General features: G+C 47.0%; 2 protein-coding genes across 2 annotated transcripts; both read left to right on the forward strand.

Moving 5' to 3' along the window:
* Positions 1-6,982: 6,982 nt before the first annotated feature.
* LOC128835573 (membrane-spanning 4-domains subfamily A member 8-like) lies at positions 6,983-17,926 on the forward strand. Its single transcript, XM_054025116.1, has 6 exons — positions 6,983-7,252; positions 9,494-9,613; positions 11,888-11,944; positions 13,319-13,429; positions 14,877-14,990; positions 17,834-17,926. The coding sequence occupies exons 1-6, from the start codon at positions 6,983-6,985 to the stop codon at positions 17,924-17,926; spliced, it is 765 nt and encodes a 254-aa protein (XP_053881091.1).
* A 10,647-nt stretch (positions 17,927-28,573) lies between these two features.
* Positions 28,574-51,025, forward strand: LOC128836427 (membrane-spanning 4-domains subfamily A member 15-like). The gene is made up of 7 exons (XM_054026702.1): positions 28,574-28,618; positions 32,115-32,397; positions 33,698-33,814; positions 37,205-37,261; positions 46,392-46,520; positions 47,440-47,553; positions 50,606-51,025. The coding sequence occupies exons 2-7, from the start codon at positions 32,128-32,130 to the stop codon at positions 50,732-50,734; spliced, it is 816 nt and encodes a 271-aa protein (XP_053882677.1). The 5' UTR covers positions 28,574-28,618; positions 32,115-32,127; the 3' UTR covers positions 50,735-51,025.
* The last annotated feature ends 20,274 nt before the right edge of the window (positions 51,026-71,299 follow it).

A 71,299-nucleotide genomic window follows, 5' to 3' on the forward strand; every position in this document is an offset into this window, starting at 1 on the left:
TCAAAGCCTTCACTCTAATACTCTTTTGATACTGTTCAAGCCAGACACCACATTGTGTTGCAGCGCTGACAGGAAGCTGAAAGCCAAGATGTAGTTGTGCTTGAATTTGTTACAGTTACACCCCTGAAGGCTTTGGCCCATGCAGATTGACATTGAGTTCTCATTACACTGATGCTGAAAACTCATGCTGAACTGTGCACCAGAGACTGAATTAGACAAATAATGGATTTTTTTTGGTTCTCTGGCAATTCTGAAAAATTTAAACATTTGTTCTGAGACAAAACAAAACTGAAAATTTTCTATATTGCCGATTTAGAAAATAGTCAAAAAAAATTTCTAGTAAAAAGAAATGGTTTGTTTAAACCGAAATGAAATATTTTGTTTGTTTTAAGCAGTTTTATTCCTTTTTAATTGTATTTAATAAATATGAAGGAAATTTCAAAACAAAAAGTTGGGTAAAACCAAAAAATTGAAAAGTTACCTTTTTGGACTGTTTTTGTTTCATTGTTGTTTGTGGGTGTGGGGTCTGTTTTGTTTGTTTGTACACGAACAATTCAGCAAGACTGACATGAATCTGTGAAAATTTTTGATGTCTCTGAATCTGCATTTTTTGCCAATAAACATTTTGGCTGAAAGATTTTGCTCAGCTCTAACTGGACACAGGATTGCCATTCTCAACCATTCAGGTCCCCCAAAATCATGAGACTTAAAATAATGGATTCTTTTCACTGATCTTTGGTTTCTGAGCCATTAGGGGTCATGGTTTTTAGCTTTTCTATGCACACACAAGGGCTAGAAACCTACTATTTAAAAAAAATAAAGCTAAGATTCTCTCACAATCATGGGACTTCAGGAGCTGAGACTTTAAGAGAAGCATGGAATATTGCATGACTCACAGTACAAACATCAGAGTGTGTAGTGAAGATACTCTATCGTCTTTATTCCAAGATGTCAAGGCTGATTCCCCACTCTGGCACTTTGAGTGCAGAAGGTGGGGGCCCCCAAGGACTCTAAAAATGATACTGGCCACTCCAGGCTTGTATTAAACTCCCAAAGTCTGACCTTGGACTGGTAGGTGCTGCCATCACACACGTGCACTGCTACAGACTGGGGACCGAGCGGCTAAGCAGCAGTTCTGCAGAAAAGGACCTAGGAGTTACAGTGGACAAGAAGCTGGATATGAGTCAACAGTGTGCCCTTGTTGCCAGGAAGGCTAACGGCATTTTGGGCTGTTATAAGTAGGAGCATTGCCAGCAGATTGAAGGATGTGATCATTCCCCTCTATTCGGCATTAGTGAGGCCTCATCTGGAGTACTGTGTCCAGTTTTGGGCCCCACACTACAAGAAGGATGTGGAAAAATTGGGAAGAGTCCAGCGGAGAGCAACAAAAACTATTAAGGGGCTGGAGCACATGACTTATGAGGAGAGGCTGAGGGAACTGGGATTATTTAGTCTGCAGAAGAGAAGAACGAGGGGGGATTTGATAGCAGCTTTCATCTACCTGAAAGGGGGTTCCAAAGAGGATGAATCTAGACTGTTTTCAGTGGTAGCAGATGACAGAACAAGGAGTAATGGTCTCAAGTTGCAGTGGAGGAGGTTTAGGTTGGATATTAGGAAAAACTTTTTCACGAGGAGGGTGGTGAAGCACTGGAATGAGTTACCTAGGCAGGTGGTGGAATCTCCTTCCTTAGCGGTTTTTTAAGGTCAGGCTTGACAAAGCCCTGGCTGGGATGATTTAGTTGGGAATTGGTCCTGCTTTGAGCAGGGAGTTGGACTAGATGACCTCCTGAGGTCCCTTCCAACCCTGATATTCTGATTCTAACCCCTTTGAGAGCCCAGAAAGGCGCACTTGGGAATTCCTTCCTGTGAGGTACCCTCAATTGCTTTCACTCCCCCTCCGGGGAAGAGCTGAGAAAGAAAAAAAAAAAAAGAAATCATGTTGCCACCAGCTAATTAGACAACACGTGCACAAACCTTTTAAGACATAAATATCCAATTCTGTTCTTAAAAAAGGTCAATTTTATTTAAGAGGAAAAGGAAAGAAAATACATCTGGGAATTCAGCTATTGCTAGATTTTAAAAGAGCAATTACAAGGATTAAGCACCAAGAATAGTTTTCTTGAGGTCCAACTTAAAGGTTACAAGCAAAACAAAAGCACAGGGGTTAGCACAGAGGAATCCACAAGCCATAAAGAAATAAAAGGGATAAACCTAATCATGTCTTCCTAGACATTTCCTGATCTACTTACGTATTTGGGGTTTCAAATGAGTAGTTTCTATGTATGATATTGATGATTTTTCATACCTGGTCCCAAGCTTTTTACAGCATCGCTGCTCTGTCCCCCTCTTCCCAGGAGAACAACCACAGACAGACAAAGGGGAAGTTTTTTCTCAATTTTAAAAAGTTCTAGCCTCCCTATTGGCTCTTTTGGTCAGGTGCCCACTCACTTCCTTTTATCTATGCATAGCAGCGAGACTTTTATCCCTTTACAGGTAAAGCAAGTAGAGAACAGCTACTAAGAGGGATTTTATAGCTAACTGGCTGGGTGGGTGTCCATAAAAGGGAGTTGCTCCCCCCCCCTTTATTTATCACACAAGCCTTTAAATTCTTTTCTTCCTCATTATTCACTGGCTACCTTTGAACCAAGCATTGGGGAAGGCTGTGTAGCATCTGTTGCTGAGCTGTTTGTTGTCACACCCAGGCAGTTTCAGAGGCTCTTCCTTGCTTGAGATCTATATTCTACCCTTGCTGTGTGAGTCTCCTGATTATGGGGAATGTGCAGTCTGAGTTTTCTTATACAGCTCTGGTTTGTATACAATCATAGGCGCCAACTTTCTCCGGCGCCGGTGGGTGCCCGGACCCCCCTGCCCCTTTCCCTGCTCTGCCCTGACTCCACCCCATCCCCGTGCCTGGCCCATGCCAACCCCATCCCCAAAGTCCCCGCCCTAACTCTGCCCCCTCCTTGCCCCTATTGGATCCCTTGCCCAAATCCCCACCCCGGCCACGCCTCTTCCCCGAGTGCACCGCATTCCCCCTCCTCTCCCCTCCCTCCCTGCCCCGCGAATCAGCTGTTTCACGGCGCAAGCACTGGGAGGGACGGGGGAGAAGCAGGATGTGGCGGTGCGCTCACGGAGGAGGTGGAGGCAGAGGCGGAGGTGAGCTGGAGCAGGGGAGTGGGGCGGGGCCACAGGGAGCTGCCGGTGGATGCTGAGCACCCACCAATTTTTTTCCGTGGGTGCTCCAACCCCAGAGCACCCACGGAGTCGGCGCCTATGTATACAATGATACAGCATGGCTGGACCCTGGGTCAGGGTTTACCTTCAACCCCTGCCCCATGCAGCTCAGCTTGTCCTGCATCTGGTAAGTTCCTGTGGGTGGAAGAGGCTTGTCATGTCTTTCACACTCAGCTGCTCTGTATTATGAGCCAGCTGGCATTTAAGACCACAGAAGTTCCTAAGGGCTTGTCTTCACTACCGCACTAAATTTTCGCTGTTGTATCAATGCAGCGGCACCCACTTAGCCCGTCTGGTGAAGGCATATTAAATAAACAAGAGAGCATAATTACTCCACCTCAACGCTTTATGTCGATGTAACTTATGGAACTCATTCGTCGTTTTTTTCACACCCCTGAGCGAAGAAACTTACATCGACTTAAACGGTAGTGTAGACAAGGCCTACATGTTTATCATGCTTAGATGCTGCACCTGGGGATGCTACAGAAGGAGAGAGAGAGCATCTTGGAGATGTAAAGCACTAGATAAGTACTGAATGCAATTATTAAAGCTGTTTGGAAAATGGGCTTTTTTACATATAAAATTTCATTCAAACAAATAGGTCATTTACATCAAAATTTTCAGTGGAAAATTCCTAGTTTTCTTCAAAAAAGTGAAAATTTCTGTTTTCAGGCTCTTTTTCCCCTGTGTTCAGCTTTCCCATCAAACATCAACAAATTTTGAAGCAAGCTGGTGCTACCTGGCAAGTTTTATACTAAACAAAAAAAAAGATTCCACTGGTGAAAAGTTTGATCAGAAAATGTCCAACGAGCCCATGTTACTTTTGTGGCACTTCCCTCTAAGCCAGTGGTTCCCAAACTGGGGTTCGTGAACCAAATGTTACAGGGGGTTCTCGGGAAAAAATTCCCTAATGGCGGACAGAGCTCGTCCTAGGCACCCTGAACAGCACGGGGTCAGCAGCCTGGAGCCCCTGGACTTCTAAGAGCTAAGCAGATCAAAGCAAGCATATCTATCACACTGAGGAGATTAAAACTTCAAGACTCCTTATAAGAAATGGAAAGGGAGGTGGATGTTTTTTGTTGTTTTTAAAATTAAATAGGCAGGTAGTATTGTTTTTAAAATTATTATGAAGAACAAGTTTAAGCTTTGTTGTAACATGCGTTGTTTGCCTGGACTACTCAAGAACTGAATGCTTATGTAGGAGGAACTCTTTGAGTTGGCTTCTTAAATACCTTCATGCTGTTTCAATTCTGATACTCCTTGATGAAACATAGCAGCCTTGTCTCATAACACGCTTATTCAAAGTGAATCAAGCTACAGAAGTGAGATCTTGGAAGAGTGTTGCTGTTTTCATAATGTAATAAAAATAATGTAATTATAAATAATAATTAATAATAAATAGTGTGTAATAAGCATGTCATAAAAACAAATTTTATATTTCCAAGATCACTGCTTTTATAATTTATACTCAGGTAAAGGAGAAAATCCCTGGAAATATTCATTTTTAGGAGGGGGTTCACGAGACTTGACATTTTAGTGAAAGGGGTTCACAGGTTGTTAAAGTTTGGGAACCACTGCTCTAAGCAAACAGGAAAAGGAAGGGTCTCATTTCATTCAGTAGTGCCCCTAGAGGCCAAAGGGCAGTGTTGGTGGGCTCCTATGGGAACCCCCATATGTTCTGAGCCAGAAGGGATGGTGATTAGGTTGGGGAAAGGCATATGAAGGACACTGAAGCAGATAAGGGAAAGGAACAGGACTTTGGAGTCCTGCAGTAAAACAGGGCAGAGAAGGAGGGAGGAGCTGAGTGTGACCGTCAGGGCAGAATTAAAAGTCTGATGCTAATAAAACACCTTTTGCATGAGCCTGTGAGAATTTCCTGGTGGGGCTTGGAGTCACGCACTGCTGGACAGAGGAGAGCAGCTGCAGTGATAGAGTAAGTGCGTCGGCAAACAGTCTCCTTGGGTGACCGTTAAAATTGGAGGTGGGTGGCCATACTGGGAAGGGAGGCCATGAGGATGCCCTGAAATCCTTTCTGGATCCTTGTAGGAAAATGAGGTCAGAATTCAAAGAGCAGCAGATCGAATTACCTGACAAGTGGGAGAAAGAGGAGAGGGGAGAAAGTTGTGGCTCAAACAGCATGCTCCTGTGACAGCAAGTGGCACCTGCCACACCAAGAAAATGTTCATACAAAAGGGTGGAGTAGTGACAGAACTTGCTTGCATTCACCTAAAGCTTTTCATGAGTCAGCTACTCTCCACTACATGGCTCTAGCCAATGAGTAAAAGAGTCAGGGCTCAGAGGTCGGACTGGTGTTGATATCGTCTGTGACGTCTCCTGACTAACAGCTCGATCTGGGGTGAGCATTTGGTGCTGCCAAAGGTCGGTGCCTCTAGCTCTCTTGAAAACATAGACACAAGTGGTGTCACCCCCACCTTCCCACCCCCACAACATCCCCAAGCAAAGGAACAAAGTACTCTGGTCCGGCCAGTAAAAGGGAAACAGAAATGGGACAGGCTGGCGAGAATACAATCTCTGGGAAGGAAGAGACAGTCCTGACAAATTAGAGGATTAGACAGTCCTAGACAAATTAGAGCCAAATTAGACAGTCCTAGACAAATTAGAGGATTTACCTAGACAAATTAGAGGATTGGGCCAAAAAAAACCTGATGAGGTTCAACAAGGACAAGTGCAGAGTCCTGCACTTAGGACGGAAGAATCCCATGCACTGCTACAGACTAGGGACCGAATGGCTAGGTAGCAGTTCTGCAGAAAAGGACCTAGGGGTCACAGTGGACGAGAAGCTGGATATGAGTCAACAGTGTGCTCTTGTTGCCAAGAAGGCTAACGGCATTTTGGGCTGTATAAGTAGGGGCATTGCCAGCAGATCGAGGAACGTGATAGTTCCCCGTTATTCGACATTGGTGAGGCCTCATCTGGAATACTGTGTCCAGTTTTGGGCCCCACACTACAAGAAGGATGTGGAAAAATTGGAAAGAGTCCAACGGAGGGCAACAAAAATGACTAGGGGTCTGGAGCACATGACTTATGAGGAGAAGCTGAGGGAACTGGGATTGTTTAGTCTCCAGAAGAGAAGAATGAGGGGGGATTTGATAGCAGCCTTCAACTACCTGAAGGGGGGTTCCAAAGAGGATGGAGCTCGGCTGTTCTCAGTGGTGGCAGATGACAGAACAAGGAGCAATGGTCTCAAGTTGCAGTGGGGGAGGTCCAGGTTGGATATTAGGAAAAACTATTTCACTAGGAGGGTGGTGAAACACTGGAATGCGTTACCTAGGGAGGTGGTGGAGTCTCCTTCCTTGGAGGTTTCACCCTCTATCGACCCTAGGATAATCAATTACACAGCTCTGGAAAATTCCTTCCTGAAAACTGAAAGATCCAGAAAGTTAAAAGCATTTGGAAAATGAGGGGTGGAATGGAGACAATCCTTGGTTGAGATTTTAAAAGCCAGCAAGATGGTTTTGCCACACAAACCCTTTTGATATTCAGGGGAATTGTGTTGCTGAATCCTTCAGTCAGCTTTTGAAATCTCAACTCTTATCTTTGGGTGTTGCTAGTGCTCCAATTATAGCTCCATGCGAAGGACAAACTCATGGTAGGGACTCAAAGGGGCTTGAGCAATAGGTAATGAAGATTTCTACTCAGCATGGCCCATGGCCTAATTTTGGGACCAATGTTATTACTTATGGCTTAATCTGGGCCAATCACTCTTTTCTGCAGCATCTTCGCCATCATGGCAGCACCAGGAAGCACGGCCAATGGGGTGCTTGTGTTCATGCCCCCAAACAGCGCTGGCATCATCCACCAAGGCCAGGGGGTCTCTGGTGCCATTTCCCAGACTCCTGAGATGGTGCAATGTGGGCCTCAGCAGTTCAGGGTCATGAACCCTGGGAACCAACCTCTTGGGTCAGTGTACCCTGGGAGTCCCGCTGAACAGGTCACACAGCTGAGGCAAATGGGGATGACGGAGAGATTCCTCAAAGCACAGTCTAAGACCCTGGGGGTAAGTGTGATTTTTGCTCTCAGTCCATGAGAATGAGTCATTTCAATGCAGAAGGGCCTAGACAGGTGGATGAAGGCCTGAGCATGAGCAAACTCCAGATTCCACCCTTTTCTTTTTTACTTTAATGAACAGCTTTATGGGAAGGTTGCCAAGAAGCCGGTACCATCAAGTGACTTGGCATCTCTGGGACCCAGGGTAGATCTGACCTCTTCTTGAGACCTCATTTCTTTGTGAGGGAAGGGAAGGAGAAGAATACACCCAGAGTTCCAGGGACACTAAATCCTCCTAGCTGCCCAAAAAGGGAGAAATAAGGATTAATCGATCAAAGGAGAAACAGTGGGGTAAAGGATTATAAATCAGCTGTTTCTGTAACTAAATGAATGAAACTGCCCCAAGGTGGCAGAGGCCATCTCGGAGTGGAAGGGACTGCAATTCAGCTCCTGTAAATCAATGTAGCTTCATTGTGCTAATTCACAATGGCCGTGGATCTGGTCTGAGAAGGAGCAGTTCAAACCCAGGGTCCCTCTCCTAGTTACTGCAGTTCAGAGCTGATTCACTTCAGCCTTGAACTAATAGTGAAATCAATCATGTGCAACTTCTATCAATCAGTCTAGAGCAGGGATCGGCAACCTTTGGCACGCGGCTCGCCAGGGTAAGCACCCTGGCGGCCCGTGCCGGTTTCTTTACCTGCCGCATCTGCAGGTTCGGCTGATTGCGGCTCCCACTGGCCGCGGTTCATCACTCCAGGCCAATGGAGGCAGCAGGAAGCGGCGGCCAGTACATCCCTCAGCCGATGCTCATTGGCCTGGGACAGCAAACCGCAGCCAGTGGGAGCCGCGATCAGCTGAACCTGTGAACGTGGCAGGTAAACAAACCGGCCCGGCCCGCCAGGGTGCTTACCCTGGCAAGCTGCGTGCCAAAGGTTGCCGATCCCTGGTCTAGAGGGATACGCCAATGGTTCTTCATTTATTTACAATTAAGAAAATAAAGAGCCAAAAGAGTTAATAGATTAATAGATTTTAAGGCCTGTAGGGACCACTGGGATCATTTAGTCTGACCTCCTGTGTATCACACACCAGAGAACTTCCCTGCATTAATTCCTATTTGAATTCAAGCATATCTTTTAGAAATCCAGTCATGACTTAAAAATTGCCAGTGATGGAGAATCCACCACAACCCTTGGTAAGTTGTTCCAATAATTAGTTGCATTCACTGTTAAACATTTGCACCTTATTTCCTGTCCAAATTTATCTAGCTTCAACTTCCAGTGATGGATTTGCTAGACCTTTGCCTGCTAGATTGAAGAGCCTGTTACTAAATTTTATTTCCCCACAGAGGTACTTATAAATTTTGACCAAGTGAACCCTTAACCTTTTTTAGCTAAGATCACCAGAGTCCTGAAAACGTGCCAGTTCGGACTATCTTGTTGCAAAGTTTGGGTGAGGTAATATCTATTATTGGACCAACTTCTGTTGGTGAGCCAAGCTTTCGAACTTACACATATTTGATTCTCTGATTCGTTCTTTGGTGGTGATTCCCATCACAGTTGAGGGGGCCATTAGGGGTAGGACATTTTTTCAATAGGAAATGTAGTTTTTGCAAAATCAAAATTTTCCATTGGGAAAATCTAAACAAAATATTGTTTTTGTTTAAGACTTCCAAAATCAATGTCTTCAATTTCTCAAACTGAACTGAAATGTTTTCTCTCAGGTCAGTTTGACATTTAAACTGCATCTATCTGAGCTGCTACAAAGGCTCAAGGAAGCTGTAGTTCAGATGGTGGTCTCATTCTTCCCAGTAGGACTGGCTCCCTGTTCCAAACTACATCTTCCAAGATGCACTGCCATCTTCTCTTTTACTGAACCCCTGTGGTATCTCATGGGAGTCCCATGATTCCACATGTGAGATGTAGTCCAGCTAGGAAGTCTAAACCATAGAAGAGAATGGGGTCACGAGGCACCCCAACTACAATTCCCCTAATGCAATGCACTGACTCAGGTGGATTCAGCTCATTGTTAACCAAGCCTAAATTAAATATTTCAAGTAGGTTTGACAACCTGAAACGAAATGTTGAAACATTTCCAAACTGAAAGTTTTCAGATTTCAGATTAAAACAACTGTCTAGAAATCAGAATTTCGCACAGGATGAAAATTCTAGTTTCCAATAAGCTCTGCTCAGGACACAGTGCTCTGCTCAGGACACAAGGTGACTCCTCTTACTACCCCATTGTCTTCCCACAGGCCATCCAGATCCTGATTGGGCTGATGCACATTGGCTTTGGGGGTCTCTCTGCAGCTTTCATCGAACCCTACATTCCCATCTCTTTTATGGGAGGGTACCCCTTCTGGGGAGGACTTTCTGTGAGTAAAATAAATGGAAGCATTTATGAAATGATGGCATGGCCACATGGATAAACAATCACTGTCTATCATTCATGCTCTACCTATCTATTAGGACTGTAGTGATACACATAAGATAAACAGAGCGCAAGAGGGACACGTCCAGGATCGTAATGCACTTTCTAAACATGAGTGAACTAAGCCTCATAAAATGCTAGTGAGTTAAATATTATTATCCCCATTTTACAGATTAGGAACCGGAGGCAGCTAATGGAGTCACCCAAGGTAATGCAGTTGAATTGTGGCGGAAGAGAGTATAGAACCCAGCAGGGCCGGCTCTGGCTTTTTTGCCGCCCTAGGCAGAAAAACCACCCGCCGCCCCCCACCCAGCGCCGGGGGGAGGGCGGCGAGCCTGGCCGGGGCTCTCCGCTCTCCCCGACCGGCCAGAGCACCGGGGGGAGGGCGGCAAGCCCGGCCGGGGCTCTCCGCTCTCCCCGACCGGCCAGAGCACCGGGGGGAGGGCGGCAAGCCCGGCCAGGGCCCCGCTCTCGGGCTGGAGCACCCCGCCGCACCGCCCCCCTCCAGGCGCCGCCCCAAGCACATGCTTAGTGGGCTGGTGCCTGGAGCCGGCCCTGGAACCCAGATCTCCTGATTCCTCCTCCTTTACTTCAAATTTCCTGTATGTATCAAGAGACAACACAGACTGTAGCGATGGTCAGTAAGTAACAGATACCTAGTACCTCAGTTCCAGACCTAACCCACAAAGGGAAAGAGGCAGCATGTGGTCAGCTCAGGATCCTACCTGCAGGTCAGGGATATGGTAGAACGTTAGTCCATCTAAACTGTCACGCCTCTTAGTCTGCTGCTATGCTTGTTGCTGTCACTAGGTAGATCACTGGCCCATCTAATGTGCTGACCCATTTCCTGCCATTGCTCAGCAGATCATTCATCCTGCATCATGCAGTGCCCCAGACCAGGCTTCAAAAAACCTTCCCCATGTGCTACCTTAGTTCCCCAATAAAACCCACCCCATGCACTTGAAAGACAGGTTCCTTCCACCAGCTACCAGCCCTAAGTGCCACTTTCACAACCCCTGCTACCCTCCTTGCCTGTTCTACATTTCAAGTGTCCTGGCATTTTGAAAATCTGCTCACCTTCTTCACCAAAACTGTCTTGTTGGGCTGGTATTAAGGGCCAAGCTGCTGTGAAGTCTCTGCCTTAGACCCTTTGCTGGGCCGATGTTGGCGCTCAGGCATCCGTGAAGTCATTGGCTCAGCACCTTTCCCTGCTTGGCTGATGTCAAGGCCCAGGCCTTTGTGAGGTCACTGACTGAGCACCTCTAGCTTACTAGGCTGAGGTAAAGGCTCAGGTTCCCATCTCTTACTGAGTCCCCTGGCTGAACTAAGTCTTGTAAGGGTTTATCTACCCTGAATGGGGCAGTGGGGAAAGAAACTTGGCTGATGAGCAAAAAGAGCAAATCTCCTGCCAGGTTCCAAGCCAGGGACTGTTCAACTGTCAAGCAAAATTGGTCACTGCTCCGCCACAGAAAGCAGAGTGTGGAGGTGACAGCAGAGGTCACTGCAGGTCTGGACTGAGACATGTTAGCACAGCTGGGAGTCTGGGGAGGATAGCACTGGAACAGAAGAGGACGCTGCAGGTCAGGCTTAAGATGTGGAGATGCTCAGATACCATAATAATAATTAATGGAGATATCCCATCTCCTAGAACTGGAAAGCCCCCTGCCTTCACTAGCAGGACCAAGTACTAATTTTGCCCTAGATCCCTAAGTGGCCCCCTCAAGGATTGAGCTCACAATCCTGGGTTTAGCAGGCCAATGCTCAAACCACTGAGCTATCCCTCCCCCCTACCATGGTGATAGGAGTACTGTACAATCTCCAGAGGTAGACACGTAAGCGGTGGATGGCACAGCTGCACTGGGTGGAAGGTGTAGTGAGGAACCTGGTGACTTTCTGAGCTCTTCTCAGGACCATCCAATAGTCATTGCTATACTTATGGAGAGAGGAGCAGAACTCAGAAGAAGAGAGGAGGAGGAGAATCTGTGGGGAAGGCTTAAGGTGTGGGTGTCACCTTAACTGAGAGGATTGAATTGAACATGGATGGCAGTATTATTAGATGGAAAGTGCTCGCTAAGCACTAGGTATAATTATTATGACTGACCCTGCTGAGGGAAGTGTCATTCTTTGCCCTTGTTTCCATCACATACAGCTTGTCTTGGAGGACAGATATTTCTTGTAAGTGTGAAACGTGAATGATGGTTTTCTCTTTCCTGGGCAGTTCGTCATTTCTGGATCCCTCTCTGTTGCAGCTGAGAATCATCAAAATACCTGTCCGGTGAGTATCTAGATAATGTTTCCTCCTCTTCTGTAATGTGGGGGAAACTCCGGACACTATCCAGGAAGAGTGGCTGATGGGAAAGAGCAGAGAGCTTGTTGATCAAGAACATGGGGAACGAATATTGGAGAGGGAGAAGGTGGGGGAGGTAATATCGTTCATTGGACCAACTTCTCTTAGAATTTGTGTTGGAGAGGAAGACAGAAGAGACAAATAGGGAGCTGGAGGAGACATGGGGAATACTTTAAATCACTCCCTGCTGTCTGCCTCTGTATTCTTAATGGTGCTGAACTGAGAGCCAGTAGAGCTGAGTTGATTTCTCACGCTGCAGGTAACCTTGGGCAAGTCTCTTCACCTCTCTGTGTTTCACTATCCCTCTTGTGTGTTTAGATCATAAGCGGTTGGGGGCAGGGACTGTATATGTGTATATGTACAGCACCTGGCACAATGAAGAGCCAGTCTCGATTGGAACCTCAAGCTGTTCTCATAATAAGAGTCAGACGGGCTTATCTAACTTTCCCAAAGAAGTGCAGGGTTTGAGTTGAGTGTAAACATTCAGGGCTGGATATTATCTTTTTTTCTATTAAATTTTGATTAATTTTTTTCAAAAAAAAATATATATATATATATATATACAGAAAAAACAAACTATATATAAACTTCTCATAATATAGTAACCATTTCCTACCTCATCTTAGGTGTATTTGTAACATTTAATTAAGTATATGTATATATACATATGACATGAATGGTTAAAATATAAATCAATTATTTGTATTACACATTTTACAAACAAACAAAATTTGTTTATAAAAATCCAACTAGTTAAAGCAAAATTATTAAGTTAACCTAAAGAATAGAAGCAAAGTTCAGAGGAGGGGATACAGATGCAGAGGAAATGAAATGTGTAAAGAGGAGGGGAAAGTAAGGGAGCCATTCAATTTAATAGGATCATTCAGATACTTCCAGGAGAGCATCTCATATCTCTGAGAATTTGGGGGGTATGTCTGTTACAGTACACACGTCTTTCCATGGTGGCCACACTTACGATAGCTATGCTCCAGTCTCCAATTGTTGGTCACTCTTTGGATTTCCATGTTTGTAGTACTGGTCTCTTAGCATTTACTAGTGCTCTGCTTAGCCAAAGCGTTTCAGATTTATTCAGCTTCCAGCTAACATCCATTAGGTTTAAAATTACATTTGTGGCTTGTAATACAATTTTATTTGATAGGAAAAACTAACTCTGCAATTAAATTCTGCCCAAAACATACAAGTGTAGGAGCATTCCCAGAACACATAGATGAGCTGGTTCTTATTTTAACAAAACCTATTCTCTATCTACACACAACTTGAGCCTCCACATGTGTCTTTCAGGTGAGAGGCAGCCTGGGAATGAACATCACTAGCGCAATCTTCTCAGCCATTGGGATCATTCTCTTTCTAACAGAGCTGATTATTAATGCAAATTACAGCTCTTTTGGGTTGGTAAGTGACCAGACTCTGCCATAGAATCATAGAAGTATAAGGCTGGAAGGGACCTCAAGAGGTCGTCCAGTCCATTCCCTGCGCTGAAGCAGAGTTAAGTCTACCTGGACCATCCCTAACAACTGTGTTTAAAATACCTGGAATTTTGTGCCTGGAATTGTCCCAAGCCTTTGACCCCAGGGTAGAAAATATCCATGTTGTCAGCTCCAGACTGTCTTATTGATTCTGCTTGATAAAGCCAGTGTCAAAACTCCTGTCAATGTCAAAAATCAGGCAGGGGGGCCATATTTTTCTTCTGTTTTGTACAGCACCAAGCACAATGGGGTCCTGGTCCATGACTGGGTTTTCCAGGTAACAAAAATGAGGAGCGAGTAAAAACACTGGGACTGTCCAGTCTTGGAAAAGAGACAACTAAGGGTGAATATGGTAGAGGTCTATAAAATCATGACTGATGTGGAGAAAGTGAACGTGTTGTTTATCTCTTCACATAACACAAGAACTAGAATTCCCCCAATGAAATGAATGGGCACCAGGTTTAAAACAAACAAAAGGAAGTACTTCTTCACACAACACACAGTCAACCTGTGGAACTAGTTGCCAGGGGATATTGTGAACTGGGTTCCAAAAATAACTAGATAAGTTCCTGGAGGGTAGGTCCATCAGTGGCTATTAGCCAAGATGGTCAGGGACACAATCCCATGATCTGGGTGTCCCAAAACCTCCAACTGCCAGAACCTGGGACTGAACGACAGGATGGATCACTCAATAAATTATCCCGTTCAATTAATTCCCTCTGAAGCATCTGGCCCTAGCTGCTGTCAGAAGACAGGATATTGGGCTAGATGGACCATTGGTCTGACCTGGTATGGCTGTTCTTATGTTCAGGTGCTTTCAACATACAAATTAATAATAACACCTGTTAATTTCAGCAGGCGTAGGATTGGCCCCAAAGTCTGTTTAACCCCTCTTTGCATGGATGGGGGCACTGAGGAGTGAAGCCACTGATCCAAAGTCACACACAGGCTAGTGGCAGAGCTCAGAACTGAACCCAGTTCTTCGGAGCTGTAGTCCAGTGTTTGAGCCACTAGGCCACACAGCCTCCCCTAGGCTTTATGATCCTCCATCTTCACAAATGGCTGCATCTCAAGGACACTGATTCCTGTAGACCCAAGAGAAAGCAGCAGTCTATGATCTCCTGACAGTGGTGTGGCTCCAGGCATCACAATTACCGGGGCTACTGAATAGTTTCAATGAGGAGGAGAATTCTGTGTGCCTGGGAGGAGGGAAGAACTGGGACCAGATTTCTGCATCCCCAGAATTGGACTCCCCACTGCGTTCCCTTGGAGGGAAAAGAGGGGGTTTTATGTACCTCATGACAGCCCTGTGCATTGTGTTACCTCTAACAGTCAAAATTAATTAGCATCCTCTGTGGTTTTGTGCTCTCCAGGTTGCCGCGAAGGGGATCGCAGTCTTGCTGCTCTTGTTCACCATCCTGGAGTTCTCCATCGCTGTCTCAACCTCGTACTTTGCGTGCCTAGCCATCTGCTATACGCCTAACACCGTGAGTCTTTCAGCTCTCAAACGGGACGTGAGTCAGATCATGTGTTGAATGGAGGGGAAGATGTCTGCCTGAACGAAGCACCCACCCTGATGGGAGGAGTATCCCTGAGGAAGGGCCTGAATGGGTCTTGGGGGGGAGGGGGAAATGTGATGCGGGAAAGTGACAGGCACTGACTTGGGCTGGTTGAAAATGTGGTCAAATAGTTTTCTTGATGGGAAATTGGGGTTTTGACTAAATGAGAATTTCAGCAAAAAGCACCTACTTTCTTCACAAAACGTTGCTATTTTGCCAAAACACTGAATCTAAATAGTTTGTTTTCAGGTGTTCAAAGTGACACCATGCTTCTTGATGGAAGTTGTAGTTCAGCTGCTGCATGCTCCCATTTTCCTCTATGGGCCGCATTCTCTAGCTGGACTAGATCTCCCAGATGCACCATTGCCGGGAGCCCTGTGACACATCCCCTCCTCTCCCCAACAAAGGGAAAGTGGTAAATCATGGGAGATATAGTCCTGCCAGTGATCAAGGCCCTTAGAGGAAAATAGAAGTTGTGACACATCATAGTTGCATGTTGAATCAAAATATTTTGGCGGTTGACAGATTTTGGTTGACATTTTTGGCAAAGGAAATTGCCCATTTTCTGGCCCTTTTTATCCTGATTCCTAACCAGGCTGCTGGCACCACAGTCCAAGTTAATGATTTTTTTTTATGGGAGGGGGAAATAATCCCAGTTTTCACTGCCACCACATTGACCTTCATGGTCAGTGTTTTAATTTCCATAGGGATTTATTTTATCTCCCTGCGCCAGGTGGGGAGGAAACTGTAACTGGGCCAGAACCTGAGCTGCAATCTCACCCTTTTGTGCCACCGAAAGTCACTGGATCTCTCCAGCAGAGAACTCCCTCGGCATGGAATCCCCACCTGGCACAACCAGCTCTTACTCCCTTGGTGGAGGGAATGTACTGAGGGCACGGTCGGCATCCCTTGTACTCCAGCAATACCTGCCTGGTGGACAACAACTTGGGGGCAGAGGCGCCATCTTTCTGAGTTGCTAGGAGGTGCCCCAACCCCACTCCACCCCTTCCCCAAGCCCCTGTCCCGCCTCTTCCTGCTCTGCCTCTTCCTGCCCTGGTCTGCCCCCTCACTCGCTTCTTCCCCTCCCTCCCTGCCCCCCAGCACCTCCTGCACGCCGCTGAACAGTTTGATCATGGCAGGCAGGAGGCGCTGGGAGGGAGTGGAAGGAGCTGATCAGAGGGGCTGCCAGCGGGCAGGAAGCACTGTGGGGGGAGGGCGAGAAGCTGATTGCGGGGGATGCCAATAGGTGCTGAATACCCACTATTTTTTTATGTGGGTGCTCCAGGGCTGGAGCATCCACGGAGTAAGCACCTATGCTTGGGGGCCATCACCAGCCTTGATGTTTTAGAGCAGCTGTTAGGGCTAGCACAGAGCCAGCCATGGAGTCATGAAGCTGAAACTGCTCAGGATGCTGCAAACTCCCCTCCCCAAAATTACAGCTGTGGACTCCTTGTTTGGGGTCAACTCACTGCTGTGATGCTGGTGTAGAATCTGACCTTCCCAAAGGCTGCCTCCCATACAGCAGTTCTCAGGGCAGTTCTTCTGAGCACCTTTGCATAGCAAAGGGGATAGCTGAGGTGAGGTTTACCCTTGTTGACCTGGGAGTAGGTAATCTCACACACCGATGGGCTAACATTTTCTCAAACTGTTTTTATGAAGGGGAGAAAAAAAAAAAAAAAACCTGTCTAAATTTTCCAAAGACCTTTTTGATTTTTTTCAGCAGCAATTGGAATACTAGAATATTTTGACAAAACCAAAATATTTCAATTTGGAAATGCTGCCATGGTGCCTGATAGGGGTTGTAGTTTTAATGCCTCATGTTGCCATTCTCTTATGTAGGCCAGGCTCCTTGGCCTGACTACAACTCCCATGATGCAAAATTGCCTCCCCTCTTGGAGAGGGGAGATTGTTGTATCCTAGGAGTCCCTGGCCATGGTATGACATGGGAAATGTAGTCTAGCCTGTGTTCCTGACCCATAGCAAAGAATTGGGACACCAGGCAACCAAACCGCATCTCCTATGAACATCTCCAAATTGAAATGTTTTGGATTTCAGGCACTCTTTTTGGGTGAAACCCTAATTTTCCCCAGGAAACTGGATACTTCTCATGCAACATTTCATAGAAAAGTTTGGGGTTTGTTCATTTTTGGTTCTTCGTTTTGTTTTTTTGGAGGGTTTTTGTTTTGTTTTTGAAAATCAGCATTTTGACAGGAAATTTTCAGGCATCTCTAGCAAGGAGCACAGAGGGACGCTCTGTGGCGTAGTGAGACCTACCACATTAACCCTTTAAGTGCATCACAGCAAATCTGCTGCAGTCAGGACCCAAGAGAACTTCTAGTTTCTTTATCCAAAATGTCATCACTATATCAAGAGGCCAGGGTCATGTTTGTGACACCTGAGACCCATGCAACTACACAAAGAAAATCCTACCAATAGTGAGTAGGGGGTTGATAGTGATGATGGCACAGATTCATCCTTGTTGTAATGCCAGTCACTACAGGAGACTTACACCAGGGACTCACCTGTCCCAGTTATACAAACTAGAGGGATTAGGAAGACGATGGTGGTAGTGTTGAAAAATGTGTCGATGAAAGGGAGTGGAAGAGTGAGGAAGATGCTGGGGGTGAGCATGGAGGACTGAGAAAGGTGGTAGTGTTGAAGAATGTGAGGAAGATGATGGAACAAGAATGGAGGGGTGAGGAAGGTGATGGTTGTGGGGGTGAGAATGGAGACGATGTTACCAGTGAGGACTGATCTCTTTTGTTCTGCAGGCCATGTTGTTCAGGCCATATGTTGCCAATGCAAACTTTGGGGTTCCTTCTGCACAAATGGCCTCTCCAGCACCTCCCACCAATGTGGCTTAGACCCCAAAGACAAGACTGAGTAATGGGCTTCATAACGAACTCCTACAAGAGATTGCTCCACCAGTGCCTCCTATTGAGAAGTAAAATCAAATGTAAATGAATTACACAAAGTTCTACATTAATATGCCTAGTAAGGAATCTATTTGTCAAACATTTTTTTACCAGACTCTTTGGGGGAGGGGGGGGGGGAAGAGGTGTCTGTATTGTTAAAGACATACTTGCTGACCGATATTTTGAAATAAATTACCAAAATAATTGTAACTGGCATTAGTACATTGTGATATTTTGACAAATAAAATATATACAGAATTTTGCAGAATTTTCGAATATTGTGTGCAGAATTTTTATTTTTTTGGTGCAGAATTCCCCCAGGAGTAATATATTGTAGGGAACAATTCTACAGTGGAGCTATGCAGAGCATAGGACAAGATGACTTCAATAGGTCTGAGACGGGTTCAGGACTCCCCACCACAGTGCCTCCTACTGGTTGTCTCTGGGAATTAGCTCAGTCCAGTGGAGCACCCTCTGCTGGCGGTGTCCTGTCTGTCATTTCGCCCTCGGTTGGCGTCTGAGCCCGCGTCGCTCTCCAGCTCGCTCTCCAGCTCCCTCTTCAGGCCACTGCCCTCCGGCAGTGTCTCTTAGTCCATCTACACCCCCTTCTGGGGGGTTGGGGAGGAGGTTGATCAGCAGTCTCTCTGCGCACCAGCCACCATGTACAACCACACCCCAAAGTCTAATCCCTCATCAGGGACCTGGTGTAGTCCTTGATGGCCGCTCCCTATGGCCAATGGCTGTGTGTACTGCAAGGGAGGAAGGGGCGGGGACAGAGGCCCGCCCACTACTCTGGGTCCCAACCCAGGGACCCTCTAGTAGCAGCCATCCTGCCCTCCTTCTCTCCCTCAGTCTGTCCACGTCCCTGGGCCGCTTCCCCTTCGGCCCTTCACACCAGGTAGGCCCTTCCCCTCAGGGCCTGCAGCCTGGCAGACACCAGACTGGAGTTCCCTTCTGCTCCCCCGGCCCTGCCCCGCACTGCGCTGTCCCGGGTGCTAGTCTCCCAGCTCTGGAGATAGACCTTCCCCTCTCAAAGGCCTGGGACAGACTGACTACTCTCTCCCTGAGCAGCCTTTTATAGGGCTGAGCCTGGCCCTGATTGGCTGCCTCCAATCTGGGCTCTGATTGGCTCCCAATAAGCCCTTCCCTGATTGGCTGCCCATCTGCGCAGGCCTGCTGCAGCCCATACTCTCAGGGAGTGGGGCAGCCGCCCCACTACACACTCTCCCCCTTAAGTACCCTCTCAGGGGGGAATTTCCTATTGCCCCTGTGCTCCTCGCAGCTGGGCCCTCAGGGAATCTCTCTCATATCGCAGGCCCTCCACTAACTGGAGCAACCTGCCTCCCTCTTCTATTGTCTGGGTCCCCACCGTAGACATCCCTGGTCCTACGTGGGTTCCCACTTCGGCCCTCCTGGCCCCTATGTAGGTTCCCTCGTTAAGGTGGGGCCTCTCTGCCCCAGCCCCCTTCTCTCTGGGGGCCTCAGCCTGCACTACACCTTCCTGGTGGCTAGTCCCAGACCGAGTCTTGGCTTCTGACACGCCCCCTGGCTTCTGACACTCCCCCTCTCTGCCTCAGGGGGGCAATGCCTTTTTATGTGGCCCTTGGTGTGGCAGTGGAAGCACCCTTGGCGCCTTCCCCCTGCCACGGCCCTCTCACAGCCTGTTTGGGCCCTAGCCCTTCCCTATGGGAGCCCTGTAGGGGGGCACTCTCTCTTTAAGTGTCCCTGCTCCCCACAGACCCAACAAGCTGGGGGCCCCCCCGTTACTCTCACAGGGGGCCCCTTGTCTGGGTGGGGCCTCCCTGCCCTCTCCCAGTAGGAACACTCCTGCCTGAAGTGGCCCTTTCATCCACAGGTATAACATTTCTTGAGCCCAGGCCCTGGCTTCTCGCCTTGGCGCCTGGACTCCAATACAGCCTGGGTGCCCATCCCCGCAGCAGCCAGAGCACCTCTCTCTGCTGCTCAGCAAGCCGAACCACCCAGGCCCTCCAGTAAACATTTTTCCTCTCCACCATCTTGTCTCAGTCTCTTAGTCTCTCAATGTGGCACAATCTGCCTAGTCCTCGTTCTGCCCACATTCTCCACCATGTGGAGCAGGGTGGGTCTCACCACCTGGCACCTCCTACTGGTTACTCCAGGAATTAGCTCAGTCCAGTGGAGCATCCCCTCTTGGTGGTATCCCACCCGTTGTCTAGCCCTCAGTTGGCATCTGAACCCACGTCGCTCTCCAACTCGCGGCACCCTCTTCAGGCCACTGCCCTCTGGCAGTGCCCCTTAATCCATCCACACCCCCTTCTGTGGGGGGGGGGGAGAGGAGGTTGATCAGCAGTCTCTCTGCACCCCAGCCACCATGTACAACCACAACCCAAAGTCTAATCCCTCTTGTCAGGGACCTGGCGTAGTCCTTGATGGCCGCTCCCTACAGTCAATAGCTGGGTGTACTGCAAGGGGGGTAGAGGGGGACCCAGGCCCGCCCACTACTCTGGGTCCCAACCCAGGGACCCTCTAGTGGCAGCTATCCTGCCCTCCTTCTCTCCCTCAGTCTGTCCACGCCCCTAGGCCCCTTCCCCTTCAGCCCTTCGCACCAGCTAGGCCCTTCCCCTCAGAGCCTGCAGCCTGGCAGACACCGGACTGGAGTTCCCTTCTGCTCCCCCGGCCCTGCCCAGCGCTGCGCTGTCCTGGGTGCTAGTCTCCCAGCTCTGGAGATAGACTTTCCCCTCTCAAAGGCCTGGGATAGACTGACTGCTCTCTCCCTGAGCAGCCTTTTATAGGGCTGAGCCTGGCCCTGATTGGCTGCCTCCAATCTGCGCTCTGATTGGCTCCCAATAAGCCCTTCCCTGATTGGCTGCCCATCTGTGCAGGCCCGCCGCAGCCCATATTCTCAGAGTGTGGGGCAACCGCCCCACTACAAGGTCTTTTCCAGCTCAAGCATCAGAGACTTAGAGAAGCTTTCTCCTTATGTTGAGGGCAGAGCTCAGGGGAAATTAACATTTAATTAAGGGTGGGGAATGAAATGTGTCATTACAAAACTTTGATGAAACCAAATCCTTAAATTGGCTGTTTTTATGAGTTTATACATTCCCATGTTAACAGGGCACTTGCAGAATAATCCTATGGGGAGAAAATGGCCTCCACTAGTCATTTGAGGTAGTGCATAGCATCTGGTTACATATGTGTATCAAAGGGTATATAATGTGCACCAACACTTTCTCAGTAGAAGCCCTGGCTTCCTTGTAGCTTTCTGACATTTTCCATTGGGCTGACATATCCTAGACCGGACATGAATTTCTTTTGGAAAATATGCTAAAATTCTAATCCGATGTTTTTCAGTTTAGTTGATTGTGAACAAATTAAATGTTCTACAATGACGTCCAGAGATAATAGAATGAAGATAGCTGATACACCAACAAGGAGCATTACAGGGTGAAATGATCAGAGGGGAGCAAATCTATTAGCAGCACATAACTAATTGATCAAGTTTCTTCTGTTTTCTGCTTGCAGAACATCTGAGAACAGATCACAACTTCCAGAAAGTTATTAGTTATTCACTTTTACTAGACATTTTATTCCAGTGCTTAAGCACACTGACAAAGTTTTTTCCTAATGTCCAACCTAAACTGCCCTTTCTGCAATTTAAGCCCATTGCTTCTTGTCCTATTCTCGGAGGTTAAGGAGAACAATTTTGCTCCCTCCTCCTTGTAACAACCTTTTATGTACTTGAAAACTGTGGTCTTCTCTCTGTCTTCTCTTCTCCAGACTAAACAAATCCAGTTTTTTCAATCTTCCCTCATAGCTAATGTTTTCTAGACCTTTAATCATTTTTATTGCTCTTCTCTGGACTTTCTCCAATTTGTCCACATCTTTCCTGAAATGGGGTGCCCAGAACTGGACACAATACGCTAGTTGAGGCCACATCAGCATGGAGTAGAGTGGAAAAATTACTTCTTGTCTTGCTTACAACACTCCTGCTAATACAGTCCAGAATGGCATTTGCTTTTTTGTTTTTGTTTTTCTGCAACAGTGTTACACTGCTGATTCATATTTAACTTGTGATCCACTATGACCCCCAGATCCCTTTCTGCAGTACTCTTTCCTGGGCATTTGGTATGTGTGTAACTGATTGTTCCTTTCTGCGTGCAGTACTTTGCATTTGTCCTTATTGAATTTCATCCTATTTACTTCAGACCATTTCTCCAGTTTGTCCAGATCCTTTTGAATTTTTATCGTATCCACCTAAGCACTTGAAACCCTCCCAGCTTGGTATCATCCTTAATCTTTATAAGTGTACTCTCTATGCCATTATTTAAATCAGGGGTCAGCAACCTTTGGCACGTGGCCCATCAGGGTAATTTACTGGTGGTTCGCGAGACATTTTGATTACGTTGACGGCCCCCCACAGCTCCCAGTGGCCGCGGTTCGCTGTTCCCGGCCAACGTTAGCTGCGGGAAGCGGTGGCCAGCATGTCCCTGCAGCCCACCGCTTCCCACAGCTCCCATTGGCTGGGAACGGTGAATCGTGGCCACTGGGAGCTGCAGGGGGCTGTGCCTGTGGACAGTCAATGTCAGCAAAATGTCTCGCGGCCCGCCAGCAAATTACCCTGATGGGCCGCATGTGGAAGGTTGCCGACCCCTGATCTAAATCACTGATGAAGATATTGAACAGAACCAGAGCAAGAACTGATCTCTGCAGGACTCCACTCAATATGCCCTTCCAGCTTGACTGGGAATCACTGATAACTACTCTCCAGGAATAGTTTTCCAAGCTGTTATGCACCCACATTATAGTACATAACATAAGAACATAAGAATGGCAATACTGGGTCAGACGAAAGGTCCATCTAGCCCAGTATCCTGTCTACCGACAGTGGCCAATGCCAGGTACCCCAGAGGGAGTGAACCTAACAGGTAATGATCAAGTGATCTCTCGCCTGCCATCCATCTCCACCCTCTGACAAACAGAGGCTAGGGACACCTTTCCTTACCCATCCTGGCTAATAGCCATTAATGGACTTAACCTCCAGGAATTTATCCAGTTCTCTTTTAAACGCTGTTATAGTCCTAGTCTTCACAACCTCCTCAGGTAAGGAGTTCCACAAATTGACTGTGTGCTGTGTGAAGAAGAACTTCCTTTTATTTGTTTTAAACCTGCTGCCTATTAATTTCATTTGTGACCCCTAGTTCTTGTATTATGGAAATAAGTAAATAACTTTTCCTTATCCACTTTCTCCACAGCACTCATAATTTTATATACTTCTATTATATCCCCCCTTAGTCTCCTCTTTTCCAAGCTGAAAAGTCCTAGCCTATTTAATCTCTCCTCATATGGGACTCTCTCCAAACCCCTAATCATTTTAGTTGCCCTTCTCTGAATCTTTTCTAGTGCCAGTATATCTTTTTTGAGACGAGGAGACCACATCTGTACGCAGTATTCAAGATGTGGGCGTACCATGGATTTATATAAGGGCAATAATATATTCTCCATCTTATTCTCTATCCCCTTTTTAATTATTCCTAACATCCTGTTTGCTTTTTTGACCGCCTCTGCACACTGCGTGGACATCTTCAGAGAACTATCCACGAGGACTCCAAGATCTTTTTCCTGATTTGTTGTAGCTAAATTAGCCCCCATCATATTGTATGTATAGCTGGGGTTATTTTTTCCAATGTGCATTACTTTACATTTATCCACATTAAATTTCATTTGCCATTTTGTTGCCAAATCAATTAGTTTTGTGAGATCTTTTTGAAGTTCTTCACAGTCTGCTTTGGTCTTAACTATCTTGAGTAGTTTAGTATCATCTACAAACTTTGCCACCTCACTTTTTACACCTTTCTCCAGATCATTTATGAATAAATTGAATAGGATTGGTCCTAGGACTGACCCTTGGGGAACACCACTAGTTACCCCTCTCCATTCTGAGAATTTACCATTAATTCCTACCCTTTGTTCCCTGTCTTTTAACCAGTTCTCAATCCATGAAAGGAGCTTCCCTTTTATCCCATGACAACTTAATTTACGTACGAGCTTTTGGTGAGGGACCTTGTCAAAGGCTTTCTGGAAATCTAAGTACACTATGTCCACTGGATCCCCATTGTCCACATTTTTGCTGACCCCTTCAAAGAACTCTAATAGATTAGTAAGACACGATTTCCCTTTAGAGAAACCATGTTGACTTTTGCCCAACAATTTATGTTTTTCTACGTGTCTGACAATTTTATTCTTTACTATTGTTTCGACTAATTTGCCCGGTACTGACATTAGACCTACTGGTCTGTAATTGCCGGGATCCCCTCTAGAGCCCTTTTTAAATATTGGCGTTACATTAGCTATCTTCCCTTTTTAAATATTGGCGTTACATTAGCTATCTTCCAGTCATTGGGTACAGAAGCCGATTTAAAGGACAAGTTACAAACCCTAGTTAATAGTTCCGTAATTTCACATTTGAGTTCTTTCAGAACTCTTGGGTGAATGCCATCTGGTGCCAGTGACTTGTTAATGTTAAGTTTATCAATTAATTCCAAAACCTCCTCTCGTGACATTTCACTTTACAATAGTAGCTCCATCTAGGTTGTATTTCCCTAGTTTGTTTATGAGACGGTCATGCGAGACAGTTTCAAAAGCCTTACTAACATCAATATATACCACATCTACCCCTTCACCCATCCACAAGGCTTGTTACCCTGTCAAAGCAAGCTATTAGTTTGGTTTGACATGATTTGTTCTTGACAAATCCATGCTGACTGTTAACACTGCTCTATAGCCAAAATGCTTCTGAAATAAATGTAGTCAAACTTTACTAATTCTGGGTCACTGAGAACGAAAATGATGCTTAAAATTGTTGATTGGCTCTAGTTTTCAAGATATGCTATTGGGTCAGTATATACGACCCTTGACTTGGGAATGGCAGAGGATAAGTGAGTTATAAAGGGAAGGGATCTCAATTTAAACCAGAAATGACTAAAATACATCTTTGACTGGATCTATGAATAAATCTATGACTGGGTTTGGACAGTACTTGCTTTTTAGGCAAAACAATGAATGATGCAATCTGAAGCTGGTATTGCGTCATACATGATATGAATTGCTACATGTTATTCCTAGAAGTCATGGATGATGCAATCGTAACGAAGCTTACATCACTCTGCTGAACAAATTGCCCTATATCAGCTCTAGAAATCATACAGTGTCGTGCTCTCTTATTTGTCAGTGTTTGATTTTGCAAAGGGACACATTTCTGTTTAGCCAAAGTGAGCAGAGATGCCTAGTACTTGTGTGAACAGTGCAGATAACTTCTGCTATGTTTGTGGTGAAGTGACTTTTGCATCACAAAAGCGCAGTATAACCACTATGGTTAAGAAAGCCAATCACCTTTATTTTGGTTGCAAAATTGGAGATCAGGACAAGAGGTGGGCCCCACACATATGCTGCAACACTTGTGCAACAAATCTTTGCCAGTGGTTGAACAGGAAAAGGAAATCTATGCCTTTTGCAGTGCCAATGATTTGGAGAGAGCCACCAGATCATACCAGCAATTGTTACTTCTGCATGGTGCCTCCAGTTGGGAAAGGTGTGTCAAAGAAGAAAAAGTGGACTGTGCATTATCCAAACATTCCATCAGCTATACGCCCAGTACCCCACGGAGAAGGACTGCCAGTTCCTGATGCACCAGAATCATTCTCACTTGAGTCAGACGAGGAAGAGGAAGAGGATGAAACTTCTGGTCCTGAACCATCAATGTCACAGGACCCACATTTTCTCCCATCCTCCTCCTCTGAACCACACCTCATAACACAAGGTGAACTGAATGACCTTGTCAGGGATTTGGAACTACCCAAGAGTAAGGCAGAGCTGTTGGGCTCCAGACTACAGCAGTGGACTCTCCTGGCAGGTGTTGTTAGGGTTTCCATGTTCATTGATTCATCGAAGACGAGTCTTAAAGCTGTTTTACTGCATAATGGCAATGTTTTGCCATCAATTCCAGTTGGTCATGCAGTCCATATGAAGGAAACCTATGACAACATGAAACAACTTTTGAGGTGCATAAACTATGACCAACATCAGTGGCAGCTTTGTGGCGATTTGAAGGTTGTTGCTCTCTTGCTTGGTCTGCAGACTGGATACACAAAGTACTGCTGTTTTTTCTGCGAATGGGATAGTCGTGCAAGAGATTCCCACTACATCAAGAAAGATTGGCCACTCCGACAGTCATTGAAGCCTGGGAGGAAAAGTGTTCAGCATCCACCACTTGTTGAATCAAGGAAGATTTTGTTACCACCCTTACACATCAAGCTGGCTCTGATGAAGAACTTTGTCAAGGCCATTGACAAAACACAAGCAGCTTTCAAGTACCTCTGTGGAAAATTTCCAAGGTTAAGTGAAGCTAAGATGAAGGAAGGTGTCTTTGTTGGTCCTTAGATTCGTGAACTTCTTCGAGATGATGCATTTGACCATGCACTGCGTGGCAAGGAAAAGATGGCATGGAAAGCCTTCCAGTTAGTGGCAATAAATTTTCTCGGAAACAACAAGGCAGACAACTACAGGTTGTTGGTGGAAAACCTCCTCAAGGCATACAAAAGCCTTGGTTGCAACATGTCACTAAAGATACATTTTTTGCACTCTCATCTAGATTTTTTTCCACCGAACTGCGGAGCAGTGAGCGACGAGCACGGCGAGTGATTTCACCAGGACATTGCAACAATGGAGAAACACTATCAGGGCAAATGGAGCCCATCAATGCTTGCAGACTATTGCTGGACAGTGACAAGAGATGCTCCATTTAATGAATACAAGAGACAAGCCAAGAAGCTCCGAGTAGACACTGAATAAGACTAAACTATGTACATAATAGTTTTTTGCCTTTTGTTTCATAATAAATTTTATTTATATAACCCTTTTGCTGATTTTTAAAGTGTTACATAAATAGGACAGGTGAAATATTATCATGTAAAGCAACCATAAACAGATGAAAAGACCTAGGTTTACAATTTATGATTAAAACTCTACTATCTACACAATATACATAGACATAAAATGTAAAAACTTAAATATCTTAGAAACAGAAGCCAATCAGTTGTTTTAATTGTCATATTTGAATTCAGCACATCAAAATACATAATAAATAGCACATTTTATATCTGAAGCAGACGACTTCTCAAAAATCGTAGACCAGTGTATTTGGTTTCTGAGCCACTAGGGGTCATAGTTTTTCTGTACTCCCACGAGGGCTAGAAACTTACTATTCTTTAAAAAAATGAAAGCTAAGATTCTCTCACAATCACAGGACTTCAAGAACTGGGGCTTTAAGAAAAGCACCAAATATTGCCTGACTTGCAATAAAAACATCAGACTTTGTAGTGATGAGAGTCTCTCTTCATTAATTCTAAGCCCTTAAATTATTCTCTTCCTCATTATTCACTGGCTACCTTTGAGCTAAGCATTGGGGAAGGCTGTGTGGCATCTGTCACTGATCTGTTAGTTATCACAAGCAATGTTTATACCTATCTGGTTGTGATAGGCTGGTCCATTCTCTGAGGTCACACCCAGGCAGTCTGAGTCTCTTCTTTGCTTGAGATCTTTACTTCAGCCTTTCTGGGTTCTGTGTAAGTCTCCTGATTATGGGGATGTGCAGTGTCTGAGTTTTCTTATACAGCTCTGGTTTGTATAGGATGATCCAGCACAGTTGGACTCTGGGTCAGGGTTTACCTTCAACCCCTACCCCATGGAGATCAACTTGTCCTGCATCTGGTAAGTTCTTGTGGGAAGCAGAGGCTTGTCAGGTGTTTTCCTCTCAGCTGCTCTGTAGCAAGAGCCAGCTGGCATTTAAGACCACAGAGCCTCATAAGCTCTCTTAGGGGTAAATGCCGAATAAGAAGTTCCTAAATGTTTCCGATGCTTAGATGCTGTCAGAAGGAGAGAGAGAGAGAGCCTTGGAGATGAAAAGCACTAGGTAAGTCCCGAAAGCACTTATTAGAGCTGTTTGGAAAAAGGGCTTTTTTTCCCCATAGAAAATTTCATTAAAACGAAAAGGTTATTCACATCGTAATTTTCAGTGGAAAATTCCTAGTTTTCTTCAAAAATCTGAAAATTTTTCAATTTATGGACATAAATGTTTTTTTCAGGCTGTTCAGCTTTCCTATGAAACATCAACCAATCTGGGGGAAAGCTGGTGCTTCCTGATAACATTTTTGTTTAGTCAAAAACCAGATTTTCCTGATGAAAAGTTTTGATCAGAAAATGTCCAGCCAGCCCTCATTACTTTTGTGGCAATTCCCTCTAGGCAAAGAGGAAAAGGAAGGGTCTCATTTCATTCTGTAGTGCCCCAGTGTCCAGAGGGCAGTGTTGGTGGGCTTCCTATGGGGAGCCCCATGTGTTCTGAGCCAGAAGGGATGGTGACTAGGGTGGGGAAAAGGCACACGAGGGACTCTGAGGGGGATGAAGAAAAAACATCCAAAGGGGAAGAGGACTTTGGAGTCCTGCAATAAAACAAGGCAAAGACAGAGGGAGGAGCTAAGCTTAACAGGCAGGGAGGATTCAAAGTCTGATGCTGTTAAAGTCCCTTTTGCATGAGCCTTTGAAAATTTCCTGATGACCCTTGGAGTCGCCCACAGCTGGAAGGAGGACGGCGGCTGCAGCAAAAACAGAGTAAGTTCATCAGCGCAAACATTCTTTGGGTGACCGTTAAAATTGGGTGTTGGGGGCCATACTGGGGGAGGCTGTGGGGACACCCTGATGTTCTTACAGGACCCTTGTAGTTTCGGGCTCTAGAGTTGAGGGAAAATAAGGTCAGAATTTAAAGAGCAGTAGATCCCATTACCTGACACGCAGGGGAGAGAAGAGAGGAGGAGAAATTTGTGACTCAAAGCCATATGCTCCTGTGAGAGCAAGTGGCACCTTTCAGACCTCTAGAAAATGTTCATACAGAAGGATGGAGCAGTGACACAACTTGCTTGCATTCACCCAAAACTTTTCATGCATCAGCGCTAGCCAGTGGGTAGAAGGGGCAAGGTTCAGAGATCAGGATGGCCTTGACATGGTCTGTGACGTCTCCTGTCTAATAACAGTTGGATCTGAGGTGAGCACTTGGTGCTTCCAAAGAGTGGTACCTCTGGTTATTTTAGGAATACAGGCACATGCGGTGTCACTCTGCCACCTTTCCACCCCCATAACATCCCCAAGCAAAGGAACAAAGTACTCTGGCCTGGACAGTGAAAGGGAAACAGAAATGGGACAAAAGGGGGTTGCACAGGTTGGAGAGAATAGAATCTCTGGGAAGGAAGAGACAGTCCTGACTATTCCCAAGGCCCTTTAGCCTTTCCTTCCTCCTTACTACCCACATAGGTTAGAACGGCATTTAAATTGAGAGCTTTCAGGGCCTGAAGGAATCATTATGGTCATCTAGTCTGATCTCCTCTGTAACAGAGGCCATAGAACTTCCCCCCAGGGATTTCTGCATCAATCCCCTTAATTCCTGCTTGCACTAACTGAATGTATGTAGCTCCAGCATCCAGCCACTACATAGAATCATAGAATATCAGGGTTGGAAGGGACCTCAAGAGGTCATCTAGTCCAACCCCCTGCTCAAAGCAGGACCAATTCCCAACTAAATCATCCCAGCCAGGGCTTTGTCAAACCAGGTGAAGGACATAAATCCACACCGTGTAGAGGTCAAAGCATAGGGGTTTATTACACACAGCGCTGGCGGAGTGTCACCTGGCTTATTAGGCTCAGAGACACTGTCAATCAATTGATTACAATGAAATATATAGATTTTCCATGGGCGGGGGAAAGTGACGGGGTAGGCAGTTCCACACCCCGGGATAGGTTTTGCAGCAAGACAAGATAGCACAATAGCCAATGGTTAAAAGGTTACACAATGTCTCCGCCCATGGTCTCAAGTTAGCAAATTAACATTTGATTAATACTTTGATAAAATGTTATTAGTATAAAATATATATGTTGAATTCTGATTTGGGGTCCATAGGAATGGAGTAACTCCTTTGATTGTTCGACAGGTACATGTCTAGGGGATAAAGCAAAGAAACAGTGAAAGCATATGAAAATAGAGATTGTCTCCTTTATGTCTTAAGGCAGGGCATTGGTCCCTTGGAAGGGAGGTGGAAGGGTGCCATATCATTATAGTGACATGTGCCAATATTTCATAAACTCAAGGTTGGATCTGTGGGAAGACTGTTTTCCCTTCAGGAGAAACACAATAGGAACAGGGATCCTTTGTTCAATTTGAAACATTGGATGAAACATAATTATTCAGTTATTGCTTCAACATCTGGCATTTCTACTGACCAAGCAGATCTTAGTAAAGGCAATGTTATTTTGTTTACCCCAGCTTTCTCGTAGCTGATCACTATTAGTTAGGCCTCTGGTCTCCAGACCAAACTCTGGACTTCGGGTCTGAAAAAGAGCTGGCACAATCCATATACCAGGTTGTTATATAACATGCACATGGATTTTAACCCTTCACCAGGCCTTAAAAACCTCCAAGGAAGGAGACTCCACCACCTCCCTAGGTAACGCATTCCAGTGTTTCACCACCCTCCTAGTGAAATAGTTTTTCCTAATATCCAACCTGGACCTCCCCCACTGCAACTTGAAACCATTGCTCCTTGTTCTGTCATCTGCCACCACTGAGAACAGCCGAACTCCATCCTCTTTGGAACCCCCCTTCAGGTAGTTGAAGGCTGCTATCAAATCCCCCCTCATTCTTCTCTTCTGGAGACTAAACAATCCCAGTTCCCTCAGCCTCTCCTCATAAGTCATGTGCTCCAGACCCCTAATCATTTTTGTTGACCTCCGTTGGACTCTTTCCAATTTTTCCACATCTTGTTATGGCTTTGTCTGCCAAATGAAAGAGCCCTCTATCCTTAGAAATCATCTCCCCACTGATAGATCGTGACCACAACCTGCTTTCCAGTGCTTGTTAACACTTCAAAAATATCTGGAGCCTCTTAACAAGCCAAACCTAGCAGCAGCCAAGAGTGTTGTGAAGACTGGGCCCTTATGGGGTTAGTGCTGTACATTGCCATGTGGGAGGACCTGTAAATGTCTCACAAAATAGGAAATACACATATAACCCTCTGTAGCAATATTTCTTTTAGAGTGTTGGCAGATTATTAATAAGCCTTTGTGTTGTTAACTAGAGATGGTTGAAAATCTCATTTTTTTCCAGAGAAAAATTCAATTTTCAGTGGAACTCTGAATACCGAAATATTTTAATTTGGAAATGCTGACTCATAGGAGTTGTCATTCCTGTGCCTCATTGCCCCACTTTTTCTCTGTAGGCCAGGAATCCTGGTCAGACATCTCCTATGGTGCACCATGGTCCTTCCTCTTGGAAATGGATGCAGTGCATCATGGGAGTCCATGGCACATGATGGGAGATGTAGTCCAGCCAAGGAACTCAGCCTCCAGAGGAGAATGGGGATATGTGGCAACTGAACTACAAATCCAATGAAGCACCACAGCAGCATAGCTGAATTGTAATATTTCTAGTTTAGAGCTTTCCGTTTTTTTATGAAAACTTGAAGTTCTGTGAAAAGGAGACCCTTTCCACACCCACAAATATCCACTTAATGGAAAAAGCCAATTTTCCAGTGAAAAACAGTTTTGATGGAAAATTTTTGGCCAGCTCTTTTGTAAATGTTTTTGGGTCTGATCCCATGCCTTTGGCGTTAATGGGAATGTTTCCTTCACTTCAATGAGAGCAACAGCAGAGCCTTTGTGCCTCTATCGACCCTAGGATAATCAGTTACACAGCTCTGGAAAATTCCATCCGGAAAACTGAAAGATCCAGAAAGTTAAAAGTATCTGGAAAACGAGGGGTGGAATGGGAACACTTGAGCTCCTTGGTTGAGATTTTAAAAGCCAACAAAATGGTTGTTATGAAATTAATGGGAGTTGTGTGGCTGAATCCTTCAGTCAGCTTTTGAAATCTCAACCCTTATCTTTGGGTGTTGCTAGTGCTCTAATTATAGCTCCATGCGAAGGACAAAATCATGACAGGGACTCAAAAGAGGTTGAGCAATAGGTAACTAAGATTCCTACTCCGCATGGCCTAATGACTAATTCTAGGACCAGTGTTATTACCTATGGCTTAATCTGGGCCAATCACTCTTTTCTGCAGCATCTTCATCATCATGGCAGCACCAGGAAACACGGCCAATGGGGTGCTTCTGTTCATGCCCCCAAACAGTGCTGGCATCATCCACCAAGACCAAGGAGTCTCCGGTGCCATTTCCCAGAATCCTGAGATGATGCAATGTGGGCCTCAGCAGTTCACAGTCATGAACCCTGGGAACCAACCTCTTGGGTCAATGTACCCCGGGAGTCCCGCTGAACAGGTTGCGCAGCTAAGGAAAGTAGGGATGATGGAGATATTCCTCAAAGCACAGCCCAAGACCCTGGGGGTAAGTGTGATCTTTGCTTTCAGTCCATGAGAATTTCAATATCGAAGGGCCTGAACAGGTAGGTGAATGACTGAGCATAAGCAAACTCCAGATTCCACCCTTTTCTTTTTTACTTTAACGATTAGCTTTATGGGAAGGATGCCAAGAAACTGGTACCATCAGGCCTCCTCTTGAAACTTCATTGCTTTGTAAGGGGCAGTGGATGGAAATACACCCAGAATTCCAGGGGCAGTGAATCCTCCTAGCTACCCAAACAGGGAGAAATGAAGATTAATCAAGCAAAGGAGAAACGGGGAAAAGGATTATAAACCAGCTATTTCTTGAACTAATGGAATGAAACAGTGCCATCTTGGGGAGGATGGGATGGCTATTCAACTGGTGTAAATCGATGCAGCTCCATTGTGCTAATTCACTCTGGCCAAGGATCTGGTCTGAGAAGAAGCAGTTCAAACCTAGGGTCCCACTCCTAGTTACTGCAGTGGAGACCTGGTTCCATTCCCCTTGCACTGCTAGTGAAATCAACCAACCAGCAACTTCTATCCATCAGTCTACATGGATAAGCCCATGATTGGTTATTTACAATTATATAGATAAATAAGCAAATGAGTTAACAGATTTGAAGTCCAGAAGGGACCACTGACCTCCTGTATATCACAAGCCAGAGAACCTTCCTGCTGAGGGGACCATTGCGGGGGGCAGGGAGGTTGACATTTTTTCAATGGGAAATGTAGTTCCCACAAAAATCAAAGATTTCCATTGGAAAAATCAAAACAAAATAATTTGGTTTTGGGTTGGATCTTCCCAAATCAAACTACCTCAATTTGTCAAACTGAATTGAAATGTTTCCTCTCAGGTCAATTTGACATTAAACGGCATCCACGTGAGTGGCTACAATACCTTAAGAAAGTGGAGGTGATTCTTCCCAATAGGACTAGTTCCCTATTCCAAACTGCACCTTCCCAACTGCACTGTAGTCTTCTCATTTTACTGAACCACCATGGTATGCCATGAGAGGCCATAACTGCGCATGGGAGATGTAGTCCATGTAGGAAGTCTAGCTGATAGAAGAGAATGGTACGCCAACTACAACTCCTATAAGGCAACGGTTTGACAAACTGGAATGAAATGTTTCCAAACTGAAAATTTTCAATTTCAGATTAAAACAACAGTCTAAAGATCAGAATTTCCCACAGGATGGAAATTCCAATTTCTAATGAGCTCTGGTCAGGACAGGGTGTTTTGCTCATCCCCAAGATGGGAGGGAATTGGTTCCTCTTACTGCCCCATTCTCTTCCCACAGGCCATCCAGATCTTGATTGGGCTGATACACATCGGCTTTGGAGGTGTCTCTACAATTTTCATTAAATACATTTACGTCTCTGGCATCGTGGGGTACCCGTTCTGGGGAGGAATTTTTGTGAGTAGAATAATTGAAAGTGTTTATGAAATGATGGCATGGCCACATGGATAAATAATAATTGTCTATTATTAAAGCTGTAAATGGACACAAATCAGACATCGCTATGTAAAAGAATAAATGGGCTCAAATCAGACATCAGGAATGGTAACATACAAAAGCCAGTAGGAGAACATTTCAATCTCCCCGGACATTCTATAACAGATTTAAAAGTAGCCATACTTCAACAAAAAAAACTTCAAAAATAGACTTCAAAGAGAAACTTCAGAGCTACAATTCATTTGCAAATTTAACACCATTAATTTGGGCTTGAATAGGGACTGGGACTGGCTGGCTCACTACAAAAGCAATTTTCCCTCTCTTGGTATTGACACCTCCTCATCAATTATTGGGAGTAGACCACATCCACCCTGATTGAATTGGCCCTGTCAACACTGGTTCTCAACTTGTAAGGTAACTCCCTTCTCTTCATGTGTCAGTATATTTATGCCTGCATCTGTAATTTTCACTCCACGCATCTGAAGAAGTGGGTTTTTTACCCACGAAAGCTTATGTCTAAATAAATCTGTTAGTCTTTAAGGTGCCACCGGACTCCTCATTGTTTTTGTGGATACAGACTAACATGGCTACCCCTCTGATACTTGATAAGTAACAGACACTTAGTAACCCCCTTCTAAAAGCAACCAACAAAAGGAAAGAGGCAGTGTGTGCTCAGCTCAGGAACCTGCAGCAGATGTCACTCCCACGTGGATATGGTAGAACATTAGTCCATCTAAACTGGCACGCCTCTTAGTCTGCTGTCACATTTGCTGCTGTCACTTGGTAGATCATTGGCCCATCTAATATGCTGACTCGTTTCCTGCCATTGCTAGGTGGATCATGCAGTGCCCTGGACTAGGCTTCAAAAAACCTTCCCCATGTGCCACCTTAGTCCCCCAATAAAACCCACCGACATGCGCTTGAAAGACAGGTGCCTTTCACCAGCTACCAGCCCTGAGTGCCACTCTCACAATCCCTGCTACCCCACATTTCTACATGTTGGGTGTCCTGGCTTCTCATTTTGAAAATCTGCTCATCCTATTCACCAAAACTGTCTTGTTGGGCTGGTGTTAAGGGCCAAGCTGCTGTGAAGTCCCTGCCTTAGCCCCTCTGCTGGGCCTATGTTGGAATTCAAACATCTGTGAAGTCATTGGCTCAGCTCTTCTGCCTACTGGGCTGATGTCAAGGCACAGGCCTTTGTGAGGTCATTGTCTGAGCACTTCTAGCTTACTAGGCTGAGGTCAAAGCTCAGGTCTCTTTCCCTTTGCAATTCCCCTGGCTGAACTGGGCCTTGTTAGGGTTTTATCTACCCTGAATGGGGACATGGAGGGGAGGAAACTTGGCTGATGAGCAAAAAGGGCAAATCTCCTGCCAGCTTCCAACCCAGGGACTATTCAACTCTTAGTGAAATTGGTAACTGCTCCGCCACAGAAAGCAGAGTATGGAGGTGACAGCAGAGGGCACTGCAGGTCTGGACTGAGGCATGTTAGCATAGCTGGGAGGCTGGAGAGTACAGGTAAGGCAACCATTTTTTCAAAAGGCAAAAGTAAGACACATGGAGAATCCCCACCCTCTCTGTGGCCCTGCCCCCTGGTCCTCCTCTTCCCCCGAAGCCCCGCCCCCCAGTCAGACTGGAAGCCAGAGCCTAGCCATGGTAAGAGTTGCCCAGGGAGCCCAGGCCACTGTGGGGATTTCCGGGGGGCTGAGGCGGGGGGCTGGGGAACCTGAGAGCAGCCCCCCGCCTGTGTCCCCACTGCAGGTCAGGCTTCAGATGTAGACGTACTCTGATACCATGGTAGGGTTACCATAATCCAGCAAGCAAAAAAGAGGACTGGAGGAGCCCCGCCCCTGTCCTGCCCTAGCCCCGCCCCATCCTGCCCTAGCCCTGCCCCTGCCCCTCCCACTCCCCCCCTTAGAACCCCCAACCCTCCCCCCACTCCTTGTCCCCTGACTGCCCCCTCCTGGGACCCCTTCCCCTAACTGCCCCCCAGGACTCCACCCCCTACCTAAGCCTCCCTGCCTCTTGTCCCCTGACTGCCCCCTCCTGAGACCCTCCCCCCATCCTAACTGGCCCCCTAGGACTTACCCCCTACCTGTACCCTGATTGCCCCAACCCTTATCCACACCCCCACCCCCAGACAGACCCCTGGGACTCCCACGCCCCATCCAACCACTCCCCACCCCCGACAGCCCCCCCCCCAGAACTCCCGACCCATCTAAACCCCTCTGCTCCCTGTCCCCTGACTGCTCCGATCCCTCTCCCCACTCCTGCCCCCTGACAGCCCCCCCCCAGAACTCCCAACCCCCCCCTTGTCCCCTGACTGCCCCCTCCTGGGACCCCTGCTCCTAACTGCCCTCCAGAACCCCACCCCCTACCTAAGCCTCCCTGTTCCTTGTCCCCTAACTGCCCCCACCTAAGACCCCCCCCAAATGCCCCCCAGGACCCTACCCCCTACCTGTACCCTGACTGCCCAAAACCTTATCCACACCCCCACCCCCAGAAAGCCCCCCCCTGAACTCCCGACCCCCCCCCCGTCTCTTGACTGCCCCCTCCAAAACCTCCCTGCCCCTTCTCCGACCCCCTGGCCCCCTTGTTGTTGGCCTTTCTTCACCTAATGTCTGGTGAACTTGCTCAGGAACTGCCTGAGCTGCTGGGCAGCAGCGGGGGAGGAACTCTAAACTGCCGGAGCTGATCTGCGATGCAGGGAGGGAGGGAGGGAGGAGGAGGAGCTCTCTCTGGCTGAGTGTCAGAGCCCCATGTAAGTGACACCGGCCGACCGGCAGCACTGTTAGCCGCGCGTGCTCTGCATGGGGGGGAAGTCCGGACATTTACAAATTCACCCCGGACGCTATTTTTAGCTTAAAAAGCCGGACATGTCCGGGGGAATCCGGACGAATGGTAACCCTAACCATGGTGATGGGAGTACTATACAATCTCCATTGGTAGAGACATAGGCAGGGGATGGCACAGCTGCATTGGTTGGAAGGTGGTGTGAGGAACCTGGTGACATCCTGAGCTCTTCTCAGGACCATCCAGTCACTGCTCTATTTATGGGGCAAAAAGCAAGCTCAGTTGTCAAAAAGAAGCAAGAACTCAGAAGGAGGAGAGAAGAGGAGGAGAATCTGGGGGGAAAGATCATGGCATGGGTGTCACCTTAACTGAGAGGATTGAAGGGAACCTGGTTAGCATTATTAGATGGAAAGTGCTCTCTAGGCACTAAGTATAATTATTATGACTGCCCGTGCCGAGGGAAGTGTGTCATTCTTTGTCCTTGCTTCCTGCCTGTCTCGGAGGAGAGATCTTTCTTGTAAGTGTGAAGTGTGAATGATGGTTTTCTCTTTCCCGGTCAGTTCATCATTTCTGGATCCCTCTCGGTTGCAGCTGAGAATCGTGGCAACATCTGTCTGGTGAGTTTCTAGAGAATGTTCCCTCCCCTTTCCTAACCGGAGGGAGCGGGATTCTCAGAGTTTAGCTCTGCTTCGCCCAGGGCACTATCCAGGAAGAGTGGCTGATGGGAAAGAGCAGAGTGCTTGTTGATCGAGAACATGGAGAAGGAATGTTGGAGAGGGAGAAGGTGGGGGAGGTAATATCTTTTACTGCACCAATTTCTGTTGGAACTTGTGTTGGAGAGGAAGACAGAAGGGACAGGGTAGAGGGTGGTGAAGCACTGGAATGGGTTACCTAGGAAGGGGTTTTTAAGGCCCGGCTTGACAAAGCCCTGGCTGGGATGATTTAGTTGGGGATTGGTCCTGCTTTGAGCAAAGGGTTGGACTAGATGACCTCCTGAGATCCCTTCTAATCCTGATATTCTATGATTCTATGACAAATAGGGAGCTGGAGGAGAAATGGGGATACTTTAAACTGCTCCCTGCTGTCTGCCTCTGTATCTGTAGCAGCAGCTTGTGGCTCAACAACCACCTTCAGTTTTTCTACTGACACATAAATCTCAATTAAGAGCCCAATAGAAAGGAGTCCAATAGAAAATAAAGCTGCAAACAGCTGCTGAAAAGGCAGCCAGGCTACCAGATAACAAAAGAAAGATAGTGTCCAGGGAGGCTGAAAAAGGGAAGTTAGAAGAATTAAAGTAGCCAGAAATATATTCAAAATAGTGAAGTAAAGGGGACTTCCAGCTAGGCCCCTATTGAGCAAAGCACTAAGTATCTGTGAGACTTAAGGATGTACTTAAAATTAAGCATGTTTTTAAGTGCTTTCCTGAATTGAGACCTACAGGCAGATCAAATTTTGAAAATTTCATCCAGCTCTGCCTCTTACCTTTTACCTGCTATTTTCTTTTCTCTGCATAGTAGGAACTGTCTTTTCTAAGTAGAAAGACACACTGCATAATTCACCCTATGAACCATACTCTGGGAATATATTAGCTAGGTATTGGTAGGCTTCACAGGTGACTAAGGGCTGCAGTAGCCAACTGCTATGGTTTATTGCTGTGGTCATGAGAAGTGAACTTCCAAAATGTCATACGTGTGGCTTGTATGAAGCCTGAAAATTCATACAGTTCTTTGAACGCCCAAAATTACATAAGCCCTGAAATCTCATTTTTAATTGAATGTATTGCTTATAAGAAGATCTAAGACAGAAAAATCAAGCTCATTATTTACCCTGGAACATACACAGCAAGTGTAAGTGACTGTTAAACCAGCCACAGGGCTTAGAACTTGGGAACCTTCAGCACTAGAAGGGAAAGTCTCTACTACTTGAGCTAACAGATGGGGAGCCTTAAATGGTTGTAGCAGCAGCCTTATAAACCTTCTATGGCTCAGCTACTAGAGGCAGACAAGAACTCCATCCTGTCCTAGCATGACTTGCATATGGACAGTGCAACATTAGTCCCAAACCACCTCACCAGCACGCCTCACCCCAGGCCTGCTGGGACCACTTCTAAGAGTGAGTGTATAGCTCAGCATTCCAGCCCAGTCAGGTCTTGGCCTGTCTTTTGCATGTAGTATCCTGTTCACCTGGTTACCTCTTCTACGGGTTTTGAAGCACAGGCCTGGGTTCTTCTGGAACCCCCTCCAGCTCAGCATGATGTAACTTCCTTATTTCCTTCCTATATGAATGTATTTGGCGGTGCTCCCACCCACCTCACTCCTTTTAAGGGCAGCTTGGAAGGAAAATTCTAACTAACTACTTGCCAGATAGTTGGAGACTCCCAAGAAATAACACAATCATATACAATATATTCAAGACAGTAATTATATTAAACAGGAAGTAAATATAAAAGGGTGAAACACTACTCTTGTGGTCACTGGTGCCCACGCTGATGATACCCATGAATTTCCCCACTCACATGACCTGATATAGCAAACGTTAAAATTAGTTGGTACACATACTTTGTAGGAGCCTTTGATAGCCTGTGACAACAATATCTTCTATAGCAGCAATTAGCAACTTGGCCCACGTGGTTCAATACAGCCCAAAGACTCACCAGTGGAATAAGATGGTTAGTCCCCCCACAAGTTTAATGGGTAGCAGGTAATAAAATCCCCAAACCCTTACCCGCTGACTTGAGGACACAGTTCAGGGAGTTGGGGGTCTCCCAAACAATGTCCCTGACCATCTAAAAGATAGTGCACTCACAACTCTGCGACGGATCCTCAGGTTCAGAGACGGCTCTGGACTTCTCAGTCACTGCCGAGGGGCTGATGTTCACTGCTGGCAGGCGTCTTCTTTGTGCAGGAGTCAGACTGCTTCTGGTACCAGGATTTCGCCTCCCCACCAAGGGGTGCAGGGCTCAAGGTGCGGATTATAATAACTCTACTAAATTCCAAACTTCAATCTCCCACCCTAGCACTCAGACACTCTCACAGCAGGCAGGCAGCCCTGAGCTAGCAGCCAGAGCTGTGGTGCCATGCGGTGGCTGATTTTACCTGGGGAGCTGAAGGTCTCACTGAGCCTGGCTGTCAGGGGTGGGGGGAGTTTTCCCAACAAAACTCCATAAACGGGGGTCACCTTGAAGAAGGAAAGTGCCTAGCTGAGGGATTTCGCTTCCAGGTCCCCAGAGGCCAGTTCTCAGGGGCAACCCTGCATGCAGGAATGGACTCACCAGCTCCCCACCCAGCCAGTCCTGTGACTGGCTCCAGACCCCTCCAAAAGGGCTTCCCCCCTCCCACTGTGCTCCCAGGGACAGGCATCACACTTCCTATTGGTCAGGCTAGCTCTTCTTCCCAGGCTATCACTTGTCAATCATTTGACTCTGCCCTCTCCCTCCTTTCTCTCAGACACTGCCCCTCCTCCGAGCAGGCTACTTGCCATCCACCCCCTGTCACTGTCTCCTCTCTCCATCTTGGTTGCCCGGCAGACCCTGAGTCTGCCCATGGTTCACCTCCCTCCCAGGGACAGTGCCTCTCCCTGAGCAACCAGCGCACAGAGCTCCAGGAACCTGGCTGACCTCCTTGGGGGTGACACACAGCCAACAATGTAGCCAGTTACTCCAACTGAGACTTCCAGCCCCCTTCCAGTCAGCCATGAGATATCAGACAGGAGTCATGTGTTGTCACTGAGAGGTGCAGAGCCCCAACTCCAGTTCCCAGTGCCCCAAGAGGAATCAGGCTTTTTTGTCATGAATGTTCTAGTGTTTCCTGGGGGGTAGGAGGGTTGTCTTTATTGGCTGAAGAGGAAATGCCAGTAGAACAGCTTGGCTGTTCTCCATGGTTGCCATTCTCAGTCCTAGCCACCATAACATAAGACCATAAGAACGGTCATATTGGCCCATCTAGCCCAGTATCCTTTCTGCCGACAGTGGCCAGTGCGAGATCCTCACAGGAAATTAACAGAACAGGGCAATTATCGGGTAATGTATCCCCTGTTGTCCAGTCCCAACATCTGGCAGCCAGAGGCTTAGTGTAAGGGAGCTATTGGTCCCTTACTGAAATTGTGGGGGAATGGGGGGAAGGAGAAGGACTGGGGCTGGTTCTTATATTTTTCTATTAAATTTGTATTAATTTTTTTTTTCAAAATATATATATAGAAAAAACAAACTCTATTTAAACTACTTATATTAACCATTTGCTACCTAACCTTAGCTATACTTGAAACATTTAATTATGTATATAATATGAATGGTTAAAATATGAGTCAATTATTTCTATTACACAATTTACAGACAAAAATTGTTTGTAAAAATCCAACTAGCTACAGCAAAAGTATTAAGTTATACTAAAGAATAGAAGCAAAGTTCAGAGGAGGGGAATAGAGATGGGGAGGGAAGGAAGAGGGTAGAGAGAAGGGGAAAGCAGGAGTGTGGGCATTCATTAAATAGGATCATTCAGATATTTCCAGGAAAGCATGCCATATCTCTGAGAATTTTTCTTGGGTATGTCAGGAAGAAGTTAAAATTCAGCCAGCGGAAAAGACAGAAACTGCTGAAAAGCAAGGACATAGTTTCTGTTAATACATAATAACTTAGCTCAGCTTATTGGTAAAAAAAAAACAATGCTAACCCTCCCTTCACAACCCACCGGATGTCTGTAAGCACTCATCCCTACCCCCCCACACACACACCCCACCTCTTTCCCCCGCAAGGTAGTCATAGACTTTGATGCAATTAGGATGACCTCTATATGTACGTACTGTTCTTATTTTTATCTTTATTCAGGGTTCTCTCGACTTGTAACAATGTCTGTCTCTGTGGGTACAAATAAATGCAAATAAATTAATAAAAAAATGTATATAACTGGCCACTATGGCACCATATTTTTGAAGTTGCTTGTCAGTCTTCCCAGTACCATGAATAAACCCCCCCCTTCAGTATTGTCTGTGCTTGCCTGATTCTTGGGGAAAATAATCTTTTTGCCTAACAGTTTTGGCGCAGCGAGCAGGATATGATCGGGAATCCTCGGAGAGTTTCTCACAGTCAGGGATAGAGGCGAGTACCTTTTTAGTTACCGCCTCTAGCGCACACCTTGGTTTGGGACTCCCCGAGGCATCCCTCCACACCCCTTTTTTTTAATACGAACCACATATAGGATGCAGAGGCAAGAGGACTGAATAGGATTGTGTTTGTGGCCTAGGTTGTTGGGGTGCAGGGACCACTGGGGGCAAAGGCTGCACTGCCAAGTACTGAGCACCAGGGTGTGTGCTGCAGTGATTGTTGGGGTGCAGGGATCGCTGGAGGTGAAGGCTGCACTGCCAAGTACTGAGCACCAGGGTGTGTGCTGCAGTAAACTGAGTACAAGGGTGTGCTCAGTCAGTCTCCCCTGAAGCACTGCTTAAGTGGGTTTCATGAAGCTGAGATACAATGTCTTATGAATTGCCTGAGAATGCGTCAACGATACCCTCCATGGGGGGGGACACCCATTGGCGTGCTCCAGGGTACACCAATGATACCCTCTACAGGAGGGGGACTCATTGACTGGCCCTGGGGAACATCAATGATGCCCTCTACGGGAGGGAGACTCATTGATTTTATAAAACGGAAACATAAAAAGGTTAAAAAAAATAGCAAAAAATAAATGGAATAAAGGTATGAGTACAATGGATAGAGTGTTGTGGTGGTATGGTCAAACAAAAGAAAGATTAGGGAAAGGAATTGTAATAAGCTATTGCAAATATAAAAAAAAATTACAAAAGTTAAAAACACTCCAAAAAGCTCTTACATCAAAGCTAAATCAAAAAACAAATTTAAACCGCAAACTAAATGAACTTGAAGTAGAAAACAAGGCTCTAAAAGCAAAACTAAAAAAAACAACTCCTCTGCACGTCGTATTGTTGCTAGCATACAACAGAAGGGGAATTTTACTGACCCTGACTCAAGCCGCAATACTAATAAAAACCAAAATAAAATTAATTCGAAACACCTTAAAAAACAAATTCAAAATTGGAACCTGGCACACATGGGGGGAAATCAAGATAATTGGCCTCCCTCCACCCTTTTTTTTAACCCAGAATTAAGTGCCAGTGCTTCCTTGGCCCCTTGCCAAGTGACCACTCAGTGGTCAGGGACTGGTGAAAACAAAGTGGTTCGTAATACTTATAAGTACACTCCTCTCAGCACAGAGGAAATGAGGGGCTTACTGAAAGATCTCTCTGATCTAAAGCCCAAAGACCCAAATTTAATATTTTGGAAAAGAATAAGCCAGATGGTTACCACCTATACGTTGCATTGCAGGGATCTTTATATCTTAAGAAAAGCTAAATGCCCCAATCTATCATGGGCCAAGATCCCTACAAAAGGACACAAAAACAGCATTTGGGCCTCTGTTAAATTTAAATCTGAAAATGATATGACCCGTGCCTGCACTGAGTTTAAGGAAGCCATCCAAGAAGCCTTGGGGAACGGAGCCGGTAATTGGGGACTGATCGTGGGCAGGGACAAGGCAAGGACGAGCCTGCAGCTCAATGTTGTAAGAAAAAATGGGAGATGTATTCCAGCAATGCAGGCATTGCAGACCCAAAAAAACGAATCAGGCATTTTTAAAAATGTTAAAGGAAGGTTTTAACTCCCATCTGCAAACAGCCCTTAATTTGGGAGTGAACCCAGGCTCTAATTATGAATCCATCTGTATGTGGCCCTCTGAATGCGAAGCCAGACGGACCAAAAAAATAAAGAGCAAGTCTACTCGCGTTGCCGTAGTAACAGCAAAAAATAATGTGATCTGTTATAATTGTGAATATCTCGGGCATACCCAAAAAACTGCAGGCGCAAGGCCCAAAAGCCTAGTCAGGGACAGAATCACGGCCAGTTGAATCCCTGCAGTACCTCACTGCCCTTTCAATCTGGCCCTGGTCCCGTCCCCACTCCCCACCTCACAGTGTTTGTATGTGGGGAAATTTTTTTTTAAGAATTAGGCAAGCACAGACAATACTGAAGGCGGGTACTGGTCTTTTAGCAATTACTAGTGCTCTGCTTAGACAAACATTTTTAGATTTATTCAGCTTCCAATTAACATCCATTAGGTTTAAAATTACATTTTTAGCTTGTAACACAATTTTATCTGACAGGAAAAAAGTAACTCTGCAATTAAGTTCTTCCAAAAACATATGAGTGTAGAAGCATTCCCAGAACATATAAGTGGGCTGGTTCTTATGGGGGACTTCAATCACCCTGACATCTGCTGGAAGAGCAATACATCAGTTCACAGACAATCCGGGAAGATTTTGGAGAGTGTTGGGGACAACTTCCTGGTGCAACTACTGGAGGAACCAACCAGGGGCCGTTCTCATCTTGACCTGCTGCTTACAAACAGGGAAGAATTGGTAGGGGAAGTAGAAGTGGGTGGCAATCTGGGCAGCAGTGGCCATGAGATGGTTACGTTCAGGATCCTCACAAAAGGAAGAAAGGAGAGTAGCAAAATATGGACCCTGGACATCAGAAAAAGAGACTTTGACTCCCTTAGGGAACTGATGGGCAGGATCCCCTGGGAGGCTAATATGAGGGGGCAAGGAGTCCAGGAAAGCTGGCTGTATTTTAAAGAAGCCTTATTGGGGGCACAGGCACAAACCATCCCGATCTGCAGAAAGAACGGCAAATATGGCAGGCGACCTGCTTGGCTTAACAGTGAAATCTTCAGTGAGCTTAAATACAAAAATGAAGCTCACAAGAAGTGGAAACTTGGACAGATGACTAGGGAGGAGTATAAAAATATTGCTCAAGCATGCAGGAGTGTAATAAGGAAGGCCAAAACACAACTGGAGTTGCAGGTAGCGAGGGAAGTGAAGGGTAACAAGAAGGGTTTCTACAGGTATGTTAGCAACAAGAAAAAGGTCAGGGAAAGTGTGGGACCCTTAATGAATGGAGGAGGCAACCTAGTGACAGATGATGTGCAAAAGCTGAAGTACTCAATGCTTTTTTTGCCTTGGTCTTCACAGACAAGGTCAGTTCCCACACTTCTGTCTTGGGCAACACAGTACGGGGAGGAGGTGAGCAGCCCTCAGTGGTGAAAGAACAGATTAAGGACTAGTTAGAAAAGCTGGACATGCACAAGTCCATGGGTCCAGATCTAATGCATCCAAGAGTGCTGAGGAAATTGGCTGATGTGATTGCAGAGCCTTTGGCCATTATCTTTGAAAACTCATGGTGATGGGGGGAGGTCCTGGATGACTGGAAAAAGGAAAATATAGTGCCCATTTTTAAAAAGGGGAAGAAGGAGAACCCGGGGAACTACAGATCGGTCAGCCTCACCTCAGTCCCTGGAAAAATTATGGAGCGGGTCCTCAAGGAAACCATTTTGAAGCACTTGGAGGAGAGGAAGGTGATCAGGAACAGTCAACATGGATTCACCAAGGACAAGTCATGCCTGACCAATCTGATTACCTTCTATGTTGAGATGACTGGCTTTGTGGATTTGGAGAAAGCAGTGGACATGATATACCTTGACTTTAGCAAAGCTTTTGATACGTCCTCCCACTGTATTCTTGCCAGCAAGTTAAAAAAGTATGGATTGGATGAATGAACTAGAAGGTGGATAGAAAGCTGGCTAGATTGTCAGGCTCAACGGGTAGTGATCAATGGCTCAATGTCTAGTTGGAAGCCGGTATCAAGCGGAGTGCCCCAGGAGTCGGTCCTGGGGCTGGTTTTGTTCAACATCTTTATTAATGATCTGGATGATGGGATTAATTGCACCCTCAGCAAGTTCGCAGATGACACTAAGTTTGGGGGAGAGGTAGATACGCTGCAGGGTAGGGATAGGGTCCAGAGTGACCTAAACAAATTGGAGGATTGGGCCAAAAAAAAAAGTTGATGAGGTTCAACAAGGACAAGTGCAGAGTCCTGCACTTAGGATGGAAGAATCCCAAGCACCACTACAGGCTGGGGACCGACTAGCTAAGCAGCAGTTCTGCAAAAAAGGACCTGGGGATTACAGTGGATGAGAAGCTGGATATGAGTCAGCAGTGTGCTCTTGTTGCCAAGAAGGCTAATGGAATATTGGGCTGCATCAGTGGGAGCATTGCCAGCAGATCGAGGGAAGTGATTATTCCCCTCTATTCGGCACTGGTGAGGCCACATCTGGAGTATTGTGTCCAGTTTTGGGCCCCCCATTACAGAAAGGATGTGGACAAATTGGAGAAAGTCAAGTGGAAGGCAACGAAAATGATCAGCGGGCTGGGGCACATGACTTATGAGGAGAGGCTGAGGGAACTGGGCTTGTTTAGACTGCAGAAGAGAAGAGTGAGGGGGGATTTGATAGCAGTCTTCAACTGCCTGAAGTGGGGGTTCCAAAGAGAATGGAGCTCGGCTGTTCTCAGTGGTGGCAGATGATAGAACAAGGAGCAATGGTCTCAAGTTGCAGTGGGGAAGGTCTGGGTTGGATATTAGGAAACACTATTTCACTAGGAGAGTGGTGAAGCACTGGAATGGGTTACCTAGGAAGGTGGTGGAATCTCCATTCTTAGAGGCTTTTAAGGCCCGGCTTGACAAAGCCTTGGCTGGGATGATTTAGTTGGTGTTGGTCCTGCTTTGAGCAGGGGGTTGGACTGTATGACCTCCTGAGGTCTCTTCTAACCCTAATCTTTTATGATTCTATGATAACCAAACCTGTTTTCTGCCTACACACAACCTGACCCTCTGCACTTCTCTCTCAGGTGAGAAGCAGCCGGGGAATGAACAGGACTAGCGCCCTCTTCTCAGCCATTGGGATCATTCTCTTTCTAACGGAGCTGATTTTTAATGCGTCACATTATGACCACAAGGATGAGGAATACTATTGGTTGGTAAGTGGCCAGATTCTGCCATAGAATTATAGAAGTATAAGGCTGGAAGGGACCTCAAAAGGTCATCCAGTCCATCACCCTGTGCTGAGGCTGTGTTAAGTCTACCTGGACCATCCCTAACAGGTGTGTTTTTAAAATACCAGGTACCTGGAATTGCCCTAAGTCCTTGACTCCACTGTAGAAACTGTCCATGTGTTCTGCTCCAGACCTTTGAACTGGAGGAAAATTGACCAAAATTTGCTCTTAACGTGCTTGGTTCTGCTCTTGATAAAGCCAGTGTCAAAACTCCTGTCAATGTCAAAAACCAGGCAAGGACCATGCTTTTGTTCTGTGTTTTCTGCAGCACCTAGCACAGTAGGGTCCTGGTCCATGACTGGGGTTTCCAGCCACTAACATACAAATTATTAATAATAATAACTCCTGTTGACTTCATCGGGAGCAGCATTGGACCCAAATACCTGTTTTACTTTGTTTAATCCCCACTACGTAGAGATGGTGAAACTGAGGCACAGGGAGATGAAGCGATATGCCCAATGTCACCCAGCAGGCCCAGCTTTTCTCAATCCTAGTTCAGTGCTCTATGCACTCACTAGACAACACTGCCTCCATGCTACAGAATCCTGGCTGGCCTACCCAGGGAGCGTCTCAGGGGCACATATCCCTGTAGACCCAGGAGAAAACAGAATTCTATGGTCTCCTGACAGTTGTGTGGCTCCATGCATCACAATTACTGGGCCTACTGAGTAGTTAAAAGGAGAATTCTGTGTGCCTGGAAGGAGGGAAGAACCAGGACCGGATTTCTGCATCCCCAGAAGTGGGAAAAGAGGGATTTTTTATGTACCTCACGGCAGCCCTGTGCAATGTTACACTGCTAGCAGTCAAAATTAATTAGCATCCCCTGTGGTTTTATGCTCCCCAGAATGCTGGGAAGGGGATCACAGTCATGCTGCTCTTGTTGTCCATCCTGGAGTTCTCCATCGCTGTCTCAACCTCGTACTTTGCATCCCAAGCCATCTGCTATACTCCCAACACCGTGAGTCTTTCAGCTCTCAAACGGGACGTGAATCAGAGCATGTGTTGAAAGGACGGGGAGATGTACGCCTCTGCGAAGCGCCCTCCCTGATGGGAGGAGTGTCCCTGGGGAAGGGCCTGAATGTGTATGAGGAAGGCAGTGATGGGGGAAAGTGATAGGTCCTGATTTAGGGCTGGTTGACAAGTCTGTCTAATTGGGGTTTTTTTAATGGGAAATTGGGGTTTCAACTCCATGAGAATGTTATCAGAAAGCACCTGCATTCTCCAGAAAATGTTGCTATTTTTCCAAAACACCGAACACCTGAAAACCAATCTATTTAGATTCAAAGTGGTGCCGTGATACCTCATGGCAGTTGTAGTTCAGCTGCCATGTACTCACATTTTCCCTTATGGGCCATGTTCTCTAGATGGACTACACCTCCCATGATGCACCTTGGGCAAGGGTGCTTGTGGCACGTCCCCTCATAGGAGATATAGTCCTGCCAGTGACCATGGCCCATAAAGGAAAGTATAAGGCACCCAAACTACAACTCCAATGAGGCACTATGGTTCCATGTTGAATCAAAATATTTTGATGGTTGATAGATTTTTGTTGACATTTTTGGCAGAGGAAATAGCCCTGTTTTCTGGCTCTTTTTACCTTGATTCCTAACCGGGCTGCTGACACCATGATCCAAGTTACTGAATCTTTTTTTAATGGGAGGGGAAAGTAATCCCAGTTTTCACTGCCACCGCGTTAACCTTCATCGTCAGTGTTTTAATTTCTGTGGGGCTGCATTTCATCTTCCCAGGTGGGGGTGGGGGACCCAGGAAACTGTAACTGGGCCAGATCCTGAGCTGCAATCCCACCCTTTTGTGCTCCTGAAAGTCACTGGATCTCTCCAGCAGAGAATTCCCTTGGCATGGAATCCCCACCTGGCACAGCCAGCTCTTGTTCCCTTGGTGGAGGGGATGTATTGAGGGCAGAGAATCATAGAATATCAGGGTTAGAAGAGACCTCAGGAGATCATCTAGTCCAACCCCCTGCTCAAAGCAGGACCAATCCCCAACTAAATCATCCCAGCCAGGGCTTTGTCGAGCCGGGCCTTAAAAACCTCTAAGGATGGAAATTCCACTACCTCCCTAGGAACCTATTCCAGTGCTTCACCACCCTCCTAGTGAAATAGTGTTTCCTAATATCCAACCTAGACCTCCCGCACTGCAACTTGAGACCATTGCTCCTTGTTCTGTCATCTACCACCACTGAGAACAGCCGAGCTCCATCCTGTTTGGAACCCCCCTTCAGGGAGTTGAAGGCTGCTATCAAATCCCCCCTCACTCTTCTCTTCTGCAGACTAAACAAGCCCAGTTCCCTCAGCCTCTTCTCATAAGTCAGCAGCCTATGGCATGGCCAGAGTCCCTTGTGATCCAACAATACCTGACAGGTGGCAACTCCTTCGGGGTCATCACCAGCCTCAATGTTTTAGAGCAGCTGCTGGGGCTAGCACAGAACCAGCCATGGAATCATGATGCTGCAAACTCCCCTCCCCAAAAGCTACAGCTGTGGACATCCCTCCAGGGACAATGTTTCTAGCCAGACAGCAAAATAAATGAATCCAGGCAACAAAAACTCCTTGTCTGGGGTCAGCTCACTGTTGTGATGCTGGTGTAGAATCTGATCTTCCCAAAGACTGCCTCCCATTCAGCAGTTCTCAGGACCGTTCCTCTGAGCACCTTTGCATAGTGAAGGGGGGTAGCTGAGATGAGGTTGACCTCTTCTTGGCCTGGGAGTAGGTCACACACTGATAGGCTAACGTTTTCTCAAACTGTGATGACAACTGTTAAGTTTTTATGAAAAAACCTGTTTTTGTCTAAATTTTCCAAAGGCATTTTTTATTTATTTTTTTCAGCAGCAATTCAAATACAGTACCAAAATATTTTGAAAAAAACAAAAGATTTCAATTTGGAAATGTTGCCGTGGTGCCTAATGTGGTTTGTAGTTTGAATGCCTCATGTTGCCATTCTCCTTTGTACACCAGTCTCCTTGGTCTGACTCCAACTCCCATGATGCAACATCATCTGCCCTCTTGGTGAGGGGACATTGTTGCATCCTGGGAGACCCTGGCCATGGTGCATCACGGGAAATGTAGTCTAGCCTATGAGCTTGACTCATAGCGAAGAATGGGGACATTAGGCAACCAAACTACATTTCCCATGAGGCACTGCAGCAGCATCTCCAAATTGAAATCTTTTGGTTGGGGGCATTCTCTTTTTTTGATGAAAAATTGATTTTTTCCTGGGAAAGTGGATATTTTTTCATGAAACATTTTGTATAGTTAGACAGAAAAGTTTGGGGATTCTGTGGTTTTTTTGTTGAAAAGCAGCTTTTTGACAGGAAATTCTCAAGCAGCCCTAGCAAGGAACACAAAGGGACGCTCTGTAGCATAGTGAGACCTACCGTGTTAACCCTTTAAGTGCCTCAGAGCAAACCTGCTGCAGTCAGGACCCAAAGGAAGTATAGATTCTGTATCCTCCAGTTTTGCAAAAGACTATGGTCATGTTCTGTGACAGCTGGGACCCATGCACCTCCACAGGGAAAATCCTACAGATAGTGAATTGGGTGTTGATCGTGAAGTTAGTGATGATGGCACAGATTCATCCCTGGGGTAGTGCCAGGCAATACAGCAGACTTATAAAAACTAGAGGGAGGAGGAAGTGGTGAAAAATCATAGACTATCAGCATTGGAAGGGACCTCAGGAGATCATCTAGTCCAACCCCCCTTTTCAAAGCAGGACCAATCCCCAGATAGTTTGTTTGTTTTAAAAAAAAACCCAGTTCCCTAAATCACCCCCTCAAGGATTGAACTCACAAGCCTGGGTTTAGGAGGCCAATGTTCAAATCACTGAGCTATCCCGCTCAAATACATTGATGGAAGGATGAGGAAGGTGGTGGTAATGAAGAATGTGAGGAAGATGATGGAGTGAGAATGGAGGGGTGAGGAAGGTAATGGTTGTGGGGGTGAGGATGGAGACAATGATGGTACCAGCGAGGGCCGATCTCTTTTGTTTTGCAGGCCATGTTGTTCAGGCCATATGCTGCCAATGAAAACTTTGGGGTTCCCGCCGCACCAATGCCCCCTCCACCACCTTACACCAATGAGGCTTATGACCCCAAAGAAGAGACTGAGCAATGGGCCTCATAAGGAACTCCTACAAGAGATGGCTCCAGCAGCGGCTTCTCTGAGAAGTAAAATCCAACCCCGTCCTGCATCATAGATCTCATTCCATTTTCTGAGTGCAGTTCTAGTACCCAGCTCCATTGTTCATCTTACAGGGAACTCATTTCAGTCTGCTTCTCCCTGGCTCTGCACCATTTGTAGATCACACTACACAGAATGAAGTAAGGTGATAACTCACCAGCACTATTCAGCCCCCCCAGGCTTTGGTCCTGAACATTTCCCTTGGTGACTTTGTCAATAAAGCTTCAAAATGGATCCTGAGTCAGTTTAAAGCACTTGCTCACAGATGTGTGTCTGTGTGTGCATGTGGCATGCGTGTCTGCGTGTGCATGTGGTGTATTTGCATGTAGTATAGAGATGTGGCATGTGCATACCCACATGTAACTCTTACCACACACACATGGTGGAGCAGGGAGTCCCCTTTCACTAGTAGCATACATCGCAAAAACGACTATTGCAACTAGCACTAATTTGCTTGTGTTGGGCCCTGACTCCTTTCACACACTTTCTTCCTTTGGAATGTGACTGATGCATGAAAAGCTTGTCTTCACGTACAGCGCTAGAGCTGCATCGTTGTAGCGTTTTAGTGAAGACGCTCCTAAGTCGATGTGAGAGCGTCTCCTGTCAGCAAGGTTAATCCACCTCCCCAAGAAGCAGTAGCTGTGTCGATGGGAGACGCTCTCCCATCGACACAGTGCTGTCTATCTGGGTGGATTAGGTTGATATAACTACATCACTCAGAAGTTGGTGGATTTTTCACACCCCTGAGTGATGTAGTTATACCGATATAAGTCTATAGTGTAGACCTGGCCTAAGGCCATTTAAGTTGACTTACGTGTTGTCGATGATCATAAGCCACTTTAATTACATTGGTTGTGCACGTCCACACAACGCTCCTTGTGTTGGTGGAGTGCGTCCATAGTCATTGCTCTTGCATCAACAGAGAGAGTGTTGTATCATGGGTAGCTATCCCACTATGCAATTCACCACCCTCTGCCACTGAGACCTCTGGGAACAGATCGCAGTGTATCATGGGGGCATGCTCACCATCCCATGATGTATTTCTTTCCTCCCATCATTCCATGGGCTTCTGATTTCATTTTTCACCAGCCCTTGTAAACTATGTGCCTGCCATCTCTGCCTGAAAGCAAGGAAGTCTGGTGATGATCGTTATGAACACAATGTGGCTGGTCCTGCAGTATTTCATGAGCTGTAAAAGAGAAAGTGAATCAGAAACATTACTGGGGTCTATATAGGGATCAGTACTGGGACCAGTCCAGGGATCAGTGCTTTGGCCTGTATTGGGTCCAGTACTGGGATCTATTCTGGGATCAGTGCTGGGACCAATACTGGAAAAAGTACTGGGAGTAGTACTGGAGTCTGTACTGGGACCAGTCATAGGACCAGTACTGGTGTCTGAACTGGGACCAGTACTGGGTTCTGTACTGAGACAAGTCATGGGACCAGTACTGTGTTGTGTATTGAGACCTTCACTGTTGTCTGTACTGGTCCCAGTAATGGGACAAGCAAGTCATTAACCTGTATTAGACCAAAGTATTACAGTCCTCTGGAGACTAAGCTATTGTGTCAGAGGCAAAGAACAGGCGGGACTGAGATCTCCCAATCTCTGAGGCCCCTGCAGTGGCAGGGCATTGATTCAATGAGATACTTAAGGCACAGACTAGAAATTTTCCAATGGAACGTTTATCCATCAGTTGAATGCCAATTCATCGAAAGCAAAACATGGCAATCTTGATGACATTTCATTTAGAAAGTCACCATGTTTCGATCTTCTGTTTCACCAGGACATTTCATTTCAATGCTTGTATTTTATGTTATCTAATAAAATGTTTAAAAAGTCAAAAACTGGAACAGCTCATTTTGATCGACCCAGTGCTCACTTTTGGATGCAGGCCGGTATGATAAAGGCCTCTGGTTTCCATGCATAACGAGGAGCCCTGAGACATTGTGTCTCCTTTTCCTTCAACCATGGACGCCACCAGGGGTGGTGACAATAACTGGTCACATCAGCTTACCAGGAGCATTCCCACCTGCCCGCAGCAGAAACAAGGTACTGTTCTAATTGGTTCTGCAGGGACCTGCCTGAGACACCCTGCCTGGAGAGGGCCTCCACTCACCAAACTCCTCCTATAAATCATCCAAGTTCTCTATCAAGTGGGAGCCCACTGGAGTCAGCCAGGAAATGTACCTTCTCTTCCACAGGTAAGTCTGGCCATGCCAGGCGATGGTAGGATCAGGATCCCATTCGCCCCCTACCTCTGGCTTGGATGAGGTAGGAGGTATTGTCTAGCCCCCTGCCTTCTCTACCCCATGCCCAGTGATTAACCCTTGGACCATGATGGCCAAACATGGATTTAATCTTTCTCTCCTTCACTCAGGAGATGGCTGTGAATGACAGACATTCAGGGATCCCTGTGGTGCTTCACACACTGCTGCCTGGACCTTGCCGAGAAATGTACTCAAACTGGTGCCAAGTACCACCCGTGGGGAAAACCACCAAACGCCCCTCTACCCAAATAAACACTCAAATCTTGGGAAATGGTGAAGAGGATACCGGGGGAGGGGGAAACTGACCCCAACCCCAATTTCTTAACTCATGATGTATTGTTTGTACTTTGCTTGCGGTTTAATGCAATAAAGCCGCCTGCGAGCGGTACTCAGGGTGTCAGTCTTCAGACTGCACCCCAGTGCACTGGTATGTATGTCAATAAACTGGCCTCAGGCTTGAGTCTTTGAACTAAAATCACTGCCTGGGTGTCTTTGACCACAACAGAACCAACATGGATAAGAGAAAGCTGTTAATAGAGGCTTCTTAGTCTAGCAGACAAAGGTCTAACAAGTTCCAATGGCTGGAAGTTGAAGCTAGATAAAGCCAGACTAGAAATAAGGCATAATTTTTAATAGTAAGAGTAATTAACCATTGGAACAAATTACCAAGGGCTGTGGTGTCCTCTCCATTATCGGATATTTTTAAATCAAGACTAGATATTTGTCAGAAGGATCTGCTCTAGTTCAAACCGAAATTAACTTGGAGAAGTTCTATGCAGGGCCAGCTCTAGGCACCAGCGTTCCAAGCATGTGCTTGGGGTGGCCCTTTTTTTTTTTCTTTGCTTCAGCGGCGGCACTCTGGGTTTTTGTTTTGCTTCGGCGGCGGCACTCCGCCCCCCCCTCCCTTTTTTTTTTTTTGCTTGGGGTGGCAAAAAACCTGGTTCCAGCCCTGGTTCTATGGCCTTAAGCATATTCTCACCAGCAACCACACACCGCACCATAACAACTCTAACTCAGGAACTAACCCATGCAACAAACCTCGATGCCAACTCTGCCCACATATCTACACCAGCAAAACTATCACAGGACCTAACCAGATCAGCTACAACATCACCGGCTCATTCACCTGCACGTCCACCAATGTTATATATGCCATCATATGCCATCAATGCCCCTCTGCTATGTACATTGGCCAAACTGGACAGTCACTACGCAAGAGGATAAATGGACACAAGTCAGATATCAGGAATGGCAATATACAAAAACCTGTAGGAGAACACTTCAACCTCCCTGGCCACACAATAGCAGATGTAAAGGTAGCCATCTTACAGCAAAAAAACTTCAGGACCAGACTCCAAAGAGAAACTGCTGAGCTCCAGTTCATTTGCAAATTTGACACCATCAGATCAGGATTAAACAAACACTGTGAATGGCTATCCAACTACAGAAGCAGTTTCTCCTCCCTTGGTGTTCACATCTCAACTGCTAGCAGAGCACCTCACCCTCCCTGATTGAACTAACCTTGTTATCTCCATACTGATTTATACCTGCCTCTGGAGATTTCCATTACTTGCATCTGAAGAAGTGAGGTTCTTACCCACGAAAGCTTATGCTCCCAATACTTCTGTTAGTCTTAAAGGTGCCACAGGATCCTCTATTGCTTTTTACAGATTCAGACTAACACGGCTACCCCTCTGATACCTTTAAAATGTGTAACTGTCAGAAAACTGAAAAAGATCCCAGAGCAGGAGAATCACAATCACTATGCTTGGGTCATGCTCCCAGATCAGAGGATGGGGGGCTCACACCTGGCAACCAGCTCACACTTGCCAGCCAGCCAGCCAACTGCACCACTGATTAACTATCCGTGAGCAGATTTGGCAGATCTGGCAGCAAGGAGCAAAAAAAATAAAATAAAATCAGAACCCCCTTCATACATGTTCCCGCATGGGCCCGCACTTCAAAGGCCAAATCTGAGCACCCCCAGGGATAACGAGGGGGAGCCACAGGGGTTAATTACCCCAGGGGAGCAAGTACAACATATGGCTCCAATTAGAACACAACATAAAAAAATCAGAAATCTCAATAATCAGGGTGAGCCAACACGGGGACTTAACACAGAAACCACTGATATCTACTGTCCCTTTACCCCACAGGAAAAACAGTCACTGCTGTCCGAACTGCCCGAACTCAAATGTGATAACAAAAACACTGAGTTCTGGGACAAGCTGGATGGTGTTGTACTTAAAGTACTGCACAGGATCTTTTCAGGGGGAATAAGACAAAACGCCACATTTATTAGTAATACATGTATTCATTAACACTGTATCATATGCATATAATATATTACACTTACACTCACACACACACACAAACACACTCCGTTTTGTTGTTACCAATTAGTTGCTTCCCTTAACTTCACTGGCCAGGTGAGTTAGATGGGGGAGGGGGTGGAGCCGAGCTTCTGCCGATCCGGATCGATGCTCCCATGTTGACAAGACGAGACCCGGGGTTCTCTGCAAGACACCTCACTTTTATAGCAGCTTTCCTCTTATGCAAATCTATACCAGATTCAAACTTTGTATCTGTGTCCATTGGTCCTTTGTGCTGCTTTCTTTTGAGTGTTGTCCCAATGCTGCAAAGAGGGTGTTTCCAAAAGAAGGTGCTTGCTTCTAAGCCCCAAGGCCGTCGGTATGTCTGCTTGTTTTTAATGAGCCCACTTGACACGTTTTATTGTTCTCGGGTCTGGCTCCCAGCCCCTCTCCAACAGTTGAGGCTGTCTGGAGGTGCTGCCTTTCATGCCTTGCTCATCCACACCTCATTCATTCAACAGGGCAATTGATTAAGAGTGGGGCGGGGAGAGCTCTTGTTCTACTGCTAGCAAAAAGAAATTTTTCTTCTATCTTATTCTATCCTTAGGGGCTATAATAGTATACCAAGGGCAATGCAAAGTTTCTAAATGAAGCTTTGATACAAAGTCCCATGAAAACAGAGGTCACACGTGGGTAGATCCACCACAAGGTTATATGAAGAGGCACAATGTAAAGTCATATGAAAATTATTAGAGATGTATCTACAATGGCATGACTGAAATGCACAGCTTACATAAAAAGGATGTCCACATCCTGGCCAAGTGCAAATGCCCCAGAGATGTGTGGGACAACTTAAAGAATAAATGGAAAAGCAGGCACTGGGCTGAGGAGAATGACCCCAACCGGGCAGCCGAGGAAGCACTAGCCTGGAACCCACACGCCGGTAGCATAACTGAGTTTAAAAATGCATTATCTATAGCACTAGGAGCTCAAACCACCAAATGGGGGGCCTTGCAATCACTGGCCCAGCAAAACAGTGAGTCTGCCATGTCTTATGCCGAAAAGAAGTGGAATGCATTCCGCGCTTATTCCGGCCTGACGAATATAACATCCCGAGACCATAATGTGTTCCTACAAATTCTAAAAGAAGGGTTGTCTGCAAACCACCAAGCAGTCCTGGCATTAGTCATCTCGGTTGAAAACACATACTCGGCCATAATGAAATGGGCCACAGGGGAAAAAAATAGGAAGAAAAAAAAGATAGCAGCAACCATGCCCTCTAAGGAGGTTGCAACAGTTCATGCAGCCAGAACCGCTACTGTTGTACTTAAAGTACTGCACAGGATCTTTTCAGGGGGAATAAGGCAGAACGCCACATTTATTAGTAATACATGTATTCATTAACACTGTATTATATGCATATAATATATTACACTTACACTCACACACACACACACAAACACACTCCGTCTTGTTGTTACCAATTAGTTGCTCCCCTTAACTTCACTGGCCAGGTGAGTTAGATGGGTGTGGGGTGGAGCCGGGCTTCTGCCGATCCGGATCGATGCTCCCATGTTGACAAGACGAGACCCGGAGTCCTCTGCAAGACACCTCACTTTTATAGCAGCTTTCCTCTTATGCAAATCTATACCAGATTCAAACTCTGTGTCTGTGTCCATTGGTTCTTTGTGCTGCTTTCTTTTGAGTGTTGTCCCAATGCTGCAAAGAGGGTGTTTCCAAAAGAAGGTGCTTGCTTCTAACCCCCGAGGCCGTTGGTATGTCTGCTTGTCTTTAATGAGCCCACTTGACACGTTTTATTGTCCTTGGGTCTGGCTCCCAGCCCCTCTCCAACAGTTGAGGCTGTCTGGAGGTGCTGCCTTCCATGCCTTGCTCATTCACACCTCATTCATTCAATAGGGCAATTGATTAAGAGTGTGGGGGGGAGAGCTCTTGTTCTACTGCTAGCAAAAAGAAATTTTTCTTCTATCTTATTCTATTCTTAGGGGCTATAATATTATACCAAGGGCAATGCAAAGTTTCTAAATGAGGCTTTGATACAAAGTTCCATGAAAACAGAGGTCACACGTGGGTAGACCCACCACAAGGTTATATGAAGAGGCACAATGTAAAGTCATATGAAAATTATCACAGATTTATCTACACTACCTGCTACACCTGTAACAAGCCGGGACATCAGGCACATAACTGTAAAAATAAAATAAAAAATCAAAACATGCAGTAATTGTAAAAGGAGCAGCCACATAAAGGAAAACTGCTTCCACCCTGGGGAATAAAAAAGGCCAGTGGCCAAACAAGCAAAATAAAACTAATACAACCAGTACCCAAAAACAAAAAAAGGCTAAACAAATCCAGGAGTTGCTCAAACTCCTGGCTAGCAAATAGGTATTAGCGGCCTCCGTGGCTGGAACTGAAGGCGACCCCAGGATGTTTCTTAACGCATGAGTGGGGGGCCAGCCGTGCAGTATATTAATAGACATGGGAGCCTCAGTATCAATAACCAGCCAAGATCTCCCCCTTACACATCAAACCATATGGATTGAAGGAGTGGGAGGGGGAAAATTAAAAGCAACCCTAAGCCAACCAGTAAAAATAGAATTTAAAAACATGGTTACAGTCAGTCAAATCTGGGTTTGCCCTGAGCAGGAAAACACAATTTGCGGCATAGATCTCCTTAAAGAGCTGGGGGGTGTAATTAACCCCAGAGCCAGCTGCATTGAATGGGCCGAAGGGTCCAAACAAAAAAGACCATCCCAAAATATAGCTATGATTGCCAGTAGTAAGGCAATAATACCAAAGGGGGGGGAGAGTCCAGTGAAGACACTGTGCTCCCTTCACCCTGAAGTGTGGACAACAGATAAACAAAATTGTGGGTTAGTAACATGAAGCCTATATCCGTAGAAGGGTGGCTCACAAAGCCCACAGGCAGTATCCAATTAAACCAGAAGCCTTAAAGGCGGTTAAAAATATAATCACTAATTTGGAATCTAGAGGGGTAATTAAAAAAACCACCTCCACAACTAACTCCCCCAATTGGGCCCATCCGGAAGCCAGACAGGACCTGGAGGTTAACTATAGACTACACCCACCTTAACTGGATGACTCCAAAGGCCCATCCTATTGTAGCAAGCCCTGCCACCATCCTTAATTTGCTAAAACCAGGATGCTCAGTATTTTTAGTCGTAAATGTAGCAAATAAATTTTGAAGTATTCCCCTTGCAAAGAAGAGTCAGAAAAAATTTGCATTTACAGTGAAAAAACAGCAGTACACTTGAACCCAAGTTCCTCAGGGGTTCCATAACTCTCCCTCCATTTTCCATAAGGCAATGGCAGAAACAGTTGCACGAGTGCCATTGGAGGGGGATACTGTAATATTGCAGTATGTTAATAATTTGCTAATTGCCAGTTCAAATGAGAGGAATCACTTAAAAACCCAAAACAGACTGTTTATATATCTTCGCGAGGCTGAATTTAAATTAAGCGCAAAAAAAGTTCAGTTACAACAATCAAAGGTCCTGTATTTAGAGCATAAAATAGCGCAGGGAATAAAAGCACTCACAGTAGACAAAAAGCAGGCAATTCAAGAGTTAAAGAAACCATGAACAGTTAAGGAAGTTGGAAAGTGCTGGAACTCCTTAATTTCTGTAAAACATATATACCGGAGTACTCAGAGATGGTGGAACCAATTCAAAACCTCACTAGAGGGGGGAAGGCTGCAAATGAGTCAGTAATATGTTGCACAGAACAAGAGGAGGCATTTATAAAAATAAAACAGGCTTTAGTCTCTGCCCCCAGCCTGGGCTTAACCAGTATGGGAAAGCCATTCCACCTTTACTGCAGCCATAGCAAAAATCAATACTCAGCTGTACTAACACAACTTCAGGGTGACAGAAAGCGTCCAGTAGCATACATGTCTACCTTAAGACCCCCTGTATCACAGGGGTTACCAGAATGCGTAGCAGCTCTAGATTGCGCTACCTGGGCAGTAAAAGCCTGTGAATCATACACTAGGGTTACCATTCATCCGGATTTCCCCGGACATGTCCGGATTTTTGAGCTAAAAATAGCGTCCGGGGGGAATTTGTAAATGTCCGGACTTCCCCCCCTCCCCCATTCAGAGCGCGTGTGGCTAACAGGGCAGCCGGATGGTGCCACTTACATGGGGCTCCGACAGCCAGAGAGAGTCCCTCCTCCCCCCTGCAGCAGAACGGCTCAGGCAGGTCCTGAGCAAGCTCACAGAGACCTTAGGCGAACCGAAGGCCAACAACAAGGGAGCCAGGGGGTCGGAGAAGGGGCAGGGAGGTTCTGGAGGGGGCAGTCAAGAGACGGGGGGGGTCGGAAGTTCGGGGGGGACTTGCTGGGGGTGTGTGGATAAGGTTTTGGGCAGTCAGGGTACAGGTAGGGGGTAGGGTCCTGGGGGGCAGTTAGGGAGGGGGGTCTTGGGAAGGGGCAGTTAGGGGATAAGAAACAGGGAGGCTTAGGTAGGGGGTGGGGTTCTGGAGGGCAGTTAGAAGCAGGGGTCCCAGGAGGGGGCATTCAGGGGACAAGGAGTGGGGGGGAGGGTTGGGGGTTCTGAGGGGGGCGGGAAGTGGGTGGGGCAGGGGCGGGGCTAGGGCAGGATGGGGGCGGGGCTAGTACGGGGCTCCTCCCGTCCTCTTTTTTGCTTGCTGAAATATGGTAACCCTATCATACACTCTCATGGGGAGGCTGGTGTTCCATACACCTCATACATTTATTAATTTCCTTAATACCGGGCAGTTAAAATCTGTAACAAATGCCTGGAGAAGTCAGTGGAAATCAACATTGTGCTTGCAAAACCCTAACTTTTCTATAATAAAAAATAAAAAAATAAATATAGCTAAATACCTAAACATAAATGAAGAAGTACACAAGTGTCTCATGAATAAAGCAAAAAAAGTGTTAAAAAAAGTTTTAGAAAGCCATTAAAAAATCCAAATATAGTTTTGTATGTAAATAAATCAAAAAAGTATAAAAATAAAGTGCCACACACTGGGCAGTAGTGCTCGGTGACGGAACAGTAATAGTGTCAGGTCAGCTCCATAAATCCAATTCAGTACAAGAAGCAGAGCTAACAGCTCTGACTGAAGCTCTGAAAGTGGGGGAGGGCAAGAAGGTCACTGTATACACAGACAGCAAATATGCATTCGGAGTACTGCATGACTACATGAATGTGTGGTCATGCAGGGGTTTTAAAACAACAACCAGCAAGCCAATCAATAACATAAAGACAGTTCAAAGACTGGAATTTCCATTCTATGAAAAATGTCCCGATTTTGAAATTTGTTTTTGTTCTGAATTGGAACAAAACCAGAAAATTTCCTCTATGTGAAATTTTCAACAACAAAAATTTTCAGGTGAATCAAAATGTTTCGATAAAATGAAATGTTTCATTCCAATTTCAACCTCTTTTTCTTTAAAAAAAAAAATAGAAATGTTCTAAATGAAAAGTGGTTTTGAAATAAAAAATCGAAATGGTCCATTCTGATAATACTGAAACAGAACATTTCGACATCATCAAAATGCTTTGTTCCAATTTTTTTCTAAACAAAATTCAGTCAAAAGTGAAAGTTCCCCCTGAATCTTTCGATATCAACTAAACAGCATTTTCTGACAAAAAAGAACATTCAACTGGAAAAATTTTGACTGGATCTAATGCGGGTTTTTATCTCATTATAATACTTTGAAATCATTTTCATTGTAACTGTGGACATAATCTCCATATAAATGTCCTTTCCATTTATTGAAGGCTGTTAAGCTTTTGGCTTCCATGTTAGTTCTTGTGGCAATTAGTTCCACTGGCTGGTTGCGCATGCTTTTTTAAAAAGTATTTCCTTTGATCAGTTTGCTTGCTGCCTTTCTGTTTTGCAGAATGTCCCCACCACAGGGTGACTGACCCTTTAAACGATAATGGCTCCAACCCCACTTGTGACTCAGTCTGCCCTTCTTCCCAGTTCAGATAATTAGTATTATCAGCATCTGCGCAATGTGCCCAGCTATTTGATGGCTTCATCATCAGCCAGAAGGAGAGACAGTAGCCAAGCATCAAAATAAGCCTGTGAGCCCTCGTCAAGGACATGTGACAGTCTGAAGCTGACCGCAGCTGCATCGAGGGTCATTAGAAAAACTCCATTTTAAAAGATTGGTCGCACAGTTGCCCTGTCTTGTTCTAAACTTGTTCTAACAGAGTTGACCACAGGTGACTTGGCAGATCAAAACCTGGTGGACAAATGGTTGGGTCAGTGATGACAGAGTGATTAACCACCATTGTCACTGACCAGTTGTTGCCTAAGTTCCCTCTAAGCTGCTCGGCCATGCAGCAGCCTATTAAGCGCCACGCAGGCCCTCAGGACTACAGCGAGAAGCGATGCCTCTCCCGTGGCCCCAACCCAGCCCAGCCCCGGACCTGCTGCAGCCAGGGGAGTGGCACCCAAACCCAGCCCTGACCCAGACCTACCACGGCCGGGGGAGAGGCACCTCTCCTGCGGCCCCAACCCTGGAGCTGCCGTGGCGGGGAGATGAACCTCTCCCCTCCACCAGCCCAGGTGCTGCTGTGGGGAGAGAAAACTTGGGGGAGTCCTCTCTCCCCACCATAGCCCTGGGGCAGCCTGCACCCCAAACCCCTCATCCCTGGCCCCACCCCAGAGCCCGCACCCCCAGCCCACTCCCCATGCCACAACCTTCTGCCCCAGCCCTGAGCCCCTTCCCACACTATGAACCCCTCGGCCCCACCCCCATCACATGAATTTTGTTATATGCATCAGTATGGAGGTGATGTGTCGCACATCACCTCCATATTAGTGCACATAACAAAATTCATTCCGCACATGCGTGGGAAAAATTAGAAGGAAAACTGGTTTGTTGCCCCAAGCAGATTCCACTGTCATGTCCTGTGGTGGCATAAATGACATCTAGAAGATGGTGGGTGATTGAAGAGGTCTGCATCATGCTCCTGGCCTGGGCCAAGGAAACTAATGATCATAGAATATCAGGGTTGGAAGGGACCTTAGGAGGTTATTTAGGCCAACCCCCTGCTCAAGGGAAGGCCAATCCCCAGACAGATTTTTTTTTTACCCCAGTTCCCTAAATAGCCCCTGTAAGGATTGAACTTACAACCCTGGGTTTAGCAGGCCAATGCTCAAGCCACTGAGCTATCCCTTCCCCCAACCAAATTCAGTGATGAATTCTGGTCACATGCCGTCTGACTGGAATAATTAGTGTCTCCCTATGACACATAAGTCATGTGGCTACATCAGTCCAGGGATGGAGACACAGGTGCTGGAACTAGGGATACTGCCACACCCCCTGGCTTGACATGGTTTCCATTATATGCAGGGTTTATAGTTTGGTTCAATGGCTCTCAGCATCCCCACTATACAAATTGTTCCAGCACCCCTGCCTGGAAATAGACGAGAAACCTCCCGAGAGGAACCCAACTTCTTCCAGCCAATGGGGAAGGGACCGTGTTGAAAGGGCCAGCTCAGAGAAGCTGAGGGAGGGCTACCGCTGGCCTAAATTCTCAGCCCAGGCCCCAGAAGCAGGGCTGCGGGACTCCTGAGTAAGGAAGGGAAATCTAGTCCAAGTATCACACAGGCCCAAAAGGCAGCCTGTGGGATCCCAGGTCAAAGGGAACAAGGGTTGGACTTGACGGATGAAGGAACAGCTTAATCGATAGATTTGTAAGAGACTTAATAAATGAGGCCCCACAAAGGGGCAGGATTGTATTTTAAGTATGCTAGCTGAGGCGTGAGTTCCTACAAGAGCCAGAAGAGGGAGCTAAGGGCAGTTCACCTGCAGGGCTGCGTCTTACCTCAAAGAGGTGCCGTGAGACAGCTCCCTGCTTTTGTCGTAGGAGACAGGGAATAGACATTTCCAATCTACCTCCTCTATCCCATCCAGAGGCGATGCGTAGGGGGAGGAACATGGCGGGAGGGGAGGGGGGTCAAGTGCACTCCCAGATTGGCCTGCCAGGGGCAGGGAGGGAGAGGGGCTCTACCTTCTCTCCCTGCACCTCCCCCCACCTCCCATTGGCTGCTCTCACTGGCAGCCTGGAGGGGAGCAGGACAGAGCCACATCTGCCTGAGAGCCTGGCTGGGAGGCAGCGGCGGCCTGCTCCCTGTCCGGGCTCAGCTGCAGGGAGAGGGGACTCCAGCTCACTTGGCCCCTGACCCCGCAGTAGGACCTGGGCGTGGGACAGCCTGATGCCACCCCAGCTACTGAGGACAGGGGCCAAGCAAGCCAGAAACATGCTGGGGGGAGGGGACTCTGGCTCGTTCACCCCGTCCCTGGCAACTGGGGCGGCAGGGGGCAGGGGCCCAGCAAGTCAGAGCCCCGCTCCCTCCCCCAGCAGCTGAGCCCCGGCTGTCTCCCAGCCAGGGTCTCTCAGGCAGAAGCAGCTCTGTCCTGCTCCCTGCCCGGCTGCCAGGGAGAGTGGGTCGAACGTGGGTCGAATGTGAGGTGGGGCAGGGGCGGGGGGGTGTCAGGGAAGACATGTGGGGTGGTCACATGTTCTCCCCTTTAGCTTGTGCCCCCCCCCAGTCATAACTTGCCCCCCCGGGGGGGGGACAGTAGTGGTAGTGCAGGGATTGGATTTAGCCCTCTGAGTTGGAGATAGAGGGTCCATTGGCATTTAACAGAGGCGCTGGTGTCTTAACAGGGGCACATCAACTCCCCTCGCAGACACTTCGCCTCCCCAGAAGGCTTCCATGGTATTTCCTCAGCTGTGCGGATCCCACGTCCTTGTGAGCACGGGAAGGGTGGCTGGGGTTAAAACAATGGAACAATGAATGCTGCGACATTTGGCAGGCTGGGACCTTAACTGTTGACATCATCTCCTGCCTGGAGCGAGGAGAGGAGCCCTTTGTCCTAGCTGCCCAGGGCCTTGAGGAACCAGAAATCCTGAGCGGCATCTACACAGGTGAGGGATGGGATAAAACACCTCCGAACCCATCAACGAGTGCAATGAAATGTTGGGACCCTGGAAAAGCAGTGTGAGCTCTGCAGAACAACAAAAAACAACAACCTGTCTTAGAGGAGAAGTGAAAGCATCTATAAAAAATACAATACATAACATATGAGCGAAAATATAAATTAGATGCTAGGACTTGTAGAAAATTGCTAAGGGAAGCAAAAGGACACACGGAGTCCTTGTGGCACCTGAGACTAACAAATTTATTTGAGCATAAGCTTTTGTGGGCTAAAACCCACTTCATCAGATGCACGCAGTGGAAAATACAATAGGAAGAGAGAGATATACACCGAGAACATGAAAAGATAGGTGTTGCCCTACCCACTATAACAAGAGTGATCAGTTAAGGTGAGCTATTATCAGCAGGAGAAAAAAACCCACGAAAGCTTATGCTCAAATAAATTTGTTAGTCTCTAAGGTGCCACAAGGACTCTTCGTTCTTTTTGCTGATACACACTAACACGGCTGCCACTCTGAAAAAAGGACACAAGGAGCTTATCTATGGCCAGCTACAGACAATAAAAACACATTTTAAGAATATTCAGAACAAAAGGAAACCTAACAATGGTATTTGTCCATTACTAGGTGGAAATGGTGAAGCTGACAATAATAACGTAGAAAAGACCAAAGTGTTCAACAAATATTTCTGTTTTCCATTTGGGAAAATGCCAGATAATGTATTCATGTTATATGATGGTGAGAAATGCTTTCTGTTCCAATAGTGACTAAGAAGGATGTTAACAGCAGCTACTTTTAAAGCAGCAGATCCAGATAACTTGCATCTAGGAGTTTTAAAAAAGCTGGCTGAGGAGCTTGCCCGCCCATTAATGCTGATTTTCAATATGTCTTAGTACACTGGGGAAGTTCCAGAGGACTGGAAGGAAGCTAATGTTGTGCCAGTATTTTAAAAGGGTAAATAGGACACCCTGGGTAATTGTAGGCCTGTAAGACTGGCATTGATCCCAGGCAAAATAATGGAATGGTAGATATCCAACTCAATCAATAAAGGAGGGTAATAGAATTAATGCCAATAGCATGGGTTTATAGAAAATAGATCCAGTCAAACTAACTTGATATCTTTTTTTGATGTGATTACATGTTTGGTTGATAAAGGTAATAGCGTTGATGTAGCATACTTAGAATTTTGTGAGGCATTTGACTTGTTAAGACACAACATTTTGATGAAGAAACTAGAACAGTACGAAATTAACATGGTGGGACCCGTTAAATGGATTAAAAACTGGCTGGGTGACAGGTCTAAAAAGTAACTGTAAACAGGGAATCCTCATTGATGGGTGTGTTTCCAGTAGGGTCCCACAGGGATTGGAGCTTGGCCCTACACTGTTTAACATTTTACAGATGACTTGAAAGATGGCAAAAAATCATCACTGATCAAGTTTGCAGATGATACAAACATTGGAGGAATGGTAAATAATGAAGAGGACAGGTCACTGATACAGAGCGGTCTCGGTCACTTGGTAAACGGGGTGCAAGCAAACAAAGTGTGTTTTAATATGGCCAAATGTAAATGTACATTGTGACGGAGTAGGGAGTGGGGCGGATTGACCAGGGAGTGTTGCGTGGGAGTTTTGTTGGGACTGTCTCCATTGGTGATGGTGTGACTTCACTTGAGGGATGATACCTGAGCATATAACCTGAACCAAGGAGGGGGGTTGGGGCCAGGTGACACCTTTTGGCTGGGAAACTGGACAAAGGCTGGAGGAGGAGCCGGGGGGAGGCTGGGTGAGACTGCTGGAGGGGGTTTCAGTTTGGAGCTGGCTGGAGAAATGGAGGGAACCGCAGGACTGTGTTCTAAGCTCCCTGCCCCCCCAGAAGGACTTGACTGAGGAGTCCTGGTTGTACCTACAAGTTCTGTTTGGGACTGTGTTCCTGTCGTCCAATAAACCTTCCTTTTACTGGCTGGCTGAGCGTCAAGGTGAATCGCAGGAAGTGGGGGTGCAGGGCCCTGACTCCCCCACACTCTGTGATATACATCGAGGAACAAAGAATGCAGACCACACTTACTGGATGGGGGGACTCTATCCTGGGAAGCAGAGACTCTGAAAAAGACTTGGAGATCATCTTGGACAATCAGCTGAACCTGAGCTGCCAATGTGACACCCTGCCAAAAGGGCTAATGTGACAGGGCCAGCTCCAGGCACCAGCCTGGCAAGCAGGTGCTTGGGGCGGCTGCTCCGGAGAGGAGTGGCACGTCCAGATATTCGGCGGCAATTTGGCAGACGGTCCCTCACTCCCGCTTGGAGCGAAGGACCTCCTGCCGAATTGCCGCTACAGATCGCGATCACGGCTTTTTTTTTTTTTGGCTGCTTGGGGTGGCCAAAACCCTGGAGCTGGCCCTGCAATGTGCTCTTTGGATATATAAACAAAGAAACCTCGAGTAGGAGCAGAGATGTTATTTCACCTCTGTGTTTTGCACTGCTGTGACTGCTGCTGGAATCCTGTGTCCAGTTCTCGTGCCCATAGTTCAAGAAGATGTAGAAACATTGGAGAGATTCAGAGAAGAGCTGCCAGAATGATGAAAGGATTGGAAAACCTGCCTTACATTGAGACTTAAGAAGCTCTATCTATTTAGCTTAGCAAAGAGAAGGTTAAGTGGTAACTTGATCAGTTTCTAAGTACCTACTTCAAAGCAGAAATTTTATAATTGGCTCTTTAATCTAGCAGGCAAAAATCTAACAAGATCCAATCTTTGGAATTTGGAGCCAGACAAATTCAGACCGGAAATAAGGTACAATTTTTAACAGCCAACGATTGTGGCAGATTCCCCATAACCGGCAATTTTTAAACCAAGCCACTCTCTGAACTGTTTTGTAATGTATTGTGGAAGAACTTGTCTATCCTCGGCCCGTGTGTAGAAGTGTTTTTAGCCCACCAAGTCAGCAAACAGGAACCATGTGAGGAGCTTGCTCGACCCTTGAGCCCAAGGATGCAGGGAGACCATACCAGTCCAGAAATGGGTTGCCATTGCCATATGGAATCTGGCAACCCCTGACCGCTGCAGGTTGGTGGCTGGTCAGTTTGGTGTTGTGGTGATGGAGGTTCAGGAGGTGATTATTCTTGTGGTTTGCCCACGGGTGGTGGCGATTACTAAGGGCCCCAAAATACTGGCTGGCTTTGAGCAGATGGCCTTCCCAAGCTGTGTAGGGCAGGGGTAGTCAATTCTTTTTTGTCAAGGTCCAAATTTTTTGGTCAAGGTAGAGTCAAGGTCCACACTCCAGAGAAAATTTAAAAAAATAATAACAATTATAATGATAATAAGTAAGTATAAAGATTTCAGGGTCTGTTCAAAAGCATCTGGCGGTCCAGATTTGGCCCACGGTCCACCTATTGACTATCCCTGGTGAAGGGACCTTTGCTGGCACTCCTGTTCCCATGGTCTGCCTAGCACAAGAGGCACAGGAATTTGGCAGCTGGAAAGGATACTGCTCCCTTGTTATATAGCCTTTGGTCAACCTCAGAGTGGGGTTCACGGACACAGCATGGGATGCACCCGCCAGGCACATGGTGCCAGAGCATTTCAGAGATCTAGCCTTTACCAGTTTGGACAAGAAGGGGTTTTGGTCCTCTCACATGATACGGCTGTAGATGGAGTGTCTGTGCCCACTGTTGGGTGGGTGGCCACGCCTAGCCCCTGCCCTGGCTTATGAAGCTGAACCCTGATGAGAGAGCAGCTGGCAGCAGAAGGCTCAGCCACCCCCAGAGCAATTGACGGATGGTGGGGGAGTGTGCCTGGGGCAGGCTGAAGGCAAGAGAGCGCTGCCTACAAACCCATTACTTGTTCCCAGGGGGTGCTGCGCACTGCACAACATACACCAGGTCGCAGGCGACAGCTGTCCCCAGGCGGGGGTTGATGTCTGTGCTGGATTACAGATGCAGTACAGGAAGCCTGACAGTGGCCTCTGCTCAGTGGGGCTGGGTCTAGGAGAACCAGGGATGTGAGGGATGCCCTGTGTGCCCCCAGCCTTGCTCTGTGGGGGGAGATGAGATCCCGTGGAGATACTGGCTCACCTGTACTGTCCATAGCAATGTCTGTATCGTTTATCTGTGGCTCTATTAAACTTCCCACCCTTCAGGGGATATTGGAGTCAGGTGCCGTTTCTTCAAAAGGGTATTGGGATGGGATGCATCACCAGCCCATCACTCAGGCCCTTGCCTCCCTGGGGCTAGTGGCTCCTGCCAGGGGCACAACAAAGTGGGGAAGGGCAGCCCCAGGACCAGTCCAAGGAAGTTTCGCGCCCTAGGCGAAACTTCCACCTTGTGCCCCCCCGCCAAGCCCTGCGGCAGCTCCCTGCCCCACCCTCCGCCCTGAGGTGCCCCCCCCCGCAGCAGCTCCCCCTCCCTGCCCTGAGGCGCCCCCACGGCAGCTCTCCACCCCCCCGGCCCGGGGAGCCATGCGGCACCTCCCCACCCCAGCTCACCTCTGCTCCACCTCCTCCCCGAGCACGCCGCCCCCGCTCTAATTCTCCTCCCCTCCCAGACTTGTGGCACCAAACAGCTGATTGGCGCCGCAAGCCTGGGAGGCAGGAGAAGTGGAGTGGCGACCGCGTGCTCAGGGACGAACGCTGTAAAAAAAAATTGGGGGCACTGCTTTTTGGTGCCCCCAAATCTTGGCGCCCTAGGCAACCGCCTAGTTTGCCTTAATGGTTGCACCAGCCCTGGGCAGCCCCCCTCCCCTTGGCCCTAGACTCTACTACACATTCACAGTGCCAGTCTCTCTGGTGGGAGGGGAGGGAGGAGATCCTGCCCGGTTCTGGTCTCTCTGGTGGGAGGGAAGGGTGGAGATGTCCCAGTTGGTCCTGGTCTCTCTGGGGGAGGGAAGGGGGGAGATGTCCCAAATGGTTCTAGTTGATCTGGTGGAAGGGATGGGGGAGAGATCCTGGCCAGCCCCGTCTCTCTAGTGGGAGGGAAGGGGGGAGACGTTCTGGCCAGGCCTGGTCTGTCTGATGGGAGGGTGTGACGAAGTGGGAATATTCTTAATGTTTTGTCTGAATAGTGTGTGTGCCTCAATTTCCCCTGTGTGTTACTCAAGTATCTAGGTGGTGGAACAAGGGTGTGTGATCATTGCAGAGACCCCTAGTGGGCAGGTGTGACTGCCGGCTGGCTTCCTGGACACAGACAATGGCCGACACTCTGTATCCTGGCAACTGAGGCCAGGGCCTATCCTCTGTGAGAGTCAGCTGGAGGTGTTGGAGAACAAAGCCAGAGGTGGAGGCAGGGGACCTGCTTGCCCAGGAAAGAGAAGGAGGACAGAGGAGGGCAGCTGGGCGTGACTGAGGCTCAGCTGCTGGAAGCTGGTCCGTCTGCAGTTGGGGAACTTGTGAGGGGAGAGCTCTGGGCCTGGAGTTCCCCGCCCTCCCCCCAGGATGGACTTTGCTGAATGTTCCTAATTTCTGTGCTTATGAGCTCTGCTCTACGCAGTGTTCCCGACCACTGTGTTACCCGCTGGCTGGAATCACTGCTGACTGTGGAGGTGAGGTGCATGGCCCCTTTGAGGGGGGGGGGGGCGAGGCTTCCCCAGGCGTCCCATCCAGGGGGACTCCCTGTGGGGAGCTAACCGCATGGAGTAGGGTGCTGAGTGCTCTGAAGTCAGACCCAGGAGGCTGCCCTAGGTAGAGTGAGCCCTGAGGAGTGTCACGCTGCAAGAGGGTCCTGCCTGAACCTCATTCAGAGCGGTTCCGGAGCACCAAGCCTGTGCACTGTGACAGAGGGGAGGGGGAAGAGTTTCCAGGGTTAGGGGCAGAGGTCCTGGCCAGTCTCCGTCTCCTGGGGCTGGCCCTTGAAGATGAGGAAGAAGCAGCAATTGAAGCCACCAGAGGCTAGTACAGCAGAAATGGGAGCAGCGGCTCCTCCTGGGGCTTCAGCCCCTGAGAGCCTCCAGACCCAGCTCCCCGTTTCCCAGAACCCTGGGCCACCATCTCCTCATGCTGCTTCCTCCAGCCCTGCTGCACTCAGGGCCGCTCTGGGAGGAGAGGCAGTGGCTTGGCAAGAACATACATGTGTCACGTGACAATGGTAACGGGGGGGACCCCTCAGGACACAACACATGCATAAAGCAGGAGCCCACTGAGGAGGAAATTGGGAACGTAGTGTGTGCAACCTAGGTCCTGTCCCCAGGAAAATTTTGGGTGCCCTACCCTGGAGCTGAACGTCCCTGACCCAGGACTCTTTGGAGGAGCTGGCAAATGCACGTTGGAAGTGGGGGCTGCTGGAGACCAACGGTCACCTGCACGGGAGGCAGCGCTGGTGTTACCCGATTTCTCTGCGGGGTCTGAGCCCAGGGAGAGCTCCACATTATGCAGGGATAGGGTGGTTCTCTCTTTGTGGGGGTGACTCAGCAGAGGCTGCCCTTACTCAGGAGCCAGCATGGTGCTGGGGGAGCTGTGCTCCTGGGCGTGCCACCCTTGGGATGAAACCCTGAGTCCCTGTGCCTGGTAGCTCACTGGGCATGATGCAGGAGCCAGAAGCGCCAGAACTACCCAGGGGCAGGGGTCGGGCTGGTTCTGCGCATTGTGGAGATAAACTAGGGCAGTGGTTCTCACAACAAATTTTTTGGTGGCCTCAGAGTGCAGCCACCAACTCTTGCTGGTGGCCGCTCTGTCAGTTTTTCCTAAAATACTTAATTAACTTTTGCAGACTCAATAATACAAATAATGCACAGTTGTCTCTATTCTTTCCTGAACCTACACAAAATAGAAACACAAATAAGGTGCTTTGCACGTTCTTGTCTTTTTTGTAGTTGCTTTTTTGGTTGCTTTTTTTTTTTTTTTTTTTTTAAAGACTTGCTGGCTAGTAAGTCTGCTGTGAAAAGTGATATTAACATACAAGTATCACTTTTCACAGCAGCAGACTTACTCAGCCCTGGCAAGCCCAGGGACAAATTAAGCCCTGGATGGGGAGGTGGGG

Source organism: Malaclemys terrapin, chromosome 4, assembly GCF_027887155.1.
Source record: "Malaclemys terrapin pileata isolate rMalTer1 chromosome 4, rMalTer1.hap1, whole genome shotgun sequence".
Taxonomy (NCBI): domain Eukaryota; kingdom Metazoa; phylum Chordata; order Testudines; family Emydidae; genus Malaclemys; species Malaclemys terrapin.

What these genes read in the sequence shown, in the direction of transcription:
- LOC128835573 (XM_054025116.1), top strand. Translation starts at nt 6,983, where the DNA reads ATGGCAGCACCAGGAAGCACGGCCAATGGGGTGCTTGTGTTCATGCCC. An exon ending in CCTTCTGGGGAGGACTTTCT is followed by an intron (nt 9,614 to 11,887) that starts GTGAGTAAAATA and finishes TTTCCTGGGCAG; the next exon opens with TTCGTCATTTCTGGATCCCT. An exon ending in ATCATCAAAATACCTGTCCG is followed by an intron (nt 11,945 to 13,318) that starts GTGAGTATCTAG and finishes TGTGTCTTTCAG; the next exon opens with GTGAGAGGCAGCCTGGGAAT.
- LOC128836427 (XM_054026702.1), top strand. Translation starts at nt 32,128, where the DNA reads ATGGCAGCACCAGGAAACACGGCCAATGGGGTGCTTCTGTTCATGCCC. An exon ending in CACAGCCCAAGACCCTGGGG is followed by an intron (nt 32,398 to 33,697) that starts GTAAGTGTGATC and finishes CTCTTCCCACAG; the next exon opens with GCCATCCAGATCTTGATTGG. An exon ending in ATCGTGGCAACATCTGTCTG is followed by an intron (nt 37,262 to 46,391) that starts GTGAGTTTCTAG and finishes CTTCTCTCTCAG; the next exon opens with GTGAGAAGCAGCCGGGGAAT.